At 36.4% G+C, this 63,996-nt stretch overlaps 2 protein-coding genes across 2 annotated transcripts; one reads left to right on the top strand and one right to left on the bottom strand.

The window, feature by feature from the left end:
- Positions 1–10,854: 10,854 nt before the first annotated feature.
- Positions 10,855–19,983, bottom strand: LOC128552209 (uncharacterized transmembrane protein DDB_G0289901-like; the record flags this gene model as incomplete). The annotated part of the gene is made up of 7 exons (XM_053533236.1): positions 19,115–19,983; positions 18,222–18,413; positions 17,526–17,677; positions 16,629–16,817; positions 15,366–15,584; positions 13,373–13,587; positions 10,855–10,882 (listed from the first exon to the last, which is right to left on the bottom strand). Coding segments are annotated over exons 1-7 (1,864 nt in total), but the record flags the coding sequence as incomplete, so codon positions are not given.
- Positions 19,984–31,681: 11,698 nt separating this feature from the next.
- LOC128552210 (uncharacterized) lies at positions 31,682–42,284 on the top strand. The gene is made up of 5 exons (XM_053533237.1): positions 31,682–32,734; positions 33,057–33,120; positions 33,288–33,705; positions 35,977–36,158; positions 40,385–42,284. Exons 1-5 carry the CDS (start codon positions 31,686–31,688, stop codon positions 41,768–41,770), a joined length of 3,099 nt encoding a protein of 1,032 aa, XP_053389212.1. The 5' UTR covers positions 31,682–31,685; the 3' UTR covers positions 41,771–42,284.
- The last annotated feature ends 21,712 nt before the right edge of the window (positions 42,285–63,996 follow it).

Raw genomic sequence — 63,996 nt, forward strand, 5'->3', positions numbered from 1 at the left:
GATCTTAATCGGAATCAGGAATGAAACATTTTCAAATTATCTATGTGTTTTGTCACCTTTTAAACACCATTTAAAATGTTAAGCTATATTTAAGGTATACCGACACTAAATAGAAAAATGACGCGCTCAAAATAGTAGTCGCATAATGGCGGATTCGAATACTTCTCAGCTTTTTTATCTTTGTTGAAATCACACGACAGGTCTATGCTTGACATTTAAGTAACATTAACATAATGAAATAATAGCGTATGGAAGCGTAGGTCATACATTTTCACTACAATTTGCTGATTTTAGAGTGTTTTTGTTTGACTGAAAATATTTTTATTGCATCAAATATAACCCCCACTTTTCTTACGCTTTTTATTCAGCACTAACAATATTCTTCAACAAAATGTAAGTTATAGACATCTAAAATAGGTCATGGGGTTTGCTGCAGCCAAGTTCCAAAGTTTTGAGTGTGATTGTTTTTCTATTACAATTTGTTGATTTCTACAATCAAACGTTCGTAACTATCATAAATGGAAGTAGGGAGGACTATTTTTACATTGTTCTACCTTAGGCATTTAGGCCACCGTCAAAAAATCAATCAGTCACATAACACTGATCATGTTTAATGTACATCTATGGAATATTTTTCGCAACGAAAACACACTGGTAGGTGTTTTTCATTCGAAAACTTTCGGGACACTTTTTCAGCAATAATATGCTGATATCTGCGATAAAACTTGTATTTCTATGCTAAATGCACGGGACCTTTTATCGCCTTGCTTTTAAATACATTGCGTTCAAGTTCCGTCGCCTTTTAGAATAAAAATAAGGTGAAAATGGTCATATATTCAATATCTCTTTCAAACCTAACTCACCCATATAAGTAACAATATGTATATGTAACATCGTTGTAATACAATAGTTAGTTACTGTGAGGTCATCTTTCATCGGCTCAGAACTTTCGACAGATTATGCATACTATTCTTTAGAATGATCTGAAAATATTTTACTGATATAGATAATGAATAACAGAAGAGATAAATTTTGGTGCAAAATAGATGGACTTAACCATATTTTATATATTAAACTTTTATACAACACGAACGAAATGATGGCTGCTTGAAGAAACATTCGCATACAATGATTTTGTAGTAGCTACCTCTTATAAACGAAAAAGTTTAGAAACATGGTTATTTAAGACGTCAGTTAATTTAATATTGTCGACAAAATGATGCGCAGTTCTTTTATATTAGATGGTGCTGCTAAAATGTTAAAAATCTATACATTATGTTGAGTCTGTGGTCCGGCAATTATTGTTACATTTGAAAAACAATGGTTTCGTCGAGTGCCGAGAGAACGCGACCATTAAAAGAGAAGTTTGCAGTTCATATTAAAAACACATAAATATCTCAGTTCAAACATTCCAATATACAGTGATCAGCCTAGGTCAACTCAATATCTATAACCAAATGACGGAACACAACCGACTGTATGGTATTTAGCAACATCTTTATGACATTCAGTGTGTTTGGTAAAAGGGGTTATCATTTTAACTTAAGGAGTAGGATATTCGGGTTACTGCCAAATCCGCTTTTCAAATGCGTAGCAAAATTGGCGTTTTTGGAAACAATAAAAAATACGTTTGCGTTTAAAGTGATTTTTCGACGAAATGTGTACATGATCTATACGTTTTATCGATACTGTCTTGAGAAGTAATGTCGTTTCTGCAAAAAGGAAAGTGACCCTCATAGAAAATTAAATAACTTAGTGATATTTTTAGTCTTGATGCGTATAAGTTTAAAATATATGAAAAATGCAAATGTATATTTCATGTGTCAGAAGTTATTTCTTAACCTTTGTTTACTCCATACTCGAATATTGATTTCATGATTGAATTATGTAATTGTTTTCCATCAGTTCTTGGTGTAATGAATAAAAATTTGTTAAGAATGGCAAAGACTTTTGCTATCTGTTTTAAACATTTTGAAATTGTGTTGTACGTCCAATTAAACATCGTATTATGAATCTAGATGTATATCCTTTCTAAACGTTTCGATAGTGTGTTGTATGTCTGTATGTGTGCCCCTTTTAACATGATATTGTGATGTACATCTGGATGTATATCTCCTGTAAACATTTTGAAATGTTGATTTATATATGAATGTATGTCTTCTTTAAAGGTAATATTGTGATGTACATCTGGTTGTGTATCCCGTTAAACATTTTGATATTATAATGAAACATGAATATTGTAGGGAATACACGTTTGTTTGTGTATTAACGACTGCAGAAGCCTGCGGGAATGTTTGTGACCGAGACCGAAGGTCGAGGTCACAATCATATCCTAAGGGCTTCTGCAGACGATAATACACAAAACAAAACGTGTTTTGTCGCTATTCTTGCAGAAAAAACAATACACGATGACTAAATTTATTGTTTTCATATGTGTTGACTTAACGATTACGGTACATTTTTTGATTACCATTAACGGTAAACATGTTTTAAATATCCGTTACCAGGGCCCAGAAATCAACAAAACTACCAAAAGCATGTAGTGAAGGTTTAAAAAAATTATCTGTCACTATTACAAACATGATATTGCCAATAAGTTTTCATATCACTTAAAATTTTGATTAACAGGAACACAATTTCAAGAATAATAACTTTAATTATATTCGAGTTATTTTGAGAACGAACACATTTCAAGTACGGAGAGTACAAACGTAGTGACACACTTTTAATTTTTTAAACTAAATTCTTCGAGAAATTAGGTAAAAACATACCTACTGACATTTACCAAAATCATTTAAATGATTCCTAAAAACAAACAAAAAAATGCATAAGTTACACGCGAGTCTTATGCATTCGGGGTTACCGACAAAAATTGAATCGATGCTGACTCCAAAAGGGGAGTAAACAAGGGGAGAAGCGAGAAGGTACATTGTTGGTACAGTGCGTTTGGGGTTGGCAACTTATACTTGAAAACATATCCATAGCATCTTTTGAGCTACAAGAAGAGGTTATTATGGATAATAGTAACCATAATAACATTATTATATTATATGTTATTATGGAAGAAACAAGACGCAGATACCAGATGTCTATTTGTGCAGAAATATACATACGTCCGAAAGCATTTCAAAAATATAAATCATGCATTAACAGCACGTGAATTGCCTTGTTTGCACACATGGATTTTCTCCCGTTAGGAAATGGGCGGATCTCGTGAAAAATAGTTTTCATGCAAGAATACACAACAATATTCTATATGTATTTTAGTAAGTTCACTGAACATTATTTTCACTGTCATTTTTTGTTCAACCCTGAAGATAACTATTGAGAGTCGAAACGTTGTTTTTTCGGTAAACAAATTTAAACATCCTCCTGTGTCGATTGTGTGTTCCACTTTTCTCACTATTTTAGTATGTGATGTTTTTTTGTAAGAAAAAGTGAATAGTTCCTTTCTATTCAATCCATGAGTATCGATTCACCGTCTTGTAATATAATTGTTAAGATAATTTTAGTGTCTAACTCATTGTGAGAAAGTGACTGAGAAATGAGTTTATCTTGTCAGTGGAAGGTTGTTGGTGTAGCCATATGCCCGACCATGATTGAAATTATTTTAATACTTTTAAAAGCATGTTCAAATTTTGAAGTGTTTTGTATATGTTGTCTTTGTTAGGACTGCAGACAAGTCATTGAGTACATTGGTGTAATTATACCTTTGATTTACCATAATTTTATGTTTTACTTAATATAATCTGGTATTTTTCACTAATGTTAGAGCCTTTCTCAGCGGGGAATGATCTTATTTACATTTCGTTGTCTAACTTGTTGAAAATAGGGTAAGTGCGAGGTTGGCATGCCTTAAACGCGTTAACCCCACCCCCCACCCCTCCATCCCAAACCCCCAGTTTGCTTTATACAGGTTACTGACCGTTCCAAGGCGTTTCCCCTATTTTCAACTTGTTTTCTGTCCGTCTTGTATTTTGTGTTGCATATGTTGTCTTGTTTGTTGTTGGCGTTTCTTTCCTCTTTCTCCTCACGCTCCATATCGCCCCCTCCCATCCTTTCCCCTTGCATTTACGCTCCCTTGCTTTGGCATCCCCTCTCCTTTTGCTGAGTATAAGTTATCGTGCCCACCTTCATTTTGGCTGCCGGAATCCTTAGGCGGAGCCCGATTGTTGTTTTCCCTGCTTATGTGTGTGCGTGTGTGTGCATGTGCGTCTATGTGCCTTGGGCGGTGTCCTATTGTGTTGTCTGTTTGTTTATCTATGCAAGTTAGTTGTGCGCGTACGTGTGTGTGTGTGTGTATGTGTGTCTTTTGCACGTGAGTGCGCTGCTGTGGTTTAGGTTATAGGGTTACTGGATTAAGGAACGTAACATTCCCTTTTGAATATTCGTTCTTTCAATTTCCCCTTCTACCCCCTACCTCGTCCTCCCCCTTTTTTCTGTATTCTGCTTAAAATGAAAATGTACTTGTTGGATTTTTGAAGCAACCCGTCTGTAATATTTTTCAGTTACAGCTTCTTTTTGTTGTGTGGTTCTCAGGCTGTTTGTGGTGCTCTGTTCTTCCGAGAAATCTACCCTTACCTATTATATTTTGTTGTCTGTCGTTCTTCTTGTGAGTTGCTGAATGTTGTATGCTTATTCAGTAATAAATATTAAATTCAATACCGTTTGTTTTATTAACACCAGAGCCTTTGTATAGTATGTAGGGATGCATTGATAATTCTCGCATTGATTCTCCTTCCCATTAACATGTCTGCAAGAATTTTAAAACAATAATTGATCGGTAGTAACAAACAAGTGGACTTTTATTTGTTATTCTCAGAAACATATAACCAAACATTTAACATATAAATACACTAGTAGTATATAATAAATATTCGGTTTCCTTGATGAAATTACCTAGATCTATTTTTATATGCCATTTTTCATGTTTTAATAGCATTAAAGGCCTAAAAATAAAAGTTATAATGCGCAATGTCTTGAGCACCCCTTTTTCGTAGATGCCCAGGCTTAAAAGGCATATTGCCCATGGGCATTAGATGACCCCTATTAATTTTGAGGTAAGCGGGTTAAACATCAAGGTCTTTGTGACTTATAGACTATGTATAAAAACACTTTTCCGCTCAATATAATTAGGTGCTTGACCAACGACCCTCAAACTTTGCAGGGGCATTGCTCCTACGGGCAGTCAATGACCCTAACTGCTTGAAAGGTCATTGGATCTATTGTAAGATTCCAGTGACTGTTAGATAAAAAAGAAAATTCAACACAAGCCTCTATTGATTTTGAGGGTCATTGATTATGCTATGCAAAGTGATCAAATTGACGTATTAGGTGATTATGCATATGTATAACATATTAGGGCAATCATTTATGACATATGTGAAGTATTTATGTGTGACACATCCGTTAATATCTATAGGTAATAAATAACGTTCCTCGTGGCTGTTTAGGATAACAAAACGTTTCCGGTAAAGCTCTTGAAAATCTAACAAAACCTTGATTTATTTCAATTTTCTAAAAGCTTCAATAAGCAAGCATTTTTCATTTTTATGGTATTTAAACAATATTTAATTATTTATAGTTTTGTTCCACGAATAGATCGTCGATCGTCATGCATATTGTAATTCAACTCTCTAATTCAGACCTAAAATGGAATCATTCAAGCCATTATAACTGAAATATGATATGTTTGCATTTTTAATATTTGAAAAAGATATTCGTCATATACTACTTTGAGAAGTAAACTTTCATTATCTCTTTTTGATAGCATAAGATAGCATAAATGAAACTATTGTTATCCTATTTTAAACCTGAATAAGAATCCGTTGGCAATGGGATACTGTTATACATGAGGAGTTTCTGTTCTGAAGTAAAAATAAATAGACATTTGCGAATTAAGACGAAGTAGAGTGTGAACACCTAGGATGATAGATTTTTCAAGGGGACCGTCTCAATATAATTTGATTATATTATTTCCTGTAAGAAAAAATGCTTATAACAGTGATAAGGCATGAATTATTATCCAAACACAATGTGGTGGGGAGAATATATTTTGCTTCTTCTGTTCGTCCATCCGTCAGAGAAAATTCGTGTTACACATGTCACCAAAAGTATTGAACGACCGTCATAAATTTGTAAAGGAATGTTATTCAACATTAAGGGTTGCGCGCCCGAGTGTTTAGCACATCTGAGCATAGTGCTCAAAGTGAGCTATTGTGGTAGCACTGTGCCAGTCGTCCCTTTTCGTCCTTCGACACCCATCGTTCGCAGTTTAATACTCTAGAGGTTACAAGTTTAATCCAATTTTAATGAAAATTAGTCAAAATGTTGTGTTAAGACAATTGCTGCAGATTTTGAAACTGGGACATCTTGGCTCAAACACTAGGTCAAATCATAGTAAAACTTTGTTAACATTCTAAATTCCATATTTTCGTACTGGATATATAATAAACCTAGTCAAAATGTTTGTCTTTATAAAATCTACATTAAAATTGAAACTGGATTATCTAATCCTAACGTTAAATAACATGGTCAACACACTAGCAACTATGCTTTATATTCGATTTTTATAAAACCTTGTAAGAATGATTGTCTTCTTAAAATCTTAATCTAGTTGGAAACTGACGTATCTGGGATTAAAAACTTGGTCACGAGGTTGTGTCATTGAAAAAGAAAAAAAACGTTGTGGACACTCTATAGGCAATATATTCTACTGGATCTTACGAATAATAATTACTGGTCATAATATTTGACTTTATTAAATGTAAGTTACCTTTTGTCTTTTAAACATGGTTAAAAACTAAACCACCAACAAAATAATGCAAAAGCCTTGTTAACACTCTAGATACTAAATTAAATTTGTTTATCTTATCTATATAAAACATTGAGTCCATAATGCACTTTATCTCCATTGCGCGCTATTGACATAACACAGATATCTGCTGTTTGTGTTTCTTAGCATTTTAACAATATTTCCATTAACTTTAGCTGGCAAGTCTACCCAATAATCATTTCTAAAATAATAAATAATAAGTCCATTGCGCACTTTACCTCCATTACGCAGAATTGAGGCGTGATTTAATCAGTTTGCATAGGTGTGATAATACACATAAACCAATTATACACCTTAATCTGTCGGCAGCTTATTTTCGATAGGGCAATAAAAGGGTTATTAAAATTCGTTATAATTATGATGTAGCTATCATTTTATTGCAATAGCATTTACCGAGAGTAAATAATGTCAAACGATTTTAAACAATAGCTGGGATTATCTTTCTAAATATTTACCCAAACATCGCTCCTAAAAAATTGAGTCCATAGCGCACTTTACCACAATTGCGCGCAGTTACAGTACACATATCTGCTGTTTTTGTGCCATTTTCATTTCTTAGCATTTTAACAATATTTCCATTAACTTTAGCTGAGATTAGTTTACCCAATAATCCTACTTAAAAGAAGAATTAAGTCCATTGCGCACTACACCTCCATTACGCACCCTTGAGGCGTGATTTAATCAGTTGGCATAGGTGTGATAGTCTGATAATCCAATTATATACCTTAATCAGTCGGCAGCTTATTTTAAATACGACAATAAAAGTTTGTATATTTCTAACATAATTTATATCATTTTTTTGTGTTATTTCCGTTTAAGAGAAATTTGATATTAAACTGCTTTTATGACTTTTAGCATGTTGTATTAATAAGTTTCAAATGCATAAAATTCATGTATTTGTATATAATGTTTCCAACATAAAATTTATATCATTTTTAAAAATACGTTTAAACTTAACAGAAATATAAAAAAAATAAAATGTAAAAATATCTGATGTTTGTGTTCAAAACAAGTCTTCATCACGTGACCAAAATAAACTATAAATAACCTATAACAATAGTACAGTACTTCAGCACCATCCGCGTAGATCTATAATCGGTATTAAAACCAAGTTGCGTCTTTTGTAAACAATTTAAATTAAAACTCAGTTCCTGCTAGAAAAGTTAATTGAAATTTTATTAATATATATATAACAACACCAAAGAGTTTGTTTGGTCACATGATCAGAAAACATCTAACTATCACGGCGTGCGTTCTATTTCGATACGATACTGAATGATATAATTGCACCCGTGTATCCGTCGAAGTTTGTAGCATAGAAATGGGTTTATGGAAAGATATATTGCATGAAATCAACAGAGGAGGTGTTATCTTATTTATTTTTCATAGAAAAAGATACGATCCTTTCATAATATTTACGTAAATAATTTTATTTGCACGACTTGGGAAAATAATTGCAGCCGTAATGGCGGGGGCGAAAAAAAAACGTACCTGTTTCCCGAAAATACGAACATATGAACTTCAATTTGATTTAATTCTACATTCTATCTGTTTGTGATTGACATATCATTAAAGGGTATAATTAATTCAAAAGAAACATTAGTTCGCCTTTTATTCGCCGATAGATTCGCGGTGTTTTCGTCCACAAATATTCACGTACTGGCGTACGATTTCTTCTCGGATAATTATACAATAGCGGGATTCGGAGGACTGCAATGAAATCATTTGAGACAATTCAAACTAAGTTTGAAAAATATCTATTTTCAATATTTGCATTTTTAACAATACAATTCGTAAAAAGATCCTTTGGAAGCATAGAATTCAACCAAGAAGAATAATAGCAGACTCGGTTTGATTGTGTCTGTTCATGAGAGGTAATGAAATGTGCAACACCTCATACGCCCCCTAGCACCGGCTTAAGCGGAACTCTATTACACATATGTTGAATGGACTCCATGATCCCAAAGGACCAGAAAATATAACAACACTAAAACATGTTGTCATGATTATATTACATTAATCTACAACTGAAAAATGACTGAATGCAACCTGAAGATCATGATGTGTGCTGATATCGGAGACAGTAGTAGTTGTTTTGGTTGTTTTAAAATTGAATGAAACATTTAATGAGATGAGATCTCGTTTGAAAAAGTTAAAAAAAATCTGCTGTCAAGGTCACAGTGGCCTGAACATGGAAACCCGTTTCTGATCAATAACTTGAGAACCACTTGACTCAGAATGTTGAAACTTCATAGGATGATTGGATATGTAGAGTAGATGACACCTATTGATTTTTGAATCATTTGATCAAAAGTTAAGGTCACAGGAACCAGAACTTTGAAAACACTTTCCAACCAATAACTTTAGAATCATTTGACCAAGAACCTTCAATCACGATGATAGGAATTACAGAGTAGATGACCTTTAATGTTTCTGGGGTCACTTGACTTAAGGGAAAGGTCACAGAGGCCTGAAGATGGAAAAACTCTTTCTGGATCAATCACTTGAGAATCACTTGACCCAGAATGTTGAAACTTCACAGGATGATTGGACATGCAGAGTAAATGACCCCTGTTGATTTTGGGCTCCCTCGATTAAAGATCAAGGTCACAGGGGCCTGAACATGGAAAACGGTTTACTTGAGAACCACTTGACCCAGAATTTTGAAACTTCATGCATAGGGTGATTGGACACGCCAAGTAAGTGATCTCTATTGCAGCCAGCCATTAGTGTCTCTTTATCTTTCGCTCCTATCTTCTATTGACTTCTTGCCTATTACGACTATGCATTGGGGGAGACATGGGCATCTTCTAATTTGCCCTCCTTATTGTTTGATGATGAATGTTGGTCGGTCTGTAGACCAATCGGTTTCCGGATGATAACTGGAGAACGCTTGGGCCTAGGATCATGAGATCGGGATCGGGAGATTTGTCATGACCAGCAGATGTCCTCTATTGATTTTAAGTTCAGGAGGTCAAAGGTCAAGATCACATTGACAATAGAACTTTTTTGCCAGAAAACTAGATTATGCTTTGGTCTAAGATCACATTTGATACGGAGGTCATTTACGACTGGTAAATGACCCTTAATTATTGATTTAAGGTCAATACGTTAAATGTCCAGTGGGTAGTGACCAAATAATTTCTGTTCCTTGTCAGTTACTTCATGCAAGTGTTCTACAAGCTCTTGTTATAACTAGAATCTCCAAACATCACATACTTATCAATTAGTCCATGACCTTTGATCACATTTACTGTTATTCCCCTTGTTCCAGTGAAAGCAGAGTGTGTTCCCATTGATTTGTTAAAAATGTTTATAATTCATAATTCATAAGATTTTGAGCAAGATTAACCAAACCTCACAAAATTTTCAATAAGCACAAGAGCTTTGCTTATATATTATTTTATCCCCTTTGACAGAGTAAAAGCAGAGTTTTACCCCTTGATTTGTTAAAAAAAGGTTGAAAATGCTTATTAATCAAAAGTAGTTTAACTAGAATCACCAAACTTAAGCTAACTGTTCATGCCCATTACCAGAAGCTGTCAACCGCTGCCCACATCAGTCCTCTCAGTGCTTTGACTACCAATGTAAAAACAGAGAGTCACGATAAAGTGTTTTCAGCAGACGATATATTTATGCTGAAAATGATCAACTGTACTGCAATATTCATTTCTTAGCAGTGTAAATCGTTGTCCATTTGAGCTTTCTCTAAGTATTCATTTATACTGTATGAAAATTACAAATGTAATGGCTACGAAGGGGCACGCACTATCAAAATTAGGTACGGCTTTTTTAACAACAACAACAACTTTCAAGAAACTTTATTGTTCCATACAACGTAAATTCCTTTGTAGTCACTACATTTTAAGCCCATGTCTGTTAAATACACTCGATTATATATCGGACCTTCCTATTGGGCGTCTTTTGGCCAAACCTGTTGGAGGCTTGAATAAAGTTTTTACCCTCTGAATGCAAATTATTGTTAATACGTATTATTTCACCAGCTTAATATCACATACTTGTATGGTGACATATTATTGCTGCAGCCTGTAATATATGTAAATAATTAGACAATCACATAACTGCTGAGCGATGGAATGTTCTAACTAAATGTTATAGGTAATATATCCTGGAACTGTGAGAGAGATATAAGCGAGTGTGAGTAGGACGCACAAACGTTTGGATTATCGTTAGATTAGTTCCAAACAGTCAGTACCTACAATAATACATGATTATATAAAGGCACTGGAACAACCTTTGATTAAAATATATGTTCTAGATTGAAATGCCAACCAGGACTAGTAATCTTGAAATACGTAGTAAATAAAAATTAAAGAAGCCAGGGAAACAGTGAACAAACGTGCAGTTTCTATATCTGAATATTTATAAACACACGAAAACTACAAACAAAAACTACAAACGAAGGAGATCAGACGTGACGGAACTGGCGTAACGAGAAGAAAATAATACGTTAGCGCGTTCTAAATTTTAAAATATTCGAACTGTCACAAAACGCAACATGTGCTAGTTTTGAAAGTACATGACTGACCTAAAATTACGAGTTTCTAAATTTGCATCAAGTGTTAATTAATATCTAGATTGGTTTGACTTTTCTGCAATAAAATTATAGAGTAGCAGCATGATTTTAAGTACGGACTTGGACTTTAATCTTACAAAGTTTGGAAATTGTACAATCGAATCCAATTGTCTTAAGAATGGGAGTTATAATTGGACTTATTACTACAATCACTTGTATTCCATGTACGCCACATTTGCCGCATTACAACCTCCGGAGTATTTCGCCGTGACAGAAATTACAATGGCTATATTTGGCATACTTCTGAACATCTTTCATGGCATTGCGCTGATAAACATTAGCAGTCAATGGAAGACCCATACAAAACTAATTGCAAGTCTTGCTGTTGCCGACTTGATCATAGCAGCACTACACTTGATTCAACATGTCTGCGCTTTTCCAACTGTGGTTTCGTTTGGGGAATTTATAGAAGTCAGTGTCATACAGTTGCTGTTATCTTTTGTGTACTCCACGGCGCAATCTGCACAATTGTTGACGATGTTAGGTTTTTCCGTAAACCTATTTATTGCAACGAAAATGCCGTTGCATTACGAACGGCTGATGTCACAACGTCGCGGCAGTGCTCTGGTTTGCTGTTTTTGGGTTGTAACTGGGCTAATATTTGGTTTAATATACTTGCTCATTAAGATACTTCTAATCATGCCAAGCTTTCTTCAAGATATGTTAGGAGTTTGTTTCATTATAGGTATCATCATTTTAGCATCGACAGTTTCTGCTATAGTTTTGATTGTTTTGTACTCCCTGGTTTTCTGCGAGATATATAAGCTGAAAAGACGTTCTCCTCGTTCTATTCTGCTTCGGAAATCCGCTTTGACATTTCTCACAATTTTGTTAACATACATACTCTTTATGATGCCTGGAACTTGGATGTCCGCTTTCGAATTGTATCAACTCCTTAAACATCAGATCAATACTTTTCAAATAATTTATCATATTGATATAAAAACTCTTTATAAACTGAATGCTGCTCTGTCCTGCTTGTATGTACTTAATTCTGTATGTGATCCATTTATCTACGTTGTGCGAGTCAGCGAAATCAGGGACTCGTACAAGAATATTTTCAAAAGAATAGGTATAAGCCCTAGGTGCAATTTCGACAGAGAAGCTACACTGAGCCATAACTACTGAAAGCTGCATAGGGAAACCAAAGAGTGTTTTGCTACAACATGACACACTGATAGAGGCAACTTCAACCGAATCGACTTCAAACAAACATTTTTCAAGGAACACTAAGTTGACTTAGTTTGTTAGAATATGAGAAATTATAAAAAATTTCGCGGTGAAGACTACTGGGTACAATACTTTTAATATTGTTAAGAGTATTCTATATTTTTTTAATATTTCTTTATTCTGAATATATTCACAAATCATGCATAGACAATCATATATTTTATTTTGCTGTATTATATTTATTCACCAAAACACGCACAGAAAATCATGTATTGTATTTTGCTGTATACTGTTTATTCATTAAAATATTAATGTACTATATTCGTTCCATATTGTGTATATTTGTATGGAATTTGAAGGTTACCAACCAGGAATACAAGAGGAAAAGTATTGTAGTGTGGTATCCGAATACGCATGACGTGTGCCTAGCCATACCTTTGTCATTGTGTCTAACAGATGATTTGAAAAGAACCAAGTTTGTATACTGGGTGTTACATTTTTGCACAACAGCCATCGCAAATTTGATTGCTCTTACCTACGAAACAGACTTTTTGAAACATATTGATAAGAATGGATCTATGACCCATACCGTCTAGAAAACACTAAGTTGCAAACCAAGAAATCCATTTCGAACACCTTTAGTGAGTCCACAATGTACCATTATTATTATATTGACATTGATGATAACTCAAATTGTTATTTCAAATTTGATTTATTACTTTCCCAAACACAAGAAATCTATGAATTGAAAAAAAAAATTATCTTCCTACTTGTGCCTGTGGATTGAAGAAGTTAAAAGACATGGAGTTGTATTTGTCTGGATCGAAACTTCCGGTAGAGCCACCGCCCCCTCCTCCACCACTCTGTCCAAGTTTAGACTGGGAGGGATCAAGGAAGTTTGTCTGGACTTGGTTCACATTGTTTGCGTCAAACGTCGGTGCGGATCCTCCTCCGCTACTGTTTCCTCCGCTACCACCGCCGCCGCCTTGAAAATAAAAACAAAACAGGCTTTTACTTGTTCTTAATACTTCCATTTGTTAACTTTTCTACACTTTTTCGAAGAAATTTTGTTCTAGTACATAATGTTTCCATGCAATAGCTCCGAAGTTTGTTGCATTTGTTACATAAATTGACTTTTCATGAAGTCCTTCTTATTTCGGAAAAGCACAGACCGAACAAAGCACCGTGTTTAGCATAATAATAAAAGTCACGGAGGTCCGTCAATAATTTTTCTCCAGAGCCCAAGTTCACAGTAATATCCATTGACATTTTATCTACAGAAATTCACTGTGATAAATAACTACAAATTTCATGATTGATGCCTTCGCATTTGTACGCAGGGAGTTACGTATTATGTTACGGTTCTGGTCGGTCGTCCGTATGTCCGTTTGTTAGCAATTTAGTATCCGCCTAACAAATTAAAAATGCTTTCAGCAAGCGCACTGACCGTAAGCAATGGATGACCTATAGGGAGTGGGTCGAAGGTCAATGTCATAGTAATTGTTAGTATATAGACATTTTTTTTCAATACCCCTTGACCTATAATCCCCACACATTGCGAAAAAACTGTCAAATAGGCAGTCAAAGTTGCCAAGGCAGGTAGAACAGAAACCTTTCCCGGTCAATATCTTTAGAATGCATTGACCTTTGATCTACAAATTTACACGGCATCGCTTTTGATGCAAGTGGATCAAAGGCATGACTGTAAATCCATGTAACTCATTGCAGATTTGGAGCGGTCTCCTGCGCATGCCCGAAAGTGATTATCAGTTGTAGCGCACGGCAAAAATATGCATATTTTTGCATGTCCGCATGCAATTAGTGTACAATATGCATAAAATACTGACTAAAGGTTAGGGTTAGTATCACCATGGTTACAAAATATATACATTTAAGATATGTTCGTTCCAATTTAGTTAATCCGGTATGTACCGGAGTCTGTAATATATACCGGCGCTCCAAGTCTGCATTGAGTCACAGTCGACTGTAAATACATAAACGTTTCCGAACATCTTAGTCTATGATACTGAAAGCTAGCAGGCACATATTGCCTATTGGCAGCAAATGGTCATTATTTGTTGAGAGGTTAATGGGTGAAAGGTCAATATTACAGTAATCGATAGAATAGAAACCGTTGCCGCTCAATATATTGAAAACCCCTTCAACGTTCGATCCACAACACTGTTCATAGGCAGTGAATGACCCCGATTGATCGACAAAGGCCAAGGCCATGTGTATTGACTGTACAGTACAAACACCGTTTACGCTCAGTATCTTGAGCATATTTTGTCACAGGGCCAGACAGGTAGTACACAAGAACCCCTTTCGATTTTGAAGTTTCTTGGTGAAAGGCCACGCTCACTACCATGCATGGTAAGTGACCAGATGGACGTATTATGTAATGGTGCTGATTGTTCGTCCGTCTGTTTGCAATTACCCTTTCGCTCAATAACTTAAGAATGCTTTGACCTATGATCAAACTTGATGGGGACATTTGTTTTTGAATTTATACTTGATTTTACTGATTCCCACCTTCATGATAGAATATACATATGACTATGATATTAATAAGACCCAAATAAATAATTACGTTTAAATAATTACGTTTGACTGAATGTATTTTTAAAAACGCTCTTGGAATTATCATACACTTTTAGATCTCTTTGATACAGATTTCACAATAATCGATGAGCGGGAGTAAAGGAAAACCATTATCAAATACAAACTACAATGTATATTAGATTTACATTCAAATAAAACTACCTGACTGAGCTTGTGGATTAAAGAAGTTGAACTGCATAGTATTGAACTGATCAGGATCAAACGAAGCACCGTTCACAGATCCAGCACCATTATTTGCTCCTAGTTGTTGTTTGGTCGGGTCTAACATGTTAGCAGTTAATTGATTTACGCTGTTTGGATCGAAACTAGGAGCTTGTCCTCCGCTGTCACCTGTCTGGGACTGACGTTTTATCCTGAGCGCTAGAATATGAAACACATATTTTCCGTAAATAGGTATCCACAGTAAGCCGTTGGCATTTTTTTTGGCAATATTGTCGCTAAAATATTGATAGGCATGTGGCGGCCTTTTGCATTTCCCCCCACATTTGCGTTACTCTCATAAAAAAGAATATGTGTTTTGTTAAGTTAGATACATTTACATGCTTTTGTACGAAGTTGCAATTTATAGAAAGTTTTTTTTTAAATAAACGTTGCTTTAGAATAGAACAAGAAAGATAATTATTTCAGAAATTAGTAATTTGTAAATCATAATGGAGTTGTCTCCATTTTCGATATCAGCTTTCCACTGCATTAACAACAATAATTGTACCAAGTGAGTATTGAAGTCCTTTATCATTGGAAAACTTTGTTAGTGTTTGTCCCTTGTGACTGTTGGCAACAGTGTTAGGACTAAACATGCTTCAAGGCATTTAGGAGCTTAGAAACAAAAACTCTTATTACTTAAATTTCAATAGTGACCTTGATCTACAAGCATAGATCATGTACCCGACACATTGTCTCATCATGGGGAACATTTGTGTGCACTACTAAAATAATCCATCAATGCATATAAAAGTTATGGAGCGGAATTTTTTTTCTTGACCCTGAATAGTGACCTTGACATTTGACATACAACCATGGGTCATGTGCACGAGACATAGTCTAATCATGGGGAACATTTCTGTTTAGTAATCCTTCAATGCAATTAAAACGTTACGGAGCACAAAGCTTTATACAAGTTACTTTAATTTCAATAGTGGCCTTGACCTTTGACGACCAAGCATGGGTCATGTATGCGACATATTGTCTGATCACGAAACATTTACTTGTAGTGTTATTCATATAAAAGTTTCGGTCGGAAACATATTTTTACTAAACCTTAAACAGTGACTTGGACCTTCAACCGACAAGCATAGATCATATGCTGGCACATTGTTTCGTCATGGGAAACGTTTGTGTGTAGCACTAAGATAATCCATCAATGTATATAGAATTTATGGATCGAAAACCAAAAAAAAAGTATACCTGTTTGACGACGACGTTTCCCTGTAAATGCTGAGGGGTTGAAGAAGCTGAATGACTGTGAATTAAAGGCGTCAGGATCGAACCCTCCACTTGCACTGCCTCCTTGTCCCAGCTTGAAGGAGGAGGGGTCCATAAAGTTTGCATTGATCATGTTCACTTTGTTTGGATCATAGCTAGGCATTTGGCTACCTGCAAAAACGCATCGTAGTCAACATTTTTCACGTGTTTATTTCTTTTCCATTAGATACCTAGTAATCATAACTGTATAGTACAATTTCTTTCTTCTCATTATCAGTTCAGAAAGTCTTCGAGGTTTAATTTTAGGAAATCGTTCATATAGTAATCTGTAAATTTAGCGGTAAGAGTTCAAAAGAAACTTAAACACAGCAATATTTTGTTTACTCGTAGCTGTCAAATCTTAATCTCGAAATTCATAAACAAAAACGGTAAAAATTAGTTATCAGAATTCTCGTTTTAATAAAATTATGTCAGGCAAACAAACGAATTGTTTTAATTTTAAGTTTTGAAACGCGAAAACGAATTGGCACCAACAGCCTTCCGCAGATTTACATGTGTACAAGAAAATTTTAGCTGATTTTACAGTATGTTTGTTCGCCTAAAATATTTTCTAGCATTAAATATGATCCCCACTTTTCTTCTGAGTTTTATTCCGCGCTGAGAACATTCTGCATGAAAGTGTAAGTCACAGATATTTTAAAACATCCGGGGGTGTGCTAGAGCCATTGGAATTTTCCCAGTTTTATTAAGAATAAAGAAAATCAGCTATTAAGTGTATTTTCGCCTTTATGAAAAATAAACGTTTTACAATGGTCCAGTATGTTGTCTTTTAGGCTCTACCTGTGTATTAAAGTCAATTTAAATGAAATGTTATATTACCACCAGAACTACCTCCAGTGGAGGAAGTGCCGCTTGAAGGGCTACTGCCGGAAGAGCTAGCACCAGAAGAGCTTCTTCCACCGCTGCTACTTCCACCACCGCTACTTCCTCCGTTGCTAGTACCAGCACTGCTACTCCCGCTCCCTCCGGCACTTTTTTAAGAAAAAAATATACATCTAGTAAAATGCAGAAACATTCGGCGAAAAGTATATCATGTATATTACAACAAGACGTGTAAAAAAAGCAGAAAAAATGTAAGCTGGTATCTCAGTACATACTAGCGGGACTGAATCGAAACTTCACAAACTTCTTCACTGATTGATATAATTGTAAAGATTCTATAATTCTGTTTTGCATTTCCAGAATTATACCCATTTTTCGACTTTAATAATCAGTCATTTAACTTTTTCAGGGTCAAAGCTTTTGAAAAGTCGAGCGTTAATGTCCCCCGACAGCTCTTGTATGAATTACATGTATAGAGCTCTACATCTCATAGATAGTGCCTTATTTCATATTACGCTATTTGTAATGAAGTAACATCTTAAGATTAATGTGCGCAAGTTTAGGCCGGGTAGTTGACCTATTTCGTAATCTTATACGGCGGTATTGTTTTCTTAGTGTGCACTTGGACGGATTCGTTAGAATTCGTTGTTAGAAATTTCAATATCAGGTTAAATCTGAATGGACCTAACTTACCCTCCGCCACTCAAGAACTGAGAGGGGTTTAACAGAAATGATGGTGGCTGCAAGTTCTGTTGCAAGGCGCCGGAGCTCGATCCCGATCCAGACAAGGAACCACCAGAACTAGAACCACCGGAAGTTGATCCTCCGGACGACGTTACGCCGGTAGACGATCCGCTGGAATATGAACCGCTAGAAGATGATCCACTGGGTGGAGAAAGTCAAGGACTTGAGCCACCAGTTTGAGTTTGACGTCGATCTGTAAATGGAATAAAATTATATCGTGGTGTTTGATTACTTGTGTGTATATTGTAGATTACAACTTACAAGATTGATTAATGCGCAGTGTCGTTCTGTCGACAAATTTCTTTGTTTATATTTAGATAAACAAGTTATTGGGTTTGAAATAATAAATAAAAAATGATTAAAACATTGATAAATACTTTTTTAATAAGACAATAAATAAGACAATTTAATATGGACTTCTACCAACCATCTGAAACCTGACTGCTGACCGCCATTACTGAACATATTTGAGTTAATCTGGCCACCTACAATCTAGGAGTACTCATGGAAACATGCTGAGTCTAGTTGTGAAATGGGTTCTTTATTTTACTCGTAATACCCGGAGTTGGACCGGATCCTGATCTCACCATACTACAGCCGGTGAAACTTAAACCTGGCATGTGCTGACCCTGAATCCTGAGGCGCTCATCTGTCTAGAGGTAAGAATACTTCCAGGGAAGGCCTTACCATTTCCAGAATGTCCTCCATTTGTGAATCCGGTCGCGCTCATTAGTTGGATTTCAGCTTGCTATTTAGTAGTTGAAAACCGCCCTGAGTGTCATTCCGAATCTGGTTCCTCGCTAGTTTGGGACATGTTTCCACTCATCGCAAACTGGATGTACCCTGTTGCACCACGGAAGACTGAGGTAAGTTTTGCCATCAAAGCAACGACATCAAAACCAGCCGGGATTTGTGGGCTACTCACAGAATTCTGTTCTCCAGACTGCTTAGCCCCAGTGGACGATGTGGAAGCGTTTGTACTCGTGGAGCCTTCAGTTGCAGCGTATGGATCAAATTTCAGATTTAAGAGCACCTTTGAATCTATGCCAGAATTTGCAGATAATATTGCAATTGGTGAAAAGAGTTGTTGCCTATTGGAACTGTTTATTTTGTAAGGATCAAAAGCTGAAGCTGCGGCTACAAAAGTGTCTTTATCTATGCCTGGGCCTTTATTTAGCATATCCAATGGGTCAAAATGAACGTGAACTTGATTATATTTATTTGGGTCATAGGGTGCCACGTTAACCGAATCTGGACTGAACGCAGACATACATGAAGAGCTATATGCACTACTTTGTCCAAAACCATTTCTTGATACGATGCCGAGCAGGTACTTCGTCATATCACCACTACTGGTGACGTTATCTCCCCGATCGAAAGGATTTTGTATTGTTATTTGGTTCACTTTATTAGGATCGGACGCGGACATATATCCACTGCCACCGGAAGTGCCAGTACTTCCCATACCAAAACTACCTCCTCCAAATCCAACATTTGAAGCGTTGGGATCAAATCCTCCATAACCACCCATATATCGAGTAGACTTGTTTGACGAATTACTTCCTTGTGAAAATCCAAAACCGCCAGGTCTAAGAACATTTTCAAATCCTTGATTCGCTGCGTTCGGATCGAATACTGCACCAACAGATCCAAAACCGGTCGTGTATTTTGTAGAGTTACTACTGCTTCCACCAAAGTCGGCTGTCATCATATTGTTGAAAACATTTGGATTAAATGAGCCTGTTCCTTGTGAATAACTGTAGTAGTTCTGCGGACGAGATCAGAAAACTTTATTCAAAGTGACAAAGAATCTTCTTGGTAGAGACGAGGAGGCCGTGCTGCCAACATCTTCTTCTTCCAAAGAACTAGCGCAAACTTTCAGCGATTTCTTCATCGATAAAATTGATGGAATTAGAAATAAAATTAGGTCAGAAACAGACTTACAAACCGGTGTTACCACCGAGGAAATTTCGAACACGCAAATAGATAAACTTGTTGAATTCACTCCAGTCTCACAGGGTGAAGTGAAAAAAGTTATTTCAAAATCTGCAAGTAAATCGTGTGAGCTAGATCCACTTCCAACATGGCTTTTGAAAGAATGCTTAGAAGAACTGCTACCATCTCTCACTAAAATAATCAATTATTCTTTGGAGAAAGCATATTTACCGAAATCCTTCAAAAGTTCGTTGATCAGACCACTCATCAAAAAGTCAGATCTAGATGCAAATGTTCTGAAGAACTACAGACCTGTATCTAATTTACCGTACGTGTCTAAAATACTTGAAAAGGTAGTCGATGCTCGTTTGGAAAGCCACTTGTCTTTGAACAGTCTCCAAGAAGAACACCAGTCTGCATACAGAAAATTTCACTCCACTGAGACTGCATTACTGAAAGTTCAAAATGACATTCTCAACTCCCTTGACCAAAATGATGTAACAATGTAAGTGATGCTTGACCTTTCGGCTGCTTTCGATACCATCGACCACAAGACACTATTGCACCGCCTCCACGACCACTTTGGTATCGCAGGGAAACCACTTGAATGGATAACTTCATATCTGAGCGACCGCTACCAAACAGTGACCATAGATAGTGAATTGTCAAAACCAGTGCAAATGACATACAGTGTCCCACAGTTCACAATGTACACTAAACCAGTTGGTACAATATGCAAGAAACATGGACTAAATCATCATTTTTACGCCGACGATGGGCAGCTTTATTTATCTTTCAAACCTACAAATCCGGTCTCTCAAAAGGATGCTTTACGCTGTGTTGAAAACTGTCTCGTAGAAATCGTATCTTGGATGAACAGCAACATGTTGAAAATCAATGCCGATAAAACTGAAGTCATTGTATTTACCTCTCAAAGAAACGAAAAACATACTGAATCGGTTACTGTGAAAATTGGAGAAGAGAACATTAAACCATCTAAATGTGTAAGGAATCTTGGTGCTTTTCTAGACTTCAAAATGAGCATGGAAAAACATATTAACTCAGTTTGTAGATCAGGGTACGGACAGTTGCGTCAAATAGGCCACATCAGGAAATATCTAAATACAGATGCTACAAAATCTCTAGTAAATTCACTCGTCACTTCACGCCTTGATTATTGCAATGCGCCCTTGTATGGTGTCCCGAAGGTCTTGCTGAATAGACTTCAAAGTCTTCAGAACACTGCAGCTCGAATTATAACGAGAATATCGCGTTATGATCACATTACGCCGGTATTAAAAGAACTGCATTGGATACCAGTTACTCATAGAGTGGACTTTAAGATTCTAGTTCACACATACAAAGCATTGCATGACCAATCACCGATCTATGTTAAAGACTTGCTGGAACTCTATCAGCCAGCAAGAAATTTGAGATCCAAGAACAACTCAAAACAAAACTAGTTGTTCCAAAAAGCAAAACTGTGAGGTATGGTGATCGTAGTTTTTCATCAGCTGCACCGAAGTTATGGAATGCTCTTCCGGCTACCATAAGAGACGCTAAAAGCTTGGATGCTTTCAAACGATCATTGAAAACACACTTTTTCTTCAAGGTCTATTGAAACTCACTTTGCACTGAAAAACAAGCTTTGCAATGGAAATTATTTCCTATTGTTTATTGTTCTTTGAAATATCTAGTACAATTAAAATGTAGAGTAAAACCTGATTCAGGCTAAATACCTTTTTTTGTTGATATATTTTTTGTGTTGCATTGTATGTCCATATCATTCTGTGATGTGTAGTTTGTACAGCGCTTTTGAACGTTTATTTAATAGATGAAAAGAGCGCTATAAAAATCTGGTAAATAATAATAATACGTTCAAACCGAGGAGCTTGGCGATATCGAATGTCATCTGGGCTCCTTCGTTTCCTAAATTGTTGGATTGAATTCATTTTGAAAATGTCCATATGAATGTCCTTGCCCTTGAATGTAAGAATTACTGGCATACCCCGACAAAACAGAAGCGATTTGCCCTGGAATGAAATCAGTTTGTTCCTTGATTGTGATTAACGATATTCGGGTCAAAACCAGCATTAATATTAGCATCCCCTTTGTTCATACTAGTCTTTTCCGTAGAGGAGTTCATACTGGTTGAATTAATGCTTATGGGAAGTATTGTTTGTTGTAGATATTGTGTTGTGGGAATGTTTGTTGTAGCCGCAGTAGAAGTAACATTTCCTGTCACCTCATCCTGGCATGCTCATAATGTTGTCCGCCAGCGCCATCGACGTCTCTAGTTTGCAGCCATGACAGTGATTTCGGATTGTAAAAAATGGGCGCAGCGTTTATCATATTTGGATTAAATGCGTCATTTCCGGTAGTTATTGGTATATTACGTAAAAACTCTGGCGGTGATGCTTCCTGTTTTACGCCAGTATTTTGTTGTTCCGAAATCTGGAATGACTGCCCAGGCCTTAGGAGGCAAGGGAGCAGATTTTTGCTAGATTTTAAGCAAGTCCACGATTCGCAACTATTTTTCTTTATAATTTATCAGTACAAAAAGCAGTACTTCTGCTTTACATTGTGATATGGCACTAAGGTAAGCTTCAAAATAAAAGCATTAATTTTAATCCATGTGGTCAACTTTAAAAGGAGTAGACATTACAGCCTACCCCTAACCCCTCTTAAAATCATGAAAATTTGAGCATTTTTCATTACTTTAAACACATGCCATTCACTCGTTTTGTAAACTTTCATACTATATAATAACACCAGGTTTTCATATAAATCAACCCTTAGGTTGCAAAGCCCTGCTAAGCAAAGTGTCTGTCAACCAGGAGAAAAAGCAGGTCAAAGACACTGACTGTCAATTTTTCTGTAGAAAACACCTGATTCGTTCAAATCTGCCTCCATAAATAATGACTCACACATTTTATGGATCTAGGTGTAGCAAAATATTCGCATCTGGTTTTTATAGCTTAATGCATGTACACATTGATTTCTTTTAGAATAAACTTTCCAAAATTAAAACATTATTATTAATACACTTTGAACAAAGCTACACTAAATATTTAAAAAATTCGATGGGGCCATAATTCGAAACTGCTCCCCTGCCACCTTAATAGACGCAACGTCCGTGTTATAAACATAATTATATTGGTTACACATTTGAAAGCTGACTCGTTCCTACACATTAACGTGAGACACTTCCTTATTCAGGTAAGCGGCTAGATTGTTTGACAATTGATTATATTTTAAATCTACTATCTTTGGTTTAATTATATTCTTTGTTGATTATGAAAATGAGGATGTCGTTTATAAAGGCTTGATTATTTGTGTTTTCACTACCACAGAAAAAAGCAATTCTGTTGTAACGGGATATGTGCATGTTAAGTTAGATTTTCACTGATGTATTTGGAATTTTTCTTACCTGGTTGCTCGATCAAGGTAGAATAAATTTGCATTGGATGTACCTTTACGTATTTATCGATTAGTGATTATACAATGTGGCACATTTCAGAAAATACATCTGCCTATATTTTATGTAGGCCACGTAAATTTCGGAAAATGTTAAGTAGTCAGTTGCACTGCGCATGTCGGTAACCAGGTTCATGTATTCATTCAGTTTTAATGGAAAGCCGGGTAAGTATGTCATTTACGTGTAATGACTAATGCAGGTAAAGCTTGGATAAAGAGAATGTAAGGTAACTGACTTTATCTGCCAAGTTAGAGAAAAGTTTATCGGAGACGATAAACTTAAGGTAATGGACCCGTAATAGTAATACCATAAACCTACTTTGACTATTTTTTCAGGAGGGCGTAGGTTCAAGCCACATTAGGACCAAACTTGTTCTCTTTATTATTTTTCTAGACTAAGTTTTACTGTTTTTGCAAGACTTATCATTGATTTAATGTACAAAAACCCGCAATTTTTGATTTGATAAGTCATTTCTTGTTGTTTAAAGTGAATTTTACCTCTAATAAGGAAGGGTGCGGGGATAGACATCTTTAAAAATACTTAGTTACATGCGGTAAAAGTTCTTTATTTTGCCTTTACTCTTAAGTTTACATATTGTGGAAGAAATGTTGCAGATTTTACTTCTGCCCTATGGTTTTTTTTTATTGTACAGGGCAAAATTTAAAACAGCCTCACATGACTCGGTCATACTTTTTCAGTGTTGGAGCTAAATATCTGTTCGATTTAATCCTTTTACTTGAGGCTCCCCAGAAAAAATGTAACCGACGGTTTAATTTTGTGTTTTACTCTGAGGTTTCGTTTACAAAAATTATTGGAATAATATATTTCCTGCAATCGTTTTGTACAGTGGTTATCACTTTGAAATATGAGCTTGAAGTAATATCATGAATTATACAAAGTAAAAAACAAAACAAAAAAAGCTGTATCAAGTTAATGCAAATTTTTTAACATTGCTATTACGGGTCGACTACCTTCTGTTTATCCTACAGTGAATAAAATCTGTTTTTAAAATATATTTGTTTCAAAAAATGTTTCTCGATACAAATGATTTGTACAGATTATGTTAATTTCTGCACCCTTGCTTAATTTTCTTGCAGTAGAACATTATTTGTTACCTCTAAAGTTTTTCGTTTGTGTATTTTGAATTATATATATATAGGTGCTAAAGCTACAGTCACACATACGGATATGTCCGTGCGTTGAGGTACGGTGCGGATGGGATTTGTCTGTGGGGGGTTAAAGCTACAGTCACACATACGGATATGTCCGTGCGTTGAGGTACGGTGCGGATAAGATTAGTCTGTGGGTGTATAACTACGAAGCAGTACGTCTTACTACGGGAAAAATGGCGAGAAACAGGAAACAAACAAAACAATACAGGACGCGAATAAGTACGGATAGGTACGAGGTACTACGTTGAATTACGTTTTACTGCGCCTTGCAACTTGCCCAGCGCACGGACGGGTCTGCGGTAAACTACGTTGAACTACGCTTAAGTACGAACAGCCTCGGATAACTACGTTCGGCTACGGCGAGGTACGTATCAGCACGGATAACTACGTTTAAGTACGTTTATTTACGGATGAATAAGTTTCAGCCAAGTTGGACTAAAGTCACGCTCAAATGGCTACGGTTCGCTCAAATTTTTGTGCATGTTCAAAGTTGGAGAAACTTGCAAGTTTGGAATAAGTTTTGAATACGTTTTGACCACGTTTTTGTACGGATTAGTACGAAAAAAATGGTGAGAAACAGGGAACAAACAAAACAATACAGGACGCGAATAAGTACGGATAGGTACGGGGTACTACGTTGAAATACGTTTCACTTCGTCTGGCAACTTGCCCAGCGCTTGGACGGGTCTGCGGTGAATAACGTTGAACTACGCTTAAGAACGGGCAGCCTCGGATAACTAGTTCAGCTACGGCAAAGTACGTTTCAGTACGGATAACTACGTTTTAGCACGTTTAACTACGGATGAATAAGTTTCAACCAAGTTGGACTAAAGTAACGCTCAAATGGCTACGGATCGCTCAAACGTTTGTGCATGTTCAAAAGTTGGATAAACTTGCAAGTTTGGGATGAGTCTTGAATACGTCTTGACCAAGTGTTGGTACGGATTGATACGGATTACTAATTTGAGGTACGGCTCAGGTACGGATCGATACGGATTACTACGTTTCTATCCGTGGCTAGACGTGGCTATCCGCGCCGTATGTGTGACTGGGGTATAAGGGGCTGACCGTTTGAACTTTTTACGTAGAGCTGAGAAATTTCTATAGAAGGAAGTCAGAAGTTTTGTTTTCAGAACTTGAAAGCCAGAATTATTTTCTCGGAGTAAACTAAAGATAATTTCTTTATTTTAAGCTCACCTTTCACGTAGTGACAAGTGAGCTTTAGTGATCCACAGTTGGTAAACGTTAAAATGTGTTACGCGACATCCGGTGCTGGTGTTGCGCATCAAAATATACAATGTCAGGTAGGTGGGTTTTGTTTTTGTACATAATTACACATTTAAGAGCGTTTTCGCAAAATTCAAAATGCTATTCGACACAAAAATGAATAATGATCATAATTATGTGAGAATCATCAGATTATTAATTTAAGAATCAGCCCTGTTATCACGAAAAATATGCTGGCTCGAACTGTCAAAAAGTATGGAATCATGAAAAAGGCAAATTTTCTAACTCTTGTGCCTTTTTTCTAGAAATGTGATACTAATGATCAAACAGGTATCAAACAGTCATGAATATTACATGTACATGTACTTGAATAAAATGTTGTTTTGGGGAAAAAGATTGACAAAAAATAATCGGGAATGGGAATGGGGTTGCACTCCGGGAATGGAGTTGCTCGTTTATATTACATAATGAGTATACATCCCAATTGTTTTTTTACGATGTCCTTGTTTCCTTCTAATGTTATTTTTCATTTATTTAGTTTTGGTAAGAAAACTGTTTTGTAGTCAATGTGTACAGTTTACGGTCAACGGTAGGCTGAAACCAAACATAAAGACCATCCATTGGAATGTTTGCAAAAAAGATACAATTAACTCAGACACTAAGTATTTGCTGTTCATATTGAGGTTAAAACAAATGTAACATTTTCTACAAGGATTTTGACTTTACATCGACATTAGAGCTGGCTTTTTGGGTTTAGCGCGTTTCAGTTGAGTTTGAGGGGGCACTTAACCTAGCCAGAGATTCGGTACCCGTAGTAACCTGTTTTCCGTATGTGTCAACTTCTCCGCATGAATCAGATTCGGAGGACAAATTGTTTCAAACTCGAAATATTTTTACGTGCGACCTGTGCAGCGACATTTCAGCAGGTAGACATCTTAAAACTTCGAGTTTTGTCAATGCTAGTCCAGAATTGCAGACGTTGCACATTTGTTTGTCTGCTAATTGCCATGTAATTATGCAAATAATATAGACAATGATAATAGCGCGGTTTAAAATATAGTACTTATACGTGTTTTCCTCATGATTATTTTTCCATTATAATTACACTACCATTTCTAAGGTCCACTGTACCATTGGTACGTACAATGATACAATGCATGTGTTTCTTTATCTCCGATGGAATACAAACCATGGTCTCATTTTTCTTGAAATAAATCAGGCAGTTATTTCCATTGAAACGATACAGTTTTAAGTACATATAGGCCCAAACTTGTTGTGACAGAAAAGTTTGACATTATGGTGTATACGAGCAACTGCATTCCGGCGGCGCAACACCATTCCCGATGATCTTTTGTCAAGTATGTCCTCGTAAGCAGGATTTAAAGCAAATAAATGTGATATTTGCTACTTTATTACAATAAGTTTATCATTAGAAGTGTCAGTTGTCCTTAGATTAGGAATATGAGGTCAGAAACTGCCTTTTTTGTTGATTTCATACTTTTTCATGGTTCGTGTCACCAGAGATTTTGTGATAATAGAGCCGAATAATAAATTACAAACAAGATAATTTACATATATGATGTATTATCATATTTGTGTCGGATAGCATTTTACTTTTTTCGAGAAAATTTATAATTGTCTCATACTGAGCAAAATTATAACTTCACATGCCTCAATTTCGTCTTTTTACGCGCAACACCAGCACCGGACGTCGAGCAACCCATTAAGCGTACTCCCAGCTTTGGATTGCGCGTTTACCACTCGTGTGATCGCCATTCGTCCGTCGTTCCGTCGTCAATCGTCTGTCTACAATTTCTTGTGGACACGATAGATACCCCATTTTGCAATCAACTTTAATCAAACATGCACACAAGTTGCATTGGTTCTTTCGAAAACTGGCCAGATCCCATCATGGCTTCCAGAGTTTTGGCCCCTTAAAAGGCCAAAATTTGCTGTTTAAGTTTGTGAACCCGATAGAGACCATATTTTGCAATCAATTTTAACCAAAATTGCACACAAATATCTCGGTTCTTTTTTTAAAACTGGTCCATTCCTGTCATGGGTTCCAGAGTTATGGCCCCTTAAATGGCCAAAATTTGCTATTTTGGCCTTTGCAGTCATATAGAGACTTCATTTATGGTTTGATTTGTTACACATTTGCAAAATATATTTAACAACAATAGATCTTGGATGCCAAGGTGATTCCGTCAGATCCAATTATAGGTACCGGAGATACGGCGACTGATTGACCCCTGAAAGAGCCAAAATTTGTTACTTTTTACCTTGTAAACGCGATAAAAGTGACACTTTACATTCGGTTTTAACAACACCTACATTCAACTTAATTCACAATAAGATCTCAGTTCCTTTCGAAAACCGGCTAGATTCCATCATAGGTTCTAGAGTTACTGCCCTGAAAGGGGCAAAATGTTCTATTGTCGCACTTCCAGCCATTCAGAGGTTTCATTTCACAGAATGTTTATCTTGATGATCTCTAGGTCGAGATTTAAACTGGGTCATTTGGGGTCAAAAACTAGGTCACCTGGTCAAATCAAAGAAAAAGCTTGTTAACACTCTAGAGATAGTACCTACATTTTTCGAAACAAGTTATGTTGTTAAAAAGCTTTGAAATGCAGGCAAACGTCCATATATTTTTCAAAAAAAAATTTACTATTTCATGTTGAAGAATATTTTGTGATCAAGGAAATGTAACTCTTCTTGGACATGTAGAGCAGAAAAATCAACGGATATAATTATCGGGTTTTTCTTTTTTTTTGGTGAATTACATTTTACATTCAACAGTGATCTGGATTGCTGAACAGTGATCCATTATACTGTTCGCTAAAATTATAGAACATCTGGAACAGTAAGATAGCCTTCGAATACATGCTGTAACAGAATGCATAAACGTATGTTCTGACCGGGACTCGATCCCAGGACCTCTCACACGCTACCACTTCGCTATAATATCAGTATCTATAGCTAGTCAATGTAAGTGCACCCTTATTCTCAATCTGACTAAAGTACTTGATCTTCTAAACGAAGATCCGAGAATGACCCATTCACATTCGTCTTCTGTATATATTATTTTGAATTTTACAGTATTGCTATTTTTATTTTCGCAAATTTATTTTTATTTGAACCAATCAGACGACTTGTTCGAAAGTCAAAGAGTAAGAAAACTGTGCAGTCAGACCGGGCCTCGAACCTGGGACCCCTCGCTAACCGGCTATCTGACACTTTACGTCATAAGAACTGTAAATATGAAAAACCCAGGCTGTATATAGATTTTTATTCTTACAAAATGTTGTAAGTAAGCATTCGGGTTGGCTAGCGGAAGGGTTGTCAGAACGAGGCTATCAATAGCTCGTCTTCAGATCCTAAGCATAGCGTAATAGGAAATGTACTTTAGTCAGATTGCCCTTATTCTCTACCCGACAACATTACCTAAACTGGAATAATTTTTTAACAATAACGTGTTCGGAGTACTCAGGGTTATCGGCGTATCATACCTAAAAGATTCATGAGCAGCAAGGAGCAAAGCCAGCCCAAACTGGATGTTGATCGGGACATGATAGGGGCGAGGGGGGGGGGGGGGGGGGGGGGATTCGAGGTGCATGCTCTCACGCAAAAAAACGAACTGTAGAACAGCTCTGATGCATTTAAATGTATATTTGAAGATATACTTTCCCTACATTTGAAATGTTTTTGATATAATAATTATACCTGTCAGCACCATGAGCATACCATGGCCTTTGGACCTGAGTGGCTTATATGATGAAATTATGAAATTGCAATCAAAAATATGTGAAAAAGGTCACCAATATATTTGAATAATAATTGCTTTTCAGTAAAAGAAAGATGATGACGGTCTAAACCTAATACAAAGTACAAGCAGTCTAATGGAGAGAGCAGAAGCAAAATATCTTGTATAACTAGAAGACAGTGGGTCTGTTTTCTACTCTCTCCTGGACTTCAGCATAACATAATACTACTGATACCAGATTTGCGAGCGTTGTGAGCAGATTTAAAAAAAATGATCTGAGAGCTGAATTTTAGGCTTTAAAAAATGTATGCTTGCAGTGTTTATAAACAATGGTGCATTGGATGAACTCCTGACTCAGATAGTATATACACAGTATTACATATATGTACGTAAACTAGGTGTAGGAGGGTGGGGGACTACTCGAGGGGGAATCCCATCGTGCAATATTTTTGTTATTTTAAACTCTACATCCTGCATTCTGCTGAGTTTTAAGAGAAAGTTTCTGTCATTAACTGAAGTTTCACAAGATTAGTGTTTCACTAAAAAAAATTGTATTTTAAATGAACATTTTGTCATAAAGAGTTAAAATTATTAATATTGTTATAACATCTTTTGTCTATATATTTGAGAGCTATTCTTAATAAAATGGTCTTATTTGGTGGAAAAAAAATGTGGTATTATTTCTGTATGAGGGGGTACGGGGGTCCTCCCACGTGCAATTTGTGCATGCCATATCCTGAAATCTAACGGGATTTCAACACTGAAAGTTATGGTTGTCAATTACTTTAGGTTTAAGTTATATAATGTCAACAAAACTTGGAAAAAAGGTATTTTAAATATGAGTCTTTATTAGGATGCAAGACCCTTGTAGCAGATGGATTTGAATATTTCAACGGCCAAATGCTGAATTCTAGTGAGTTTTTGGATATAATCATCAGTATGGTCTTTAAGTAAGAAGGAAACATATTAAAATATATAATACTCAAAAATGTTATTCCCCCCCCCCCCCCCAAACCTATCAATGGGTTTTGATGAAACTTTACACGAATGATCTCTTGGTAGCCCTCCTTCAAAGTTGTTCCAGTGGTTACGGTTCATTAAACATATGGTCCTTTTTGGTTAAAAATAGGTTTTCAGCTATCAGACTTTAAAAATCTTTGGTATTTAGCATGGTTAAAAATGTTTGTGACATGTATAATAATATTATAATATAGGCTAACAAAAAAACTGTACTTGTACCATTATGTTATACAAACACACTTGGATCCTTTTACTCAGGTAGAGCGCTTTAAGGTCAACGACCCTCTTGTTTTGTAGAGCGCCCATCCTCCAGTCATCTTATATGACTATCTAGGGATACTTGAGGGCTACAAAGGTATATAATTTTAGCCAGGTTCTATACATCTACATATACTATGATAGTTAGTATCTCGGAATTTCGACTTAGTAACTCGAATGTTTGAGTCAGTATCTGGAAATTTCGAGTTAATAAATAAGATATACATGACATTACTGTTTTTCATACTCTAGAGACAGTAATGCGAATGAATAAGATTGCATAAAACTAGTTGTTACTTTTTCTTAATAATGTATACATACGAGTATTGTTTATAGTTACTAGGCTGAATTTCATTTTGTTTCCTTATTTTCGGACGATTGCAACCCCTTCCAAATTATACATACTTTTGCTCAATAGGTCCATTGCTAATTAGTCTATAGAATTATGGTATTTATTTTTGTATGAATAAAATATATATTTAGCAAAGTTTTCCAAGCTAGTTTATCCATTCTAACCAGCATAATTAGTTTATTTTTTTCATTTTAGGTAGATTCAGATGGAAGAAAATGAATATATAGCTACTTTTAAAGATTCCACGCATGAGTTTGAAAGTGATTCCTGTCCTGATGAAGCAGATACGCAATCAGTTGTAAGTGAAGATAACGACATTTTCCATGAATGCAAAAATCATGATCAATTGGACGTTCAGATGACAAGGAGATATGTCGATATTGCCGAAGATGACCCGCACTTACCAGGAATAGCAATAATGGAAGGTATGGAGAATATTCAAATCAGAGAAGAACAAAACAATGACGGTCTTGGAGCATGCTCAACGGCAACAGAAAGTTCTTTATCTTCTGATTTTAAGATAAAAAGTGAAGCAACATATCAATACTTGGAAAATACGAAAGAGACAAAAGCTACTGATTATCCTGGTAATGTCCGATATTGCGACCTATGTAAAGATAGCAACCTTTTCATACTTTCTTCTTCCTATTGCATCGCATGTGAAGAGTCGTATTGCTTTGATTGTACAAAGATCCATCGCTCCCAAAAGGCGACAAAAGCGCATGAAATGGGCCCTCCGGAAACGAGAGGATCGTTGTTTATGTGTGACACTTGTAGCAGTCTCGATACCAAGCATCCAGCATTAGCTAGTTGTAAAGAATGCGAAGAGCTATACTGTGATGCATGTTCTAGTGCACACAAACGACAGAAGGCCACAAAAGCACATTCCGTTTTAATCCATGTTGGTCTTCCTGAGAGAGGGACATGCGAGCCATGCAAAGAAAATGGATACGGTGACAAAACAGCGTCCCACCTTTGTATTGATTGTGATGAAGTCCAGTGCTATGACTGTTTCTTTGTCCATTCAAAACAGAAAGCTACAAAAGAGCACATCATCGTTTGTTCCATTGAAAACGACGGAAAATACTGCCGGTCCTGTTATAAAACAGGAAAACGGAATATGGCAGACATGTACTGTAGAGCATGTTCTCTAAATTTGTGTATTGTGTGTGCCCGTATACACAGACAGGATCAAACAACTCGAGATCATAAAGTACTTGATATACCAAACACACTAGCGGATGAATACAAAAGGTAAGAAGTGTTGCAATACAATTATAATGAGCTGAAAGTACTACTTACACCATATGGATATGAAACGATAATATTCAATTATTCTAACACATAAAATATTGCTCCTGAAAAGTTTGATATCTTTGAATTTCTATCGGATGGACTGACAGAAGTTACCGTTCCTTAAGTATTAAATATTAAAATTATCATAGAAACCAATTAATGTCCAGTTGAATTTATAATACTTCATCTTTTTCAAATCACTTTGCATGGTTGGTTGAGCTGTTTAGATTGATATCAGCCATCTAACAAAAAAACGATTATGCTATTATCTGTATTTCAGGACGAAAAAGAAAGACAAATCAGCAGATCAGAAACTTGATAGCAAGAGTTATGAAGAAGATATGGTAAGTGTTTGCCTACACGTTTATTAAATTAAATGTAACACACTAAATCTCATCAAGTTAAACTTTGCCTTTTCGAAAGCAAATGCGCGGGTTGTATACGGCCTTTAATGGTGAGTATGCTTATGGTAATATATACATCCCAGATCAAAGCTTTTGATTTTTTACAGAAACCCGGCGTGCCTTGTGTAGTTGGTCATATCAAAGTAGATTCTGTTTGTCTCGCATGGGAACACCCAAAACAACACATAAAAGACAGCAGTTATCAACTACGCTATAAAGAAGCAGGTCCCGATGCTAAATGGACTCTCCATCCTGATGTTACTTCACAAGCCTCGATTACACTGAGCAATTTGAAGTCAAATGCAAAATATGTTTTCCAAGTTCGTATGGTATGTGACGAAAAAGAAGGGCCATATAGTGATGCCAGCGTCTATGTCGAAACTATACAGTCTGCCGCTGCTCGACTGATGGATTTTATGTACAATGTTGAGAGAATTGATGTAGAAATGCCTTTGAAGAAAGTTCCTCTGCAAGAAAACAAAACAGCACGAGACGTAAAGGGCAAAACAAGAAAACTGACCATCGGTAAGCTAAATTTACGTATTAGTAAAACTAGTAAATTTGTATGTAAATATAAAGAAACTCCTTATAGTGTCCCTCATACAGTGCTATTTCGATTATGCAGCTATAGTTTTACTAAAGAGTTAAAACAGGAGTTGCTCCTGCCTACAATAGGAGAGCATTTAATACATATTAGTGCAGATCATAAAACCCCACAAGATTTAGTGTAAAAGTTTATACAGTTTTGAACAACATACAGTAATTGTTTTGGTAAAGATAGTACCTTTTTTCAAAACATAGGTATGATGTTAAAAAATTTTGAAATGCAGGCAAACATCCATATATTTCTCAAAAATGCATTTTTACTATATTTTAGCCAGAAGTGTATAGTTACGAGCATATTAAAGAAACTTTTGTGATCAAGGAAATGCAATTCAATGTGGATATGTAGAGTAGAAACATCAAATTATATATTGAACTTTGTTCTTTGGGCGTATTCCATTTTACAACCAACTGTGATCTGGATTGCTAAACAATGATCCATTATTCTGTTCGCTAAAATGTAGAACATCTAGTACTTTCAAATAACCTTCGACTACATGCTGTAACAGAATGCAAAAGCTTAAGTCCTGACCGGGACTCGATCCCAGGACCTCTCACACGCAAGGCAGACGCTCTACCACTCCGCTATAATAGCAGTATCTATATCTAATAAGTGCAAACTTATTCTCTACCCGACAACATTACGTGAACGGGAATAATTTTGTAACAGTTACGTGTTCGGAATACTCCGGATTATCGGCGTATCGACTTTGACAGCTAACGGCAATTTTCGTGTAAAGAAAAAATGTTATCTAATTTTGCCAACATTTTTAATCTGTCAAAATTGTCCAGATTTCTCTGACGCGATTTTCAGAGTATGAACTTACTAACGGATAGACTAAGTACCAGTGAAATATAACGTACACTGATTCTTTTATAATTGCCCTTTAGCAGCAGGCGAACGGCAAAGACATCAATCTTTGTTCAAATTCAAGCAATAACTTTAAAAGTTTCGAGAGGATTTCAATCGATTTCAAAATACACATTTCTGTTTCACGTGAAGTCATTAGTATTTGCTGTCTAGTCAGTATTATGACTAAGATTGACTGTCATTCATTCTTTCCAATGTTTCTTAGACACCGATCCATTGTTTACATTTTACTAGTTGCCGGTGCATTACATTTATAAAAATCGAAGAGCCCTGGTACGGTATCTAAACCGTTTTGCTATTCCAAAAGTGTTATTTTTTTGTAAAATTTATTTTGTCATATAATGGTTGTAATCTATGGAACAGCTCGCCACAAACTATAAGGGATGCAACAGAAATTTCAACATTTAAGTCAAAGGTCAAAGAACACCTGATTAGTATTATCTGAATCTTTAATTGTTTTTATCATTTTACACTTTCCCGTGCGAATTTATTTTGATAGATTTATTCTAAGCCAGTCATTATTTGTCAGATATTTCATGGTATGATTATACCATAGTAAGTTTTACATTTTATATTCAAGTATTGCATAAGGTAAAGTACTGCGCGCTTGGATTGCGCGAGCAGCGCATTTGTAGCCTTATTTTACCAGATAATAGCAGTATTAGTTATATAGATACTATATAATATTTAAGTTTTTATCTATCTGTTGTGATCATGTTAGAGCGCTCGCTTCGAGTGCGGGAGTTCGTGGGTTCGATCCTCGGCCACGTCATACCAAAGACGTAAAAAGTGGAACTAGTATTTTCCTCGCTTTGCGCTCAGCATTAAGAGAATAGTGCTAGGACTGGTCAGCCCAGTGGCAGTATACTGTGACTAGGTAGGGTTTCATGTCAGGTGTCTAAGGCGTGATATTCCAGTGAGGCAGCAATAAATAGTTGGGCATTGTTCTCACTTCAAGTAGACACCGTCGTTTATATGACTGAAAACTTGTTGAAAAAAATCGAACACACGTACACCCCCCCCCCCCCCCCCCCCCACACACACACACACACACGTACATATGCATACATATATACACGCAAACACCTATCTGTTTCTTTTGTCTCTGTGTGTATGTATGTGTATGTGTGTGTATGTGCGCGCGCGCGTGTCATTGCTTGTGTGTGTATGTGCTTGCGTGCGCGTCCTTGCCCTGACCTGGTCGTCAAAGAGGTAAGACATTCAATCCTTATATCTAAATAGGGGTTGAGTCAGGGCTTTGATTTAAAAAGGCATTAAGTATTTCGTAAGTCTAAAACTGTATGATTTCCGTTTCACAACAGGTGAGGATAAAAAGACTAACTCAAAAGAAAGGACAATTATGCTTGTTGGAGCCACAGGAGCGGGAAAGAGTACATTAGTCGACGGAATGATAAACTATATACTTGGAGTTAATTGGAGTGACCCTTATAGACTTACTCTTGTTGATCTGGAGAAAGAGGAAATGAATAGAGATGTAAACCAGGTATTATTGCTTTTAAACTTTATTTTACTAACTTCTTATCAGGAAGTCAATTATACAAAAGTAGCTTTCAAATATCGGTGTAGCCGAACTTTATTGTGAAAACAAGACAGACTTTCGTGTTGTTCACCCTGTCAACGGAATATTATAAATATTTGGCTTCATATGGTACAGACAAATGATTTGACAACGACCGATTTCTGATTCATAATTGAAGGAACTCTACCTTGAGACTTAATAGGGTGATAGCATGTGGTAGGTAGATGACCCCCGCTGTTTAGGGTATCAGTTGGTCAAGGTTTAGTAACCTTGCGGCTCAAATTTTCACCAAATTTAAAACAGTTGAACGCTTATACCTGTAATTATACCCCCATCACACATGTTTAGGGGGAGCTATATATGAGTCAGTTTTGTCGCGTCGCGTCGCGTCCCGTCCCGAAATCTATTATCTCAGTTATTGATCGCGGCCGATGAGGCCGCGATCATATTGAATAGGACAAGTATATGCGCGCTGGGGAAAATATTTCATGATGGACCTGTGAATTCTTTACTTGTGGGTAAAACAGGTCTCATAAGCGTAAATACGACTAGCTTCTACTGATTATAAAACATACCGTACGATTTGTTGTGAATTAACTGTTGTTGTACTTTTTGTAGTTCAACCGCCACCCTTGTTTAAGAGCAACATTTAAAAAACACGTTTTTTTTCATCCTCAAGTAATAAGTAAGTAGACTCGCCCAGTTTAATCAATCTAGACGCATAATCTAACTCTATACATAGAGCGCCTACTTCACCCGATTTACATTCGGAACATTTTTATCTAAAAGAAACTAAGAATTTTACCTTCAAGAAAGCTTGATTTTATCACTTTCCCAAATTTAACAGGTTAGTCCATAAAACTGTCCCAGAATGCAAAAAATGAAGTGCTAAATTTCAAAATTTCCAGGCGGGGGGGGGGGGCAGGGGATCGGACCCCCTCTGAGAAAATTGGCTGTGTCCGTGCATGGTCACTATACCTGTCCAGTACTGGACATTATGGTAAACGCTTCTTTCCTGCACAAATGACAATTTCGCAACTTCTGTCCGGTTTGTACAAATTTCTGGCCGCGATAAACCATTTGACTTGTTACTAAATGGATTTGATTCAAACTTAAAATAGATGTTCCACCTTATCACCCACATCATGTGACAGAAGGTGCATAAATCTGACACTAATTTTCCATGAATTATGTCCCCTTTTACATTGAATTTAAGGTTAATGTTGATGCATTTTCACTATATCTGAGTTATAACTAGATGGATTTGATTCAAACTTAAAATAGATTTTCCACCTTATCACCCACATCATGTGACACAAGGTGCATATCTTTGAAACTAATTTTTCATGAATTATGCCCCCTTTCACTTAGAATTTAAGGTTAATTTTGATGCATTTTCACTATATCTCAATTATTACTAAATGGATTTGATTCAAACTTAAAATAGATGTTCAACCTTATCACTCACATCATGTGACACAAGGTGCATTACTTTGACACCAATTTTGTTCATGAATTATGCCCCCTTTTACTTAGAATTTAAGGTTAATTTTGATGCATTTTCACTATATATATCATTCTGATTCGCTTAGAGCCAAAGGGCCAAAGGGAAGTAACCTTTTTATACGCCCGTTTGAAAAACGGGACGTATTATGGGAACGCCCCTGGCGGGCGGATGGGCGGACGGGCGGGCGGGCGGCGTCCACAGACTTTGTCCGGAGCATATCTTCTACATTCACGGAGGGATTTTGATGAAACTTGGCACAGTTGTTCACCATCATGAGACAGAGTGTCATGCGCAAGAACCAGGTCCCTAGGTCTTAGGTCAAGGTCACACTTAGAGGTTAAAGGTCAAATTCAAGAATGACTTTGTCCGGAGCATATCTTCTACATGCATGGAGGGATTTTGATGAAACTTGGCACAGTTGTTCACCATCATGAAACGGTGTGTCATGCGCAAGAACCAGGTCCCTAGGTCTAAGGTCAAGGTCACAGAGGTCAAATGATACAAGAATGAAAACTTTGTCCGGATCATTTCTTCTTCATGCATAGAGGGATTTTGATATAACTTGTCACAAATGTTCACCATTATGAGGCGGAGTGTCATGCGCAAGAACCAGGTCCCTAGGTCTAAGGTCAAGGTCACACTTAGAGGTCAAGAATACAAGAATGAAAACTTTGTCCGGAGCATTCTTTCTTCATGCATAGAGGGATTTTGATATAACTTGTCATAAATGTTCACCACCATGAGGCGGAGTGTCATGCGCAAGAACCAGGTCCCTAGGTCTAAGGTCAAGGTCACACTTAGAGGTCAAAGGATACAAGAATGAAAACCTTGTCCGGAGCATTTCTTCTTTATGCATAGAGGGATTTTGATATAACTTGGCACAAATGTTCACCACCACGAGACGAAGTGTCATGCGCAAGAACCAGGTCCCTAGGTCTAAGGTCAAGGTCACATTTAGAGGCCAAAGGTCAGATACAAGAATGACTTTGTCCGAAGCATTTCTTCTTCATGCATGGAGGGATTTTGATGTAACTTGGCACAATTATACATTTGTACATCATCATGAGAGGAAGTGTCATGCACAGTTCCTTTCTTTAGAATTACTTCCCTTTGTTGTTAATATAAATAGCTTATATTGTAACTTCTTCATTACTAGTCGTAGGGAAAAAATCGAGACCACTTTTCTGTAGTACAACATGCATGCTACATCTAATTGTGAGGTGTATTTTGGCCAATCTCTACCTGGTAAAGATTTTTGTGTGGACTTACAATTTTTTTGGGGATTTTTTTTTTTTTTTTTTTTTTTTTAAGATTAACTTCCCTTAGTTGTTACTATAAATAACTTATATTGTAACTTTTTTATAATTGACCATAGGGAAAAACCAAGACCACTTTTCTGTGGTACAACATAGATGTTACTTTCAAATTTTAGGTGTATTTTAAGGTCTCTCTACCTGGTAAGGAATTTATTTTTTTTGTGGAAAACAAAAGACTTACAATGATTACTAAACAACCACAAAATTAAAATTCATTTGCAATACAGCAGCTAGAGTAAAGAAATTTGCTGTGACGGGCGTATATTGTGACATTCTGGCACTCTTGTTAACTTTTATACTGAGTTACTTCCCCTTAAATTCCAAGAAATTCTATTTTTAGATTTCAATATTTTAGGTCTTTTTCTAACTTTTTTATTATTAGTCCTTTGTAAAAAGTAAATACATTTTCTGTTGTCGGTAAGGTCTTTTTTGTATTCATTTTTAGTGTATCTCTAATGTTAGAGATTTTTATATTTACCTCATCCCTCATCCTGGGCACATGTACTAGTATTACTTATATGTGCCGCGAAGCCCAGGATAAAGTACTCCAAAGTCCAGTAATTTTTTTTTAAGTAAAAAGTTTTTTTTACGTTTTATATTATTCTATGTATTTTTAAAATTTATTATGGTTGCCATTCTTCTGTTTGTTTATTGGTTGGTTTTGGGTTTAACGCCGTTTTTCAACAGTATTTCAGTCATGTAACGGCGGGCAGTTCACATAACCAGTGTTCCTGGATTCTGTACCAGTACTAACCTGTTCTACGCAAATAACTGCCAACTTACCCACATGAATTATCAGAAGTGGAGGACGAATGATTTCAGACACAATGTCTTTTATCAAATCGTCACGGAGAACATACGCCCAGCCCAGGGATCGAACTCGCGACCCCGCGAACTGTAGACCAACGCTCTCCCTACTGAGCTAAGCGGGCGGGCACCATTCTTCTGTGTCAAGACCGTATTGTGGGGGTATAAGTCACTCCTGTGACAGTTCAAGTTCTTTATGGTATGCTTGTCTATGACCTGTACATTTTGTTAGCAGGTCATGGTAATGGTTAGACCTATTACTACTGGAATTGGTTCTTATCAATAACTTGAGAACTAAAGTCTTTCAAAATTCATAGAATGATTGCCCGTGAATTATCATCATTTTGAGGTCAGTAAGTCAACGTGACAGCGACATTTAAGCTCAAAAGTATTTTTAGTAAATAATTGGAAAACGCCTAGGCCTACGGCTTTCAAACTTCATAGGATAATTACCTTAAATCAGTAAATCAAAGCATTTGTTTTTGAAAACAGTTTCTGATTATTTTGCAATAATATTCTTATGTTTCTAAGTTATCAAGTGCAGTTGTGTTACCTTTCAGGCTGTTTCACAGACACAGTGGATAACCTGCTATACTATTAATCCGTTGAGAGGTAGTCGTCTAGATTACACTTTGAACATAATAGATACACCAGGGTTTGGAGATACACGTGGAATCGAAAGGGACAAGGAAATAATTGAACAAATACGTAAACTGTTTTCCAACGAAGGAGATACTGGTATTGTTTTCATTGATGCCGTTTGCTTTCTTATAAAAGCACCCGATGCAAGGTTAACCCCAACACAAATGTACATTTTCAGCGCAATCATGTCACTTTTCGGACAAGATATAGCGGATAATTTTTGCATGCTTGTGACATTTGCAGACGGTAAACGACCACCAGTACTTTCGGCTTTAAAGGAAGCCAATTTGCCACACCAACAGTACTTTCCATTTAATAACTCTGGCCTCTTCGCAGAGAACGCAGATAAAAACGCATCTACGTTTTCTGCCATGTTCTGGGATATGGGATGTCAAAGCTTTAGAAAATTTTTCGAGAAACTTATAACACTGGACACTAAAAGCTTAAAGCAGACAAAAGATGTTCTGAAGCAAAGGGAACTTATAGAGTTAAGTATGGACAATCTTCTTCCCAAATTAGACTCTGGTCTTCATAAAGTAGAAGAGATACGTATTGAGATAAATGTATTGGAAGAAAACAAAACACAAATAGAGGAAAACAGTGATTTTGAATATACTGTTTCGGAAACTGAACAGAAACAAATAGATTTACCAGTAGGACAGCATGTTACAAACTGTCTAACGTGTCACGCAACATGCCATAAAAATTGTATGATACCAAATGACGAAGATAAAAGAGGTTGCGCAGCAATGGATGACGAAGGCTATTGCACTCAGTGTCAAATGAAATGTTTTTGGAACATTCATAGAAACACGCCATACATTTTCGATTACGTCACCGTTAAAAAACAGAAGACATACACAGAAAAGCTTGAAAAATATCGTCGTGCCCAAGATGAAAAAATGACCCGGCAAAAAGTAGTCGAAAGAATGCAGGAAGAGTTGCTTGCTCTTGAGCATGAAATCTTGGATCTAATGGCGAGAATTAATCTGTGCAATAATATCTTAAGAGAGATAGCACTACGGCCAGATCCCCTTAGTGTAGTTGAACATATTGATCTGCTAATAGAGACCGAGAGAATGGAGAAACGAACTGGCTTCCAAGCTCGAATTTCCTCTCTGCAGCAGTGTCGAAGAAGGGCGACTATAGGTGAAGATGTTGAAAGATTTACCACAAGCTTTACGAACACGAAAATATTCACTGCACAGGTGTCAACATCACAAAAGAATGGAAAAAACAACCAGAACAAGAAAAAAGGAAAAGCTGGCTTGTTTCAGTCGGTTGTCAATTATTTTCAAAACTGATTAATGCAGTATAGAAACAGTGCGAAAAACGACATTTACTGTATGCATACGCATAAACTTGAATGCCCTGACATGGGACAATCTGTACTACCATAATTGTATATATGAATCAATAGTCTCAATTTTGTGCCCATTGAATTTCTTCGTTTTTATCTGATTACTATTATCATATTAACACAGGTATTTTTGTCTCCTATGATGCCCTGTTAGGCATTTAGAACTATTTCTGTCCTGCATAATTTTAAACCTTCATTTAAAAATATTTCATATAGTTACTCAAGTAGTTTAGTAACATTTTTGGTAAAAAAGACATAAATGGGTTTTGTAGCAGCCTGCCTGTACTGGCTAATTTACTTTCTATTTTCGCCTCCTAAGCGTCTCATTTTCACTGACTGATTTGATACAAGGTAAAACAATTTTACCTATAGCAATAATTCTTGCAATATTTAGACATTTTGGTAAGGTTTGCTGAACTTATCCCGTGTTAGTTTTTGACCCTATATTAGCTTAGGTCTGAAATACATAACTTATTTTCATTCAGGTGTTTATATATACCTTTTATATTGATAATATTACAATGTATGCTATGATACTATGTAATTCTTTACATTTTAGCTCAGCTTAGCACAAAGTGCTCGGGATGAGCTATTGTGATCCCTCACCGTCCGGCGTTCGTCCGTACGTCGTCCGTCTGTCCACTTTTCCTTCAAACAACATCTCCTCCTAAACCACCAGGTCAATTGTGATAACACTTCCCAGGGATGTTCCCTGGGTGGTTATTTTTAAAAATCGTTCGAAGAATTGAATTCCATACAGAACTCTGGTTGCCATAGCAACCGAAAGGAAAAACTTTAAAAATCTTCTTGTCCAAGACCACAGGTCATAGACCTGTTATATTTGGAATGTAGCATCATCAAGTTGTCTTCTTACAATATTATTCAAAATATCTTCCTATGGTCAAATGTGGTCCCGCTCTGGAGGTCAAATTGTTTATATAGACTTACTCACGGAAAAACTTTTTCATGTCCAAAACCACTTGGCCTAGGGCTTTGATATTTGGTATGTAGCATCTTCTAATGATTTTTTACCGAGATTATACAAATTATCCCCCTAGGGTCAAATATGGATCCGCCATGGGGTCACATTATTTATATAGACTTACATAGGGAATTTTTTTTAAAATCTTCTTGTTCAAGACCACAGGCCCTAGGCCTTTGATATTTTGTATGTAGCATCATCTAGTGGTCCTCTACCAATAGTGTTCAAATGATCTTCCTAGGGTGTAATATGGTCCCGCCCTGGGGGTCAAATTGTTTATATAGACTTACGTACCGAAAAACGTTTTCATGTCCAAAACCACTTGGCCTGAGGCTTTGATATTTGGTATGTAGCATCTTCTAATGGTCCTTTACCAAGATCCCCCTAGGGTCAAATATGGATCCAACATGGGGTCACATTGTTAACATAGACTTATATAGGGAAAAACTTTGAAAATCTTCTTGTCCAAAACCACTGGGCCTAGGGCTTTGATATTTGGTATGTAGCATCATCTAGTGGCCCTCAACCATGATTGTTCAAATTGTATCACTAGGATCAAATATGATCCCGCCCTAGTGGTCACATGGGTTACATAGACTTAACTACTTTCCAGATTATATTTTATATAGGGGAAAAACTTTGAAAATCTTCTTGTCCAAAACCACATGGCCTGTAGATTTTGTATTTGGTATGTAGCATCATGTAGTAGTCCTTTACTAAGTTTGTTCAATTTATTCTCTTGGGGTTAAAACTGACCCCGCCCCGGGGTCACATGGTTTAAAAAGAAAATTATTGTCTTAAACCATAAGACCCAGAGCGTAGATATCTAAAGTATGAGGCATGCTTTAGTGGTTCTCAACCAAGAGTGTTCAAATAATGACCCTGGGATCAATATTTATATAGGAAAAAAAATCTTTAAAAATCTTCTTGTCCGGAACCATAAGGCCCAGACCTTATATATTTGGTATTTAGTATTCATTTGTCTAGTGGTCAACTATACAATTTGTTCAAATCATGACCCTGGGGCCACAATTGACAGCGCCCCGGGGTCAACAATTTTTACTTTGGCTTATATAGGGAAAACCTTTAGATATTTGATATGTTGCATGCTCTAGTGGTTCTCTGATTGTTCAAATCATGACACTGTGGTCAAATATAGGTCACGCCCGGGTGCTCCCTTGTTTTACATAGACTTATTAGTCCCCTACTGGTTGAAAACCAGTTTTGGGGACTATAGGAATGCACTTTTCCGTCATTCCGTCATTCCGTCCGTCCGCAATTTCGTGTCCGGTCCATAACTCTTTTATCCATGAAGCGATTTTATTATTACTTGGCACAAATGTTCCCCATGATGAGTCGACGTGTCATGTGCAAAACCCGGACCCCTAGCTTAAAGGTCAAGGTCACAATTGGAGGTCAAAGGTCAACAGGTCTTTTTTCCTGTCCGGTCCATAACTCTCCCATCCATGAAGGGATTTTAATATCACTTGGCACAATTGTACCTCATAATAAGATGATATGTCATGCACAACTTTCAGACCCCTAGCTCAAAGGTCAAGGTCACACTTAGTAGTCAAATGTTAACATGGCATGAACAGGGTCTGTTTCGTGTCCGGTCCATAACTCTTTCATCCATGAAGGGATTTTATTATTTCTTGACACAAATGTTCCCCATGATGTGACGACGTGTCATGCGCAAAACCCGCACCCCTAACTCAAAGGTCAAGGTCACAATTGGAGGTCAAATGTCAACAGGGCTTTTTTCCTGTCCGGTCTATAACTCTCTCATCCATGAAGGGATTTTAATATCAATTGGCAAAATTGTACGTCATAATAAGACGATGTGTCATGCACAACTTTCAGACCCCTAGCTCAAAGGTCAAGGTCACACTTAGTAGTCAGATGTTAACATGGCATGAACAGGGTCTGTTTCGTGTCCGGTCCATAACTCTGTCATTCATTACTTGGCACAGATGTTCTCCATGATGAGACAACGTGTCATGTGCAAATCCCGGAGCCCTTGCTCAAAGGTCAAGGTCATACTTAGAGGTCAAAGGTCTAATTCAAGAATGACTTTGTCTGGAGCATTTCTTCTTTATGCATGGAGTGATTTTAATGTAACTTGGCACAAATGTTCACCACCATGAGACAAATTGTCTTGTGCCAGAACCAGGTCGCTAGGTCTAAGGTCAAGGTCATACTTAGAGGTCAAAGGTCAAATTCAAGAATGACTTTGTCCAGAGCATCTCTTCTTCATGCATGGAGAGATTTTGATGTAACTTGGCACAAATGTTCACCACCATGAGGCACACTTTTTTAGAATTACGTCCCTTTGTTGTTACTATAAATAGATTACATTGTAACTTTTTAATTACTGGCCGTAGGGAAAAATCGAGACCACTTTTCTGTGGTACAACATGCATGTTACATCCAATATTTAGGTGTATTTTGATCTATCTCTCCCTGGTAAAGATTTTCTTGTGGACTTACATTTTATAGATTTTTTTTTTTTTGATTAATTTCACTTTGTTGTTACTATAAATAACCTTTATGATAACTTTTTGTATAATAGGCCAAAAAAATTCCAAATGAAAACAACTGTACGTTTTTATATATGCAAATTTTAATCCAAGTGCTTTTTTATAATATATTGTATATATAGTACAATAGTGTTTATACATCATTGACAGATATCAGTTTATTATGTTATACTACAGTAGAGAAAATTAGGTGCCTTCCAGTAGGGGACTTTGTATTGCATGGCAATACTTCATTCACTTGTTTATTTTTGAAGCAGTGGCAAAGAAATTTGGACCACAAGTATAATGTGAGATACAGATTTCTGTTCTTATCTTGAATAGTCTTAATCTTGACCTACTCACCTACATTTTCGTTTTTGAAGTTACTGCATAGAAATTTGGACCACTTGTGTTATGTTTGATACAAAGTTCAATGCTCATTTTGAGTAGTCTTAATCTAATCTTGACGTACTGACCTACTTTCTTGTTTTTATAGGTACATCATAGAAATTTGGACAACCTGTATAACTTCTGATACAGATTTCAATACTCATCTTTAATATTCTTACCCCTGTCCTACTGACCTACTTGTTTTTGAAACTACAGCAATGAGGTTTGGACCACCTGTATATTTTTTTAACATATTTCAGTAGTAATCTTGAATAATCTTTACCATAGCCTACTCACCTAGATTTTTGTTTTTGAAGCCTTAGCAAGGAAATTTGTCCAAGCAAGCAACTAAACTCAGGTGAGCGATATAGGGCCATCATGACCCTCTTGTAGAATTGTGGTTACTAACATTTTTATACAAGAGGGTCATGATGACCCTTGATCGCTCACCTGAGTAATGTGAGGTATATTGACAAGTATAAGAGATCAGGTAAGAAAGTCAAATGTAAGTAAGTATTGAAATCTTTTCCCAGTTGTGTGAACATGTTTCAAATGTCAAACTGATGCTAAAATATTAAGAAAGTAGGTCAGAAGGTCACATTTATGGTCACTCAAATTCAGTTTTAGATCGGTGAGCAAAATTGAACATGTCACCCAAATTTCAAGGCTGGATCTTAAAAAACAAGGAAGTAGGTCAGTAGGTCAAGATCACAATTAGGTGACCCCTAATCACTTGGGGTCATCAGGTAATTATAACTAAACAGTCTAGGAAATATGATTTGATAATTATTTGAAGTATTTTTCCTATATAACTCATATAACAAGTGACCCCTGTGGCGGGGCCTCCTTTCACCCCAGGAGCATAATTTGAACAATCTTGTTACAGGTTCACTACACAATGCTACATGTCAAAGATCAAATGCCTAGCCTTTTTTTAAAAAAAAATCCTATATAAGTCTATTTAAAAATGAGACCCCCAGGACAGGGCCTCTTTTCACCCACGGAGCATAAATTGAACAACTTCTGTAGAGGACCACTAGGCAATGCTACATACCAAATATGAAAAGCCTAGGCCTTGCAGTTTGTTCTTGGCTTAATGGCACTTACGCAAAATAAAACTTGGCACTTGGGCGTTAAGTATAATAGCTACAGCTAATGAATAAATACCACTAGTGTAGTCAGTGGCTAAAATGTCAAGGTCACATCGATCTGGAGACTGAAAATAGTTTGCAAACTGATGAAGTATAACACTTACAGCTACGCCTTTCAAACATCATGCAATGGCTAAACCTGACTTAATTTCTCTTTCTGTTAATTGTTCCGTTTCCGGGTTCTAAGTCACAAAGTGTAAACTGAAGCGGATCTCTACCTTTTGAAGTAATAGGTCATAGGTCATGGCCACAGTAAACGAGAGTCTGAAAATGGTTTCCGAACTGTAAGTAATAATGTATTATCCCTACCGAATTTCAGGTCAGTAACTCAAAAGGGAAGATCACAGGGCGCTGACATCATTTTTGGTATTATTTTCATTTCACAACTATAATAACTACGGCTTTCACACTAACTAAGTACAACTTGAGGCAGATCGGTGGTTCATATGTCAATGTCACAGGAATAACCCGCACACGCCACCCTACCCCCTTCTCCACCCATTTAAGTTTTGTTTTTAGTTCAGTGGCATTCTCTTATGCCCTCGTGGCGATGGATTCCATCAGGAATGAGATGTCGTGAGTGATTAATATCAGTTGTAGAACTTGCTTCACAATCGACCTAAACTAAATTATGTATAAACTTAATTTTGGTTGGGTTGAAAAATGTTATTCTTTTAAGAAAAAAAAAGAGAAGTGAGAGAAGAGAAAAAAATATTTGATCGCTTCCATCTATGTTAATACTTATTAGAAGATTTCTTATGGTAAACTACGATATGCTAGGAACTGAAAACAGACATGAACATTTCAAATCGTATTTTTCTAGCTTGTTTTTTTTATTGGTGCAATTTCTTTTCTATTGTTATTCTGAACAGAACAGAACAAAACTTTTATTTCACCCAGGTATAAGAAATACAGCATGGGGTTTTAACATATATACAAATGTAAGAAGAGAAAAATGGCATTCCGGTCAAATCACTAAATAGTTTTAGCATTGAAATAAAACAATTATACATGTTTCAGATCTCCAATCAAGGAAATCATTCTGACTTAATTTCAGGAAGAATTGGAAAATACAACCTCTATCGTATACACAATGTTTTCCTTTGATTTGACCTAGTGACCTACTTTTTGACCCCAGATGACCCATATCTGAACTTGACCTATATTTCATCAAAGCAATCATTCTGACCAAATTTCATGAAGATCAATTGAAGAATACAGCCTCTATCGCATACATAAGGTCTTTTCTTTGATTTGACCTAGTGACCTACTTTTGACCCCAAATGACCGGTATTCAATCTTGACCAAATTTCAAGAAGATCAATTGAAAAGTACAACCTCTATCGCATACACAAGGTTTTTCTTTGATTTGACCTAGTGACCTAGTTTTTGAAGCAGATGATCCATTTTCAAACTCAGCCTAGATCCCATTAATGTTATGATTTTGACTTAATTTCAGGAAGATAAATTGAAAAATACAGCCTCTATTGCACACAAAATGTTTCTCTTTGATTTGAACTAGTGATCTACTTTTTTACCCCAGATGACCCATATTTGAACTTGACCCAGATTTCATCAAGGCAATCATTCTGGCCAAAATTCATGAAGATTAATTGAAAAATACAATTTCTATCGCATTAACAAGGTTTTCTTAGATTTGACCTAGTGACCTAGTTTTTGACCCCAGATAACCCATTTTCAAACTTGGCCTAGATTTCATCAAGATTATTATTCTGACCATATTTCATGACAGACAGAAGACGGACGCCAGACATCGAGTGATCACAAAAACTCACTCAGGTGAGCTAAAAAAGAGACATAAATTTCATCAAAATCACAGCAGGAAATAATTAGTTGATATGATCATGCTGAAGAGGTCTGTGAAGTTTCATTAAGTTGTGATGAGTAATATCTGCAATATGAGCTTGCTGAAAAGTGTTAACTGGATACCTTCACTCAACCCCAATGGTGGTGTGAAAGGAATGGCCGTACCGGCAACAGTAACCATCAGAACAAATCAACACCCTTTACAATATTTACAAATTTATTTACATAAGATGATTATTTACAATGAACAGATGATATGAAAAAAAAACTGATTATAAGAAAAAAAAAATCAAAGTTCAGTATCACCAGATACAAAGTTCTTACAGTTCCATTTTAAAGTGACGTGACACAGTTCTTTAATTTAATTGCGAACTTTGAGTAGCACAAACAATATATGACAACATATCTTCTAATCCAGTCCCTTTAAACCGTGAATACGTTGATTCCGTATTGGCTCCCTATGGTGGTAGGTGATTGCATCCCTGAGCTGACTTCAGAGGATAACAAAAATCAGCGTCTTCGCGGTTTACGGCACAACCAGGGGACGAAAGCTCTGCGCTGGGAAAATCACATTCAGACGAGTGAAGACAAGTTAACCTCGGGCATTGTACTTCCGGGTTATGACATCACCAGGTAAAATCGTCTGGCGGAAGAAGCTCAAATATATAACATATGGTAAGCACCATAGCAAAACAAATAAGTCAGGACATAAAACTGCTCCTTTGGGTACACCATATCTCCGTAGGCTCCCATAAATAATACGTGCTACTTATACAAAATATATGTGCTACTAAGTTCATACGTCACGTGATTAAAATACGTCACTAATTACTTCCATTATTACAAAAATTACTTACTTAAAAGACTAAAGATAAAGTATGAAAAAGATATGAAAAGTATATGATGAAACATTATAGATACGGACATGATAAACTGCAGCTATTATTTACAACTACAAATTAACAAAATTCAATGTAAATCAAACGTTATATGATAGTTGGCATCCATATAATATCTAATGCCATACACTAAAAACGGACATTGTATGTATATGCTATAGACTGGCACACAATTTCATATTACAATAATATATACATGGTACTAGACTTGCCATATAGATTTATACATAACAATACAATGCAGTAATGGCGTTCCATAATTAACAAAATGTTTGACATAAGTTTTTGAAACAGTGCTTTACAATTATCATGTTACAAATTTCAGTACAAATTTTACATCTTATATATAAATGAAACATTTTAGATTCCTCTTTCCAAATAATTTACAAAAGTCTGAAAAAATTAATAAATTATCCTGACATACCGAAACTAGCCAAAATCACATGCCGAAAAGTAAATGTTACAGAATTCTGTAGAATGAACAAAAATTTACCAAATAAAAATCGTAATGCAAAAATCATACAAAAATCTAACAAATAAATTTCTTACCTCGATCGAGCATAATTTTCTAGAAAGAAAAATTAATCAGACATAGATTCGTCTATAATGTCGGAAGGTGGTGTGCGCAAGGCATATCTAGTCCAGTCTATTTAAAGGGTAATGTCCCGCCAAATACTAAATTTCATGGGATTCACGGCCTATGCGTAAACTCTTGACTATTTGTATTTCCACGGGATTCACGATATAGCCGGGAAATCTAACTACTTTGGCGCGGATTGAAATTGACAATTTGAGGCCCATTATAGTGGTTTTGGGGATATAAACATAAATTACTGAAGTTTATAAAATATCAACTTTCTTATTACTGAACCGAATTTAATAAAATTTACATGGAAATTTAAGTTATGAAATACAGAAAAACATTAGAGGTATTTTATGCGTGAAATCTGACATTTACCTCAATAACTCAAAAATTTACAAAAGGATGATGCAATACCTGCATTTACACTACAGATAAAATAAGGCCCGTATGTGACAGGTGGGGGTATATCAATAGCTCTTGCGACATTCGTTATGATAAGCTAAAAACAGCAGAACTCTTCCTCTACTTGTTAATTAACACTGTGTTAATAATAAAAGCCAAATCTATTATACTTTCAGGCTTGAAGTCCACGAAATGAAAAATAGTTAATGGACTGAAAGACAACTGGATGTCTGACGGCTATGAACAAAACAATATACATGTATCCCCTTTTCTTACCAAGAGGGCCATGAAGGCCGTGTATGGCTCACCTGACCAAGTAACCTAAAGATCATCAAGATTAACATTCTGACCAAGTTTCATTAAGATATGGTCATAAATGTGGCCTTAAAAGTGTTAACTAGCTTTTCCTTTGATTTGACCCAGTGACCTAGTTTTTTACCCCACATGACCCAGATTCGAACTTGACCTAAAGATCAAGATTAACATTCTGACTAAGTTTCATTAAGATACAGTCATAAATATGACCTCTAGACTGTTAACAAGCTTTTCCTTTGATTTGACCCAGTGACCTAGATTTTGACTCCGCATGACCCAGATTCAAACTTGACCTAAAGATCATTATGATTAACATTCTGACCAAGTTTCATGAAGATACAGTCATACATGTGGCCTCTACAGTGTTAACAAGCTTTTCCTTTGATTTGACCTAGTGACCTAGTCTTTTACCCCACCTGACCTAGATTTGAAAATGAACTATAGATCATCAAGAGTAACATTCTGACCAAGTTTCATTAAGATATGGTCATAAATGTGGCATCTAAAGTGTTCACTGGCTTTTCCTTGCTTTGACCCGGTGACCTAGTTTTTGACCCCATATGACCCAGATTTGAACTTGACCTAAAGAACATCAAGATTAACATTCTGACTAAGTTTCATGAAGATACAGTCATAAATGTGGACTCTACAGTGTTAACAACCTTTTCCTTTGATTTGACCTGGTGACCTAGTTTTTGACCCCTTCTGACCCAGATTTAAACATGACCTATAAATCATCAAGATTAACATTCTAACCAAATTTCATTAAGACATGGCCATAAATGTGGCCTCTACAGTGTTAACTAGCTTTTCCTTTGATTTGACCTGGTGATCTAGTTTTTGACCCTACATGATCCAGATTCAAACTGGACCTTGAGATTATCAAGGTTAACATTCTGACCAGGTTTCATAAAGATACAGTCATAAATGTGGCCTCTACAGTGTTAACAAGCTTTTCCTTTGATTTGACCTGGTGACCTAGTTTTTTTATCCCAGATAACCTAATATCAAACTCTTCCAAGATTTTATTGAGGGTAACATTTTGACCAAGCTTCATTAAGATTGTGCCAAAATTGTGACCTCTACAGTGTTAACAAACTTTTCCTTTGATTTGACCTGGTGACCTAGTTTTTGATCCAAGATGACCCAATATCGAACTCATCCAAGATTTAATTAAGAGTAACATTCTGACCAAGTTTCATTAAGATTGGGCCAAAATTGTGACCTCTAGAGTGTTAACAGTCAAATTGTTGACGACGACGACGGACGGACGACTGACGACGGACGACGGACACAGGGCGATCACAAAAGCTCACCTTGAGCACTTCGTGCTCAGGTGAGCTAAAAACGGATGGGACCATAAATTATGTAAATGTGGACATTCCCAAAATAACTGTTCAACAGTTTCTGTATATATGTTGCAGAAGTCACAGAGGATTGATGGTACTAATCTACATGTAAAGAGATATCTATTTGTTGGTACTAAACCCCTTAAGAATCTGTACTTGAAATGTCTCAATAGTGTATCGATTGTTGTTGAATATGGAACACTATATAGCTGTTTCCAATTTAAACTATCATTTATAAAAGTTTTGTTCCATTTGTTTTCAGATTTACTAGTTCTTATCTTTTTATTCTTTATTTGTACATTATATAAAAATTGGTTTGGTTTTTACAGTTCTTTATCCTTTGTAATAATGATTCTCCTTCGAGTTGTATCAAATATTCTTCGTTGAGTTTGTTTTTATAACATTTAGAGATGTTTGTTATGAGTTTACAATAATTAAGAAAGTCTTGTTCTTGTAATCGATACAGAGTCTTTATTTCTGTGAATCTGTAATATGTATTTGTTCTAAAATTGAACAAATTTTGTTCAATATATTTTATGCCTTTTTCATACCAGTATTTCCAGAAAATAGTGTTTCCTTCTACCTTTATTTCAGAGTTATTCCAGATAATATGGCTGATTTTTTTTTCTGAATGACTATATTCCGTCTTTATTTTGAACCATGAAGTTAGGATATCTCTTAGGAAAGTGTTACCTTTTGTTTTATTCTCAACGTCTTTCGACGTCATTTTGCATACAAAAATTAGTTCAATTCCCATTTTATCTCATATTTGTTCATATAAACATTTCCATATACCTTTGTTTTCATCTGAAATAAGTCTTTTGACCCAGCATGCCTTAATAGAAGCTATGAAACATTGGATGTCTGTTAAGTTTAGACCCCCTTTCAATAATCAGCTACTAATATATTATGTTTATTTTCCTGGCTTGTTGTCCCATAGGAACATGTATATATGTGCATTTATTTCTTCATTTATTGTTATATGTGGATTTGATAGAACGGTAAAAGCATATACAAGTTTTGGCAATGCTAATGTTTTAACAACTGTTACTATACCTAGAAGTGTATGTTTACGATGCTGCGATTGTTTTGAGCAATTTTTGGCTTAAGGTTTAATTGATCATTTAGTTCAAGATTTGTGTAGAACGTCATTCTAAGGTCTTTTGCACATTTTGATGTCCAAATAAAATCGTTGTATTCAGAAAACATTGTGTTTGAGTTTTTTAATGTTCCTGCTCTAAAAACTATGAATTTTGATGAGTTAAGTTGGAGGCCGGATACACAACCAAATTCAGAGATGATTTTAATAAGACTTTCAAAAGATTTTTTCACCATTATTTATGTACGTGGAGTCATCCGAGAACAATGTTTGTTTTAATTCAGTGTTGTTAATTGTGATTCCTTTTATGTTCTCGTCTTGCGTGATTTTTTCTTGACAATACCTCCATACATAAGTTTCTTCTTGATATCTAAGTGACCTTCGTAAACATACCACACCCACAAACATCCTATTCCCCAACCTCTCCGCTCTGTTATCTTTACTTTTAAGTTGAGATATTTGTTTCAAATATCCACTTGCAACAACCCCTCTCTCTTATGTTTATTTCACCTGCAATATCTAGTGTTTCTTGAAACCGAGTCTGCTATTATTATTCTTAGTTGCATTCTATGCTTTAAAAGGATCTTTTTATAGATTTTATTAGTACAAATTTTAGTAGGTCTACCCTGTCTTAAACTGATAGCAAACGGGCATATTATGAACGTAAAGCGGAGCTCTTTTTTTCAAATTTTGTAACGAAGAAAGCAAGCAATTTCTGCATTGTTTTTAATTAGCTGATTTTCTTTGTACAACATGACCCTTTAAAAATCAGACTTTATTGTAGAAAACATGCGGTGTTGCTTGATTCTTTTTATTTTCATCACATTTCGTTTGCGTCACCTTCGCTTTTGAGATATACTGGTTAGAACCAGTATCCAGACAGGACCAGTTTCCGGATACATGTAATAACCGCTTTATTTGGGCGTCATTCACGCTGTTGTTTCATCTTGATCATCTGGATATTTGTTCTTCGTGTCTACAACAATCTACTGTTTCATAAGTCTGTATAATGTTAGGTTTTATGGTGATACATCACCTTTATTTACAAAACAAATTTCGGTCTTAACGAGGCAAGAAGATAGCATTGCGCATAGTAACTTGTCGGGGCTTCAATAGATAAAGAAACTGCATACTGATTTTCTGCTGGTAACTTTGTGTTACTTTTATTTTCTCGGAAATAGTTACATAAACTGCAGGGCTATCGATTTTTGCATTAATTTTATTCTATATCTATTTGAATTATCAATTCGTGTTAGACGAAATTCGAGTTTTTGAGAGTTTATCTCTCTTTGCTTTCGTAGCTGCAATAGAAAGTCAGGTTATCTCTCATGTGCATTGTTGGAGAAATTCATGATAAAGAAATGTGTAAAAATAGTTTGATTACTTCTTTCGATATCAAAACAACAGCAAACCATCGTCAAAATATTTGTCCGGCTACTGGTTTACTTCCCGGGGAAAACTTCTGTTTGTGACCCGAATTGAGGCCCCATGGAACCCATATTTTAAGTCACAACGTGATGCTGATTACAATATCGGATGCAGATATGTCTCTGCAGTGTGGGCTTCAATTTTGTCAAATATATTTTAAGAAAATAATGGAGCCGAAATATGAAAATTTGTCTGGCTTCTAGTTCCCAGTCAATATAAGTAATTATATTAAGTAATATATTATTAAATTTTACTTGATAATTCGAACTGCAAAATATGGATATTTGTATTATTCATTCAATCAATGAGCCTGATTACAACCCGAAAATAGGTCACTAATTGTTTGTTTGCCAAGTAAGCTGTGTAACACGCAGATTGAGTAATTTGTATTGAAATGTGTCAAAATTCAGAGAATTTAATTTATTTATAAACGCCAAGAATTGAAGATTCTGTCTAATTAACATCGTGTCTTCGTTACGCATAAGACATTCATCACAAAAACAGATATGATCTACCTTTCAATATTGTCAAACCGCTGAGTCATATCGGAGGCCGGGAGTCAAGAACTTGCCCAAGCGCCAGTCGAAAGATAAGCAAAATTCCCAGAGGTTGAGACAGCACTGTTGAAGTGGTTCAACAGTGCAAGGTCACAAAACATCAGCGTCAATATACAGTTTTTCTCTCTAAAAACCGTATATTTATCAACACAAAACTCCATTACCCCACCTACCGACCTAAGTTGGCCTTACTTCGGTTATCTCGATTTTTCGATATTTCGACTTTTTTCTTGGTCCCGACGAAGTCGAGATATCGAGATTTGACTGTATTTAACTGCATAGTTTTCACAAATGTTGACGATGATAGGTTTCGCTGTAAATCTGATTATAGCCACCAAAATGCCATTACATTATTCACGGCTGCTGTCACAACGTCGTGGTGTTGTCGTTTGCTGTTTTTGGATTGTACCGGGATACTTCCTTATTAAGATACTTATAAACATGCCGAACTTACTTCATTTTCCTCATTTCAGTTATTATCATTTAAGCATCGATCGTTTCTGCTATAGTTTTGATAGTTTTGTACTCCCTTGCTTTCTGCGAGATATATAAGCTAAAAAGACGTTCTGTTCGTTTTTATGGCCCCACTTTGGGGGGGGGGGGGGGGGGCATATAGACTTGTACTTGTCCGTCCGTCCTTCCGAGAATGTTGTGCCGCGCCTAGCTCTAAAAGTATTTGACGTAGAGTCACAAAACTTTACAGGAATGTTGGTCAGCATGTGTAGTTGTGCACTTGGGGTTTCGCGTCCGGATTCATTCAGTCGTGTAGGAGTTATGGCCCCTGACTTAGTAAAAAATTGGTCATTTAAATGTTGTGTCGCGCGTAGCTCCAAAAGTATTTGACCTAGAGTCATCAAAGTTTACAGGAATGTTGGTCAGCATGTGCAGTTATGCACCTGGGGTTTCGCGTCCGGATTCATTCAGTCGTGTAGACGTTATGGTCCCCGACTTAGTTAAAAATTGGTCATTTTAATGTTGTGTCGCGCGTAGCTCCAATAGTATTTGACCTAGAGTCACCAAAGTTTACAGGAATGTTGGTCAGCATGTGCAGTTGTGCACCTGGGGTTTCGCGTCCGGATTCACTCAGTCGTGTAGGTGTTATGGCTCCTGACGTAGTTAAAATTGTTCATTTTAATGTTGTGTCGCGCGTAGCTCCAAAAATATTTGATCTAGAGTCACCAAAGTTTACAGGAATGTTGATCAGTATGTGCAGTTGTGCACCTGGGGTTTCGCGTCCGGATTCATTCAGTATTGTAGGAGTTATGGCCCCTGACCTAGGAAAAAGTTGTCATTTTACTCAAGAAAGCATAATATGTCTTTATGTACATTATATATGGTTATTTTTTGCATTTTTTTAAAATAGCAACATATTGTTTTCCCAAAGTTGATCTGTGTCCTTTGTCTTTTTTTTATTTTATTTTATTCTATTTATTTATTGATGTTTTGCTTCTGAAATCCGCTTTGACATTTCTCATGTCCCCTTTCGAGTTATATCAACTTTTTAAACATCAGATCGATATTTTTCAAATAATGTATCATATTGATATAAAACTCTTAATAAATTGAACGTTTCTCTGTCCTGCTTGTACGTATTTATTTAAGAAATGATTTATTTTTTTCGGTGTTCGTGCGAAACGAAAGACAGAATAAGATCGGCAAATCCATGAAGCGATTCATGTTCTTAATTTGCCGATCCTATTATGTCGTTCATTTCGCATTAACATCGAAAAAAAAAGGTTTCATTTGTTATATTTACATTATATTTCCTTTCCGTTTGTAAACAAGACTACATTATAAATTTCACAAATTTTGTTGCATTTGACATTAAAATCAGCTCCCCGGTCATTCTGTTCACGAAACGGAACAGCTGCGACGTCATCTAAGGAACATTCTCCCCACTGGCACCAGACCAGAAGAACATGCCTCTGTACATATCATACTCTACCCCTAGGCATTCTAAGAACCATGGTTGTGAACGGGAAAATATACTAACCCATTTCAATCGCGCATTTCTATGCATTTATTTTTTTTAAGATTAAATTATCTCGTGCGCACGACATCTTATCTTGAGCGATCAACATCTTATCTCGTGTACACGACATCTTATCTCGAGCGATCGACATCTTATCTCGAGCGATCAACATCTTATCTCGTGCGCACGACATCTTATCTTGAGCGATCAACATCTTACCTCGTGCGCACGACATCTTATCTCGAGCGATCAACATCTTATCTCGAGTGATCAACATCTTATCTCGTGCGCACGACATCTTATCTTAAGCGATCAACATCTTATCTCGTGCGCACGACATCTTATCTTGAGCGATCAACATCTTACCTCGTGCGCACGACATCTTATCTCGAGCGATCAACATCTTATCTCGAGTGATCAACATCTTATCTCGTGCGCACGACATCTTATCTTAAGCGATCAACATCTTATCTCGTGCGCACGACATCTTATCTCGAGCGATCAACATCTTATCTCGTACGCACGACATCTTATCTCAAGCGATCAACATTTTATATCGTGCGCACGACATCTTATTTCGAGCGATCAACATCTTATTTCGTGCGCACGACATCTTATCTCGAGCGATCAACATCTTATCTCGTGCGCACGACATCTTATCTTGAGACATCAACATCTTATCTCGTGCGCACGACATCTTATCTTAAGAGATCAACATCTTATCTCGTGCGCACGACATCTTATCTTGAGAGATCAACATCTTATCTCGAGCGCACGACATCTTATCAATATATATTTAGGCTCTTTGTGTGAATTCAGATCATCAGTAAAAACATACGACTGCCACCGTTTTTGCTTTTGTTTCGATTATGCTTATAACCATTTCACGTGTTTGCAGGGTTATAATTCAAATAAGCAAACTGATAAGAAAGGTAGCAAAAATTCAGTGATGACGAAAAGAAATAAATTTAAGTCCTTGACAAATAAAAAAAGATTTAGTACGTAGGTCTCGCCCATATATTAAAGAATTTCCTTGTTTTCCCTTAATTCATGCATGCAATTTAATTAAATTTTCTGCGCGAATTTACCGGTCGAACTGCGATTTGTCGCTATTCTAACATGCAGAAAGCATCATTGATTATGTTCATTTAATTTTGAAGATAGGATGACCAATTATGTGCACTGCTCTCCCAAATGATGTTATAAACTTGTACATGTACTTGTGGGAACTTTAAATAACGTCGGTAAAGGCGGGACCCTAATTATCAACTTGTCAGTATGTTTTACTGATGACCTAAATACACACAAAGAGCCTGAAAATATATAGATAAGATGTCGTGCGCTCGAAATAAGATGTCGATCGCTCGAGATAAAATGCGCACGAGATAAGATGTTGATCGCTCGAGATAAGATGTCGTGTGCACGAGATAAGATGTTGATCGCTCGAGATAAGATGTCGTGCGCACGAGATAAGATGTTGATCGCTCGAGATAAGATGTCGTGCGCACGAGATAAGATGTTGATCGCTCGAGATAAGATGTCGTGCGCACGAGATAAGATGTTGATCGTTCGAGATAAGATGTCGTGCGCACGAGATAAGATGTTGATCGCTCGAAATAAGATGTCGTGCGCACGAGATAAGATGTTGATCGCTCGAGATAAGATGTCGTGCGCACGAAATAAGATGTTGATCGCTCGAGATAAGATGTCGTGCGCACGAGATAAGATGTTGATCGCTCGAGATAAGATGTCGTGCGCACGAGATGATTTAATCTAAAAAAAAATAATTGCATGTCCTAAACATACCACCGTACATTTCATACCTAAAACGCGCAGTTCGGAAAATGTGTACTATGGATATTGAACAAGCGGTAATTAATCTTCCATTGTGTACCGGTCACATTTCTTCAATATTTCTTATTTGAGAGAACCAACGTGCAGTTTACAGTTTTTTTCAACGCTACACAAAAAACTTGGTTGAACTTCCCTGGTGAAGTTCAGGTCTAGATTACAAACCCATTCTGATTGGCTGATGTGAAAATGTATGTTACACGTGTACGCTAGCATGTGTATATGCAGCATAAATGTGCAATATGAATGAAATAAGCAGTACAGATGCATACCAATGTATGACCTCAAAGTCAAAATCATACATAAGATGAATTTCATTCATCATTTAGAGTTTTATTGTTAACCTGTGAAAGTTTTCATTCTGTTTTTGTTTGTTTACATTTCGCCTAACATGTGCAAACTGCTGTGACCTCTAGACCAGATGTTCATTAGGGAAGTTTACGCAGGTTTGTTTCTGTAACATTAACGAAAACATAAAATATGTGGAGTATCTCTTCAATATGAAATACAATGTGACTGGTGCACGATGGAAGATAAATTATCGCATGTTCAATATGCTGGGTGCCCATTCACCGAACTGCACGTCAAGGTGAGAAATGTACGATTGAAATGGGTAAGTGCACTTTCCCGTTCATGACCATGGTTCTTATAGAATACCTAGGGGTAAGGTATAACATGTACAGAGGCATTTTCTTTCTGTTCCGGTGCCAGTGGTTCTCGCGGACTATACACTGACGTTGTCAAAACAGCGGCCCGTTATGTCTATGTAGCGTTGACGTAAATTTCGCGCCTTTCCTTTTGCTGTTCATAAGAAATGAACGTCATAATTTTCAATGGAAAAAGAATAGGGCGAATGTAAATATTTCTGTATGTGATCCATTTATCTCCATTGTGCGTGTCCGCGAAGTCAGGGACTCGTACAAGAATATTTTCAAAAACAATAGGTGTAAGTCCCAGGCGCAAATTCGAATTTGACAAAGAAGTCACGTAGAGACATAACTACTGAAATCTGCATAGGGAAACTAAACATGTAGATAGAGTGCGTGTGTTCAGGTTTAACGTCTTTTTCAACAATTTTTCAGTCATATAAACGACGGTGTCTACTTGTAGCAGTGAGCACAATGCCTAACTTTATAGTGCTGCCTCACTGATATCCCACCCAGTCACATTATACTGACACCGGGCTGACCAGTCCTAGCTCTATCCTCTTAATGCTGAGCTCCAAGCGAGGAAGCTACCAGTACCATTTTAACGTCTTTGGTATGACGCGGCCAGGGATCGAACCCACGACCTCCCGCTCTCGAAGCGGACGCTCTACCACTAGGCCACCGAGACGGTACACATGTAGATAGAGGCAACTCAAAACATTTATCAATGAACAGTATAGAAATGATACAGCATTGGATTGGATAGAAACTTGAACGTGTTAAATGCAATTCTGAATCTGTTGTTGACGGAAACAAAACAAAATATTGGTTATTATTCTATACCTATTTTATCTATCCAATCGCGAACGTTCATTTGCAACACGTGACCGTACAATATATTACGGTATTTGGATGCACGTGCGTACAAAAATCCTGTATTTTCTGTATTTGGACGCACGCGCGTACAAAAAATCCTGTATTTTCCGTATTTGGACGGTTCAGCAGTCCCATGTTAAACATACGATAAAGCCCGAAACGCGTGAAAATGTTCCAAATGTAAATCGGATGAAGTAGGCGCTCTATGTACAGAGTTTGATTATGCGTCTTGATATCTGGATTTAATTCGAGTTTTTCTGTTTACAACACACAAAAACGATTCAAGGGATAACAATGCTATCTGATTTAGATATTAAAACGTTCGTTAATAATCAAAAACTTAAAAATACAGTAAAAAGAATCATCAGATGTTGGAATATTTGAAAAGTCGCTTAAAGAAGCCGTTCCGGACGAAACCTAGAAACTGGTATCAGCCCTGACTGTCTGAATAGCTACCTCAGCAGTTTTTATTTAACGGTTAAGAAACAAAATGGAGAAGATTATGAATGGCAACGGACGGGCGTTCAGCATCCAAAACATGTCTGCTCTATAATTCAGTTTTCGTCGGATCTTCACCAAACTTGCTGACAATGTTTGTGGGCATTACATCGCGGCCAGTTTCGATAACCAGCCAAATTGTACCAGACACTCTTTGATTATAGTTCGTGAATTACTCGAAAAACGGGGAATTTAGCCTTGTCCGCTCTTTTAAGTCGAACAGCTTTCATCCGATCTTCACCAAACTTGCAGACAATGTTTGTGGGCATAATATCTCGGCCAAGTATTATTATCACCCAAATCGCCAAATGGCTGTTGTAGGGAGGTTGCACCATATACTTTTTTTAATGATGATACGCAGAAAAAACAACATTCAATGAATTGCGTATATTACGTATGAAGTGAAATAAATATAGAATAAAAAGGTTATTTAAGGTCTAACATTGTTCTGTATAGTATATATTTGCACTCATACCAAGCTGGGAGAAACTAGAAAAGGCAGGAATACAATATTCAGTGAAACATTTTTAATTTAAACTATTATTATAGTAAAATAAAATAGATATAGAATAAAAAGGTTATTTAACATTGTACTGTACAATACGAGATATATTTTGACTCGTACCCAGCTGAGAAAACCATATTGAACTCGCCTAGCGGCTCGTCCAATATGGTTTTCTCAGCTGGGTACTCGTCCAAATATATCTCCGTATTGTACAGAACAATGTTAAATAACCTAATAGTAATTGAAACGGATGCCAATTCAGTATTTGAGAGGAAGCGCTAAAATATATATTTAAATGGTGTTAACTTGTCTTAGTTCGTTAGAATTTGGGAAAAAAGAAAAATAATAAAAAAATCACGATGAAAAATAAACTCAAAGCTAAAGTTACAATATTTTTGACATTGTTAAGAGTGTTTGATACTGTTTTCATCATTCTTTATTTTGTCACAGTAATGACATTAATTATAATATTTATTTCTACTGGAATTATGTGTTTCGACCTGATATAAAATTGCTGAATATGTTTGCGTAGAATACACAAGAACATCCGTTACAAATAAGTAAACTAGACTGGTTTACTTTGGAAAGTCGTAGAAGATAGTTCCTAACATCCCAGTCAGACTCTAGACTCTTTGGAGTGTTATGTGTCAAAACTAGACTGTTTAGCTGTTGAAACCGTAGTTGATGTTTGCTTAGAAATGTTCTGTGGTTTGTAGATTTTGTAGATGTCAAACCTCAGAGCTCAAATAGTGTCTCCGAATTTGGAATTGCTCCCACATAACATGGTGAGAAAGACGTATTTACATTCTCGGAGCTTCCACGTGTACAAATATAAACTGCCTGTTGAGCTTACACGGAGAAGAGCGTGTGCAAGAACTCTCGTGTTGTCTAGCCAAATCTTGTGCCAAGACTCTTCATCTACTACAATGATAAACATATCAATAATTAAGGGTAAGTGAAACACCAGCTGTAGGAAAGTAAGGGAGAGAATCAAGCGGTGCACGGAACTGTTTCCTCGATTCATCTGTTTTTGTAATGCCAAGTGTTTCCTTTTGCGGTCAAAGTAATTAAGCAATACCAAAGCGAGAGTAACGTACGCTGCGATATTAAACAATTCATACACGACAAACAATACCAAAAACCAAATGAAACTTGATGAGCACGCAATAATGTTAAACGACCATACAAATAGTATAACAAGAGCTGCTCGGAAACGTGTCACGAGAGACTGATACCGCAGAGGCAAAATTGTTGCAATCAACCTGTCTAAAGCTAGAAGGTTAATAGATGCCCAAGATACGCCCAGGGTCAACCCAAGTGAAAACTGGTACCCGACTTTCATCACGGGTACGTCCTTTATTATACCCGTTAATTTGACGACGGAAAACAGAGCACCTATGATCTGGAACATGGCGTCGCTGGCTAGAAAATAGATTGAGAGATATCTTATGACTATTGGCGTCTTCTTGCATCGTCTTAGAACAGCAATCGTTATCATTTCGGCGATGAATATCAAGGTAGACACTATGCTTATGTAAATGAACATTGTTTCTCCGGTGTCCCTTGTAATTCGAGAGAGAGGTGTATTCATGAGTGTGTCGTTAGTCGGGAATCTGCCATTGTCTTGCTTGAATTTCGAACTTCCAAATACTCCGCGTTGGCCTGAACGTTCCATCGCCTATAAAGATAAATGAGTCAGTGCTTAGCGGAAGTGGTTACCTTTTTCAAAATGAAACAATGATATCGGTAAAACATTTTTGCTTACCAAAGTTTTAATCCTCAGTAATTTTTCAATATATGTGTTGACAAAATATCAAGGTAGAGAACATCTTACCATTTAGAAGACACTACTGCAATTAGGAATTGCATCAAATTATCAGACTCTCTTTTTCTCTTCTAGTCCTTTCAGCAGAATCATGCGTATAGTTCGTGTAAAAACTCTTTCAAGAAAAATTTATTAAATAATCAATGCCTTCGTGTATATATTGATTTAAAAAGGTTCACAATTCAGATGAACAGAAACTGAACCACAGGGGAGTAAGCCACAGTTGTTAAAGTCCAATCATCTGAACAAAAGACCGTGGTAAATGAGATGATAAAACACAATCAGGCATTGTTTATTTTTATTCTTACATCGTCAATAAGGTATGATTATATGAAAAAGCTAAGCCTCATTAATCCAGGTAGTAATGAACCAGACGTTAAGCGGTTATTTGAATAAATGAAATCATTTTATAAAATTTAGAGACCTCGACAATTATAACAGAAAAAAAGACATTAATCAGAGACCTCGACAATCATAACGAAAAAAAAAAACACG

Source organism: Mercenaria mercenaria, unplaced genomic scaffold (genome assembly GCF_021730395.1).
Source record: "Mercenaria mercenaria strain notata unplaced genomic scaffold, MADL_Memer_1 contig_2158, whole genome shotgun sequence".
Lineage (NCBI taxonomy): Eukaryota > Metazoa > Mollusca > Bivalvia > Venerida > Veneridae > Mercenaria > Mercenaria mercenaria.

Bases quoted from the DNA above. Each gene is read 5' to 3' on its own strand.
- LOC128552210 (XM_053533237.1), top strand. From the start codon at position 31,686: ATGGAAGAAAATGAATATATAGCTACTTTTAAAGATTCCACGCATGAG. The intron at 33,121-33,287 runs GTAAGTGTTTGC...GATTTTTTACAG, and splicing joins AGAGTTATGAAGAAGATATG to AAACCCGGCGTGCCTTGTGT. The intron at 33,706-35,976 runs GTAAGCTAAATT...GTTTCACAACAG, and splicing joins AACAAGAAAACTGACCATCG to GTGAGGATAAAAAGACTAAC.